At 37.2% G+C, this 72,089-nt stretch overlaps 2 protein-coding genes across 2 annotated transcripts; both read left to right on the top strand.

Moving 5' to 3' along the window:
• The first annotated feature begins 33,160 nt into the window (after positions 1–33,160).
• On the top strand, positions 33,161–37,064 carry LOC124160981 (endocuticle structural glycoprotein ABD-4-like). The gene is made up of 4 exons (XM_046537118.1): positions 33,161–33,265; positions 34,433–34,551; positions 35,562–35,904; positions 36,726–37,064. Exons 1-3 carry the CDS (start codon positions 33,257–33,259, stop codon positions 35,848–35,850), a joined length of 417 nt encoding a protein of 138 aa, XP_046393074.1. The 5' UTR covers positions 33,161–33,256; the 3' UTR covers positions 35,851–35,904; positions 36,726–37,064.
• Positions 37,065–54,978: 17,914 nt separating this feature from the next.
• LOC124160980 (endocuticle structural glycoprotein ABD-4-like) lies at positions 54,979–58,712 on the top strand. The gene is made up of 4 exons (XM_046537117.1): positions 54,979–55,083; positions 56,313–56,425; positions 57,140–57,454; positions 58,396–58,712. The coding sequence occupies exons 1-3, from the start codon at positions 55,075–55,077 to the stop codon at positions 57,420–57,422; spliced, it is 405 nt and encodes a 134-aa protein (XP_046393073.1). The 5' UTR covers positions 54,979–55,074; the 3' UTR covers positions 57,423–57,454; positions 58,396–58,712.
• The last annotated feature ends 13,377 nt before the right edge of the window (positions 58,713–72,089 follow it).

Here is a 72,089-nt window from a genome sequence, read left to right as displayed (position 1 = left end):
CTCAATGCCACAGAAAATAATTACCAAATGACACTACTCGGAATCATTCATGACATTTTCGAAAAGGTGTGCCTTCCACACGACCTCAATTCATATCTTCGCCAAGATCAAACCTTCGCTTTCAGCTTTGATGAACATATTTCAACTCATCAAAGCACCGAATCAAGAAAGCGTTCAATGACAAAGTCTCCGAGTCACAGGCCACGGTAATTAAAATTTTGGGTCGCCTTCCGATGACGAAACATGCTTTTCAAACAAGATTCGCTCAGTATTGGAATTCGGAGACCAAAAATTCTGAATCAGCAGATGATTGCTTTGACCCAATGTTTTTTTCTCAGAAGCGAAGAGAGAATATCTTTATTAAATACAAGACCAAAATGGAGTTCAGCCGGAAAAAAACTGCGGGTTGAAGAAAATAATGGCTTTTTTACATTATTAAGTCACAAAAAATACTTTAATTCGCCAAAACTAAAGCACACAAATTTCTTATCACCACAATTTTTACCCTAAACACTTCCGATTAATGTATCGCATAGAAGCATCCTTTCAGCTTCAATTAAAATTTATTTGAACGCAAAAACCTTTGTGGCGTGGTAGCAACAGTTCTACAAGATGGCGGATGCACTTGATGTCCGTCAAAAGCAACGCGTTCTAATTGAGTTATTTTGTTGTGAGAATGAGACGGTCGGAAACATTCACGAAACATTGAAGAGGGTGTATAGAGATAATGATGTCCATCGCAGAACAGTTAGTCAAAGGGTAAAGCGATTACCTGATGAGAACGGGTACGCCAATATTGAAGATCTTGGACGCAGCAGTAACCTCATTTTGCTTAAACACCTCGCGCCGAGTCAGAGTTCTACCAAACAAGAATACAAGACGTACTGTTGGCGTCCAAATGATGTGCCGCTGTAATTCGCAAATTTATATCTGGACTTTAGTGCATGCCATAAAAATGAGTAATACGTCATTTTAAAGGAAATTTTATTTTTAATTCTGTGTTTTTCCTTGTTTTATAAAAAAAACTTAAAAATGTAGACACGCTAGTGCAATAAATGACTCCGCGCACCGTAAAATTAGCCGTTTTGTCAACTTCATGACCTTTGTAACTCAACCTAGAGAAAACTTCTACGTCCACAACATTCACCTTCCACAATAAGTTGCAAAAATTAATTTAGAATAATAAAAAGGCTTTTGCGTATTCTTAAAACGCATATTTTGTTGTAAAATAACGAAAATGTTTAAACATTATCTAGTCCTACAGTTTACACCGAAAGATAAAAATAAACAGTGCGCGGAGTCATTTATTGCACTCGTTTGTCTAAATTTTTGAATTTTTCAGTAAACAAAAAATAACACAGATTTAAAATAAAATTTCCTTTAAATTGTCGTATTATTCATTATTATGACATGCACTGAAATCCAGATATAAATTTTCAAATTACAGCGGCATCATTTTGACGCCGACAGTAGTTCCCAGGTGGCGTTAGGCTATTGAAAAGGGCGGAGATTACGTAGAATATTGACATGGTGTTCCTTGACGATATGTTAATACACCGTAAAAATTGGAAGTGCCTAGAATAAAGGTTGTGATATCAGGAAATTTGGGTGCATTAGTTATGTAATGACCCCCGTATAACATCAGCAGGCATTACCATTATCACTACCTACCCAAAAATTAAATATATTATAATTTTATTATTAGAAAGCTAAATCATACATATTCCACTTCGATTAAATCGAATATTAATATAACTGGAAATCGATAGTCATAGAAAGTAATCGTAACTAAAGAACATATTGAATCGCAATCAGACTAGAAGCCAATCATGCTGATGGCATTATATCATGTAATTCTACAATGTTCATTCCCAATTAAATATTGAATGTGCATATTGAAGATAGGCAGCTATATTTATCTAAATTAATTTAATGCTTACAACGCTTTAGGTTATTGTGGAATTATTGTAAAATTATTGTAGTGCATCTACCTTTCATTTCAATACGTCGAACTGCCGCTATATCACGCCTGAATTGGTTGAGCTTATTAAATATGCACTGTAGAAATTGGCTCATTATATAGCACAAAACTTTGTTGAATGTTGAATTATTCTAATACTGACCTTTAGTGCACCAAAAACACCACATTTTGGGCAAGGGATTGATTGCTAATACCCTATATTTTTTTGCAAACGTACCACTGCAGGCAAAGGGTTTTTATATATGGAAGTGTGAATGTTTTACAGGTCATAGGTAAGCCATTCTGAACTTCCTAACGCCATTTAATTTAGAAATTTTAAAAATATTAGCCCTACTTATTAAAGTTCAGTTTCCTTAGACCGTTTTCAAGAGTTATTAAAAGAGACCTTATGCAAACAGAAGCAAAAATTAAATCTCCGTAAAGAGTTTTATGCATGGAATTATATATGTTATGAAAGCATAAAGGGAAGAAATCCTTAGCTTCTCAATACTATTTCATATTTTTTAAAATTCAAGTTATTAATAATTCTTACTTAAGCTTAGTTTGCTTAGACGTTTCCTGATAATAATGAAAAGAGGATCTTTTCAAACTGAAAATTCTCAGCTTTGAAAAATTTACTGCCAATGTTAATTTGCGATGAGGCGGACCCCAATATACAGCTCATCTTATCTCGCACCATCTCCATTTTTAGACAACCCGTGATTTACCTCCGTCACCGCCCATTTGCACCCAGAGAGAAGTCGTCGAGACTCGGTAGTCGCTAGCCTGCCAGCCATCTATAAGCCGCGAACGTCAATTTAACTCTCCCAACTGAGGCATTGTGAACATACAAAAGTTTGGACTCCCCTGCAGACTCACGTGATGTCATGAACATTAAGATTTTATCACAGCCTACGGAACAGAATACATCATAGCGAGAAGAGGAGTGTGTTGGGTAGTTACGATACAACGCCTTTAAGTCTTTTCCGACCATCAGCGGCTTTTGAAACGCATATATTTACCATATGACCAATCATATTTACACGCCTGATAATGTGTAAAAATGATAGTTTTGTTCCGATCGGAGATTTAACCATTCATTTTAATTAACTCGTGAATATGAACTCAAAAATGTTTCATATGGACAGAAAATATCGCGTTATCGTGTGTTGTTGTCAAAATATTGCTCAAAACTTGAGTAGTAGTATATTAGAAATTGAATCCCTGATTGATGAAATTGGTTCGTTAAGCAAAGAAAATTCGACCTTTTTGCATGAAGCTGCAAGCAGTCTAATCAATCCAGTAAATGCTCACTCCATCATCTCCAAAGCCCAACTTATTTTTTTTTAATGCGACGAGGTTTCAGTGATAAAAACAAATTCATTTCCCAGTAATCAATTATTAGACTCATGTACTTATTTACGGTGCTCAGATCAATTGACTGGGATTGAACTCGGGATTTTAATGATTAGATAGTAATTTCAATGAGAACGCTTGGAAATAGTAACCATAGTAATGCCTTCGGAGAAAAAAGCAGTCTTTATTATTATTTAGGCATTGGGGATCACTTTTCTGTATCGCTTTTGAGGCCGTAGAGCTCACCTAACCCATTTATTACCTATAGTAATAGTATGCTGACATTGAAAATCATCCCAAAATTCAGGCCTTCGTATGTAACAATACCACAAATTTATTATTATTAGAATTTATTTTTTGTAAAAATTGTCAGTTACGGATAAAATTAGAAACATAACCGCAGATGACAGTTCACGGATTCTTCCAGAGATGAGGTCAAAGTGCGAATAATCCGTGAAGGAAAAATTATTTGCCTTGAGTTGGCCATGATCTACAATCAAACTCATGCCGATTACTCTCCCCCGCCTATTATTCCAAGCACTGGGAGCTTAATGGTAAGGAATCAGCGGGTATTTTGGAAATCGTAGAACGGGTGGTACTTTTTTCTATATAGTTTTCGTGTGATTTACCATTTAGAACTTAAAACAAGAATCATTTTTGTTTACACCTGACTATTCAGAACTTCAGATTTATTACAATAAATTGAATTGTTCATATAAGTAATTTTATTATTGCAAATACATTTAATAATAATTTCGATAGCCTCAATGCATCTGGAATTTGGTCAGTTGTGTCTATTTTCTGTCAAATCTACCGCATTGAGTCTGGGATATGCACTATTGTTTGCTAAGGATTAAAATGGGTACATTGCAAAGGAAATAAAATGTATAAAAGGAGTTCTTTTCATTCCAAGCAGGCGTTCACCAACTGAGTGGTTAAGTTTTGTACTTACTCATAATTAATACTCATTCATAAAGATAATTTTTACCTAAATTATGTTTTTTTTAACTCGATTAAAATCTATAACCTTGTTGAACCATTATAAAATTCGATGCAATATACTCTAGCATGAATATGATTACATCCATTATAGCATAAATAATGTTAAATAATGTTAATAATGTGTTGTTAAATGCTAATAATAATAATGTCAATTTTGTTTATGCATTGTTAATTACTTCTAATACATGAAGCCTGAATCCGTATGATATTCATCACAAGCGGCATCCTCATTCATTCAACCGTCATAAGTCTCATTCATCTCACTCACTCATTCAACCGATTCAGATGTGATATATTAGAAGTCCACAGAGCCATTATCTGGTTCAAGTGCGATGTTCTCACGAACTTGAACCAGATGATGGCTCAGTGAAAACGAAACCGTAGAATTGCCGATATGTGTCGTCCGCAATCAATAACTGCGGAAAACATCCACAATCTTTTATTTCAATTCATTCCTCATGTTCTGTAATGTGTAACGCTCATCATAGATTTAATTAAGACATGTTTGGATTCCATCCGTTTATGTTCTAGGGTTATCCTTAAAATCTTATTTCAAGCTTATGTTAGTAGCCCGGTTTATAAATAATAATATAAAATAAAAGTTAACTTTTGCAAATAACAACATTTTAAACGAAAAGTAAAATGCAGAAAATTGTCTATAAGCCGGATAGAGTCTCTAAATAAATTTCTTCAAATACAACGAAAAACGTTGACCGCATCTTCCCCTATACCACTCAATTTATATTTACCTCCATTCAAATGCAATTAACAATAGTTCACTGTATTTCGTAGATTTAGGATGTTATGACTCTCTATTATTCTCATTCATCATAGCACTACCATCGTATTTTGATGGCCATGTTTTAAACTAATATCCATATTTAATTTAAAATTCTGATTATTCTGAAATCGAGATACAGATCCAATTATTCTAAAGGTATATGAATATTGCATTTCATCTGGTTCTGAGTTATCCTGAAAATTTTCAGCTGGATAGCTATTCGGGAAGTGGGTTAAAATTGAGTGGCAGGATATGACCGAGAGAAGATGAAAAACAACAAAGCGAGTTTATAAAAACGTTATAAATGCCAAACTCCGTGGCATTCCCGTCTTTGCCGGGGCATTCCACGTGCCACCGCAGTTACAGCGCTTCCACGTAAAGGGGCGTGGCGGGCAGAGATGTTTATGATTGCCTCGGGGACGATCGGACATCGCCCTGAGGCCAAACCGTTGTAAGGGTGCGCTATTGTTAGCTCCGTGCAGTTTGGGGGCGGGGAATCTGGAAGCAAGCGAGACGCCTTGCAGACTAAATGCACGAGAAGGGAACAATAGCCACTCGAAATGTGACAAGTTTATGGCGCCGAACACAATGAGCAGAAGCCGCATCACAAGTTAAGGCGGCCATAGAAGTCGTCGCCACGTCCACAGGCTAATTACAGCTCTAAGTTACGCTGCAGTAGATCATGAGAATGGATGACGACAGTAGGTGCATGTTGGAGTCAGGTAACGTTTTGAACTTATTGGAAAAACAAATAATGCTTTGCCATTTGCGCCAGCTAAGAGTCGACAACATAGCATAGGAGTCGTTGATCGCAAAGAAACCAGGCAAATATATCAAACTTAGAAGTAACTGAGCTTTGGCAGGCAGTATGTGGTGTAATATTTCTAGCCTGCCGCGTGAACGGCGGTGAAAATTACAAGAATTGCCATGATAAATAATACCCAGGACCGGTATTTGAACCACGGACCTTTGCCTTTCGGGGGCTCTGCGCAGACCAATACACTATGCAGCCCCTTTATTTCCCATGAAGTATTTTAGATAACCTGAATAGCGTGATGGTCTACGCTAAGCGGAAAGCCAAAGGTCCGTGGTTCGAATCCCTTTCCAGAATTGTTTTTCTATTGTCAATTCTTGTAAAAGTCAGAACAATAATTTTGAAGCACAAAAAATACCAATTAAAAAAGGGAAAGTCTAGGAATCTTACTACTCTCATCCTGTATTAAGAGTACAATTAATAATATCAGAGCAATGATACAGTGAATTCAGCCATGTTAGATTTCGTTAAATAAATTTCACGATATAAGGTATCTTTACAGATATGAACAAACGTAACTAAAATAGTATACAAACAACTTGGGAACAAAGAGTTCTCGCGTAACCACTCAGTTTCAAACCCGTTCGATAATTCAACGGAATGAAACAATTTGGGCTGAAGTCTAATTTTAGCCTTGAAATTCGAAGTGCATACGATTACCACTGATAAAAGGGACCTGGGTGGAAATCTCGGATTAGGTCATCTGAGATCCTAAAACAAAAATTCTTGAGGTGCGAGTTGGGCCAGGGAAAGGATTAATCTCTCTACGCTAACTGCGAGAATTTGACATCCTGTCGTAAAGGCTGGCTGAGATCTACTTTCACCACTAAAAATCAACCTTAGGATTGATTCATGAATGAGTGAAGCACCACCTAGTTAATGTAAAATGATTTCCAGATTTATGAGCAACACGCCCAAGGTTCCTGAATACATGGGCGGATTCAGAGGGGGGCGCGTATTCCCTCCCCCCCTCCCAGACATTAAAAAAAATAGACAGGATTTTTATACGGTTATAATTACGTTCGTTTTTTTATATTAAGGAGCCTAAGTTATTAAATTTCGTATTAATAACTTTTATACTAAAATGCAGAGAATGTTTCGCATGGTAATCGTAGCATATTGTTTTTAATCTTAAATAGAAATAGGCCGTTTGCCTGATAGGCCCTCCTGCCCCATAGAAAAATATTCTGGATCTGGCCTTTCCTGAATAATCAACCTTGCCATATATGAACCAGAATAATTGAAAGAATCTCATCGTAACTGCAGTAGATTTCACAAGCCATTATTCATTCCGTGGTTTTGAGGAAGGTCTAAATATTGAATTGTGAAGGTGCAGCGAATTTGACGCAATATAACCTTTACGAAGGCGCTCGTATGTGCACCTACTTCATAAACAAAAGAGTAAACCCCTGAATGAAAGGTAATTACTCAATCACACCCCAAGGCCAACTGACTTAGGAGAGAAAGTTGCGGGGACATGAGCGATGCAAATTATTTGAAAGCAAAATGAAGAAGGTCTCACTCAATTAAAAGGTACCCACTGATTTGTTTTGATGACATTGCCACGGATGCATAAACTCATTCATCCTCCACAGGCTAACGACTACCGTGAAGATCCCTGACTTCAAATGATGTTTCCCCACGCAATTCAAATTTTATAATCACTTGAATTTGAATATGGCTCACTAACTCCTGTTTTAAAAAAATGCGGAGTAACCAATCAAGCAATGGATTAAGTGGAATCGACTAGAAAATAAAAAAGACATTTTAAAATAATTTAAATTTATAAGAGCGATTATTACAATATTTCATATGAGGTTTCATATTGCAACGACTAAATTTCTCTAAAGCTCATATATAGCGATGAAAAACTACAGCCTGTATTTTTAAAAATATTTGGAAATCGACAAATGGGATGCAAGTAAAATTCATTCGTTCACATGAAAGATGAATTTCATTCCATAAATGCAAGAGTAAGTAAGGAATAAGTCATAATGGATCAATTGTGTTTGCTTAAAGCTTGAAATGACATTGTATTATGCCTGAAATTTCCTGGCGCAGAATTACTCTAGATAGTCTTCAATAGTAGTCCACGTACTAGGTAATTCTGCGAAGGATTATAGCTGATAGGCCTGTCAGTATTATTTTACCTTCAGTTCAATGTGAAAAAAGGTCGTAGATGAGAATCAACAACTCTTATTGAACTCAACAACAGTCCTATTGAATCGGGTTTCAACAAAAATAACTTGAAATAATGTCTGCAATTCATCAAGATGAACAGATCATAGTGAATTACTAAATGGATTTTATTTATTTTTTCTATTGCTGATTCAATTAGGTTAATGAAATAAGCAATAGATATTTTAAATAAGAAATAGAGTTCAATAGTTCAATTCTGTATTTCTGTAGCCTGTAAAACTTTAAGGCAAGTGTTTCCTTAAAAATAGTAAAAAATCAAAAGAATTCCTTTTATCTGTACAAGAAGCCGAAAAAATGCCATGAAAAAAAATCCGGCGTAGTGAAAATGTTTCACCAAACATGAGTACATCGTCACCTCGCGTATAAGACGTTCAATGACGTTCCTTAGTAAGATGGCGAAAATTCATTTTAAAGAAGCAAGGAGGGGCTCGGCATCTTAAACTTTATGACGGCATGGTGAGATGCAGCCCATCAGATGGGCTCTCGTGTCCCGCCATGAAGCGTCCGTAATTTTTATTTTTTTGGTGCGCAAAAGCGGAGGGACCAGGCGTTAAGTGCGTGCTGAATGGAACGTCAACCAATCATATGATGTTTCGGAGGCCAAAGGATTCAACAATGCACGTGCAGACATTGCGACAATGTTTGAAAAGAGAGGCGTGGCATTTATTTCGTAGACAGACGGACGCCGTGAGTAAGATTCCGGGTAAAGGTGACTGTGCGAAGCCGTCTCGCCTCAATCAATGACAAAAACCCCCTTCTATGCGAATAAATGCCGAGGAAGACGAGGTCTTTCAGCTGGAAATATAAAAAGTACATAAATGGTGGGGCATACGTAAGTAAAACATTTCAAATGAAGGCATTTATAATTTAAAAAGTGTCGAAAAAATATCGATCTTAATTCCGGAATGGAATTGAATCCCGACAGAATAAAATAAATTTTCACGGCCTATAGCTATATCACTTACTTTAAAATACAAAATCGGGGAACTGACAAATTTCGAATGAAACTGTAGCTGTATTTTCGAATGCAGCACATTCAAATGAGGCGGTAAGTGCCTAAGGTAACTCTGCTCACTTTCCATTTTTTGTTGTTTATTGAAGCATTATCACTTTTCTATGATTATTTTGTAAAAATGTGACTGAAACTCAATTCAAGAGTAACTTGACACTGCATTCCTCTGTAAATATGCAATATACGACGAGGGGTAGATAGTAGATGGGAATTTCTAGTACCAATCCCGCCCATTATTATTTTATCACGATAATGAAAAAAAATATTGATTTTTAACCCTGAATGTTTCTAAGTTTTGTGAATCAGTAATACATTTAGGGGTGAGTGTTTTACTACCACGGAGCACTTTTTCTAATTTTTATATAAAGCAAAATGTATTTACTAAAGATTCAGTCTAATGGTAAAAATTCAATCCAGCAGGGTTACTTAACATAAGTTTTAAGTTTTAGACTTGTACCTTCACTATAAATTGATCTAATTAAAACATCTAAAAGGGATTAAAACTATTCCTCGGTACATCATGTTCATGTAACTTGGAACACTTCCTATTGTACCAAGTAACACAATTAGATTGGTGGGAACAGTAATTAAAAAGCGAAAAATGGAAATGAATATGATTTGTTTATTAAATTTGAAAATACTTTAACGCGTGTTATAAAAAAATAAACGTAACTAGGCCTTGGTGGCGGCGGGGTAACGTTCTCGCCTGCCAAACAAGAGGTCGCGGGTTTGAGTCCTGCCTGGGTAGGTGTTCCCGGTCCAGGGCATGGTTGTTTGTGTTACGTTTACTTGCTACATTTGTTGAACGCCCCGGTGTAAAATGGCCAGTAAGAACTGTATCCGGTGGTTTGAGAATAAAATAAAAAAATAAAAATAAAATAAAATAAATAAAACCTCAATTTCAAAATATAACTCCTCTCAAGTAAAAATAAGCGTAGGTCAAACCATCTTAAATTAGAAGCATTCTTTAAAGTCCAATTATATAATGAATTTCACACAAAAAAGCAAATTATAGAATATTAGACAATAAATTACGGCTGACTACAAAAATTACTAACACAGTAACATGTTCCTAAGTACATCATGGGCTTGTATTCCGTGGTACAAGAGGTAGATATTTTTAATGTCGGCTGAATTTACTATTTAATATTTCGTCTAAAATACCAAAAAATTAGCTAGTACTAATCACCATTATATGTCAATTTCACGATACCATTATATATTTCAATTTCTATGCTACGTTAGCCGCTGTTGGAGTGATCATTTTTTTGTAAAAGACTCCGATATGCAACCAAAACTGTTTACTTTTCAGCGTCAAAAACTTCAAACTAATACTCTTTGTAAACCTAATCCAAATGAACTCAAATTGACTTAAGCTACACTCTAGTGCTTCTTTCATGTAATAGCTTACTTAAAAGCTCTTAGGTAGCTGCTCGTGACGGTAGTCTCAAGTGCTCCTGGGAACACTATACCCAGGGTACACCACTCTCCCCTGCATAAGAACGATTTCATATTTGAATAAAATTCAAACGTATCACTCAAATTAAATCACCACTAAATGTAAAAAGTAAGTACTTTTACACTTTTAGCTGCATGAAGGAAAAAGGAACAGACGCTAAGGCTCGATTCTGGAGAAAAACATTTCCAGATCATTCGTTCGTAGAAAAATTTGCATCCATTAAAACGGAATTTACAGCGTGATAAAAGCTACGGTATTATCGGTAAAAAGTAAAACCGAGCCGGAGTAAATGGCAATAAATTCCCACTTAAAATGCTTTCGGTTGCCGGGTCCAGCGGGTGCATATAACACCGGGAAAAATGAGGAGTGGAAAATGCGTATGATACAGTCCAAACGACTCGGCACGCGCGTGATTTGGGTGCTAAACGCGTGAAAACTGTTAACACGTGCCGCATCGCCGATGAGTACCTACTCGCGGTGTACCGAAATGATTTTTCCACCCACTTTTATGATTATGCTGGAAGGCATAAATATTGGTGAGACCAAAGGGAATTCAAAGTGATTTAAGAGGAATATTAATGCCTAAACGGCCTTCCATGAGGGTAAATCTAAAACGAAATCGTGCAAAAGGAAAAAATTGAAACTTGAATGTTCCGCCCAGAAAACTTTCGGCTTGCTATTGCGAAAATTTTAGTTACGTAGCTGCTAGGTTCGTCTTTACTAATCCAGTAAAATATTTTGATGGCACCTCAATATGTTTCTCCAGATTTACCCGTATCTATGTGGCTTCACTGGATAGTTAGGTCAGAATCTAACGTTGGAGATGAATATTATAGTGACCTTGATAGGAAAGATAAAATTTTTCGGGGAAAGTATTTTTACACGTTAAGCTGCTTAACACTAGAACCGCTGAACTTTCCCACGTCACCAAAACCGCGGCATGGGACTTTTTTGTCCCATTGACAAAATATGTTGATCCTGTCACGTTCAAGTATAATTGACGTTTTTTGTGGTTTGTGTGAACAAAACACGTGTTTAGGAAATGTTTAAAACGTTTTATTAAGTATAACTAGGAATTACAGTAAAGTTATTTTGACAGCAAAAGTGTTGCTTGTCAAGCTCAGACCTGCAGACGCGTCGGGCGGAGGTAACGTGGCCGGCGCTGCGTGAGTAGGCGGCCGGCGCAGTGCACAGATTATACCCTTCTGCGCTTCTAACTGGCAGAATAACGGTATCTGTGTAAAAGGAGTGAAATTCAGCAAATTTCAAAGGGATCAAACCACTAGTACGTGAATGGCAAACATTTGCCAAGGGCGATGGGACAAAAAAGTCCCGTCCGCGGCTCTAGTGTAAAATGAACAGATTCAGTAATTTCTCGAGCTTAATTTTATCATTTAGAGATTAAGTAAAGTTTTAATAATCTAACTCATACCGTTTTCTGCTTACTTCTCTGATACTTGCATGCAATTTACAAACAGTATGAGTCAGGGCTGAATGTTATTTTATTTGTTAGATTTATCACAGGATGAGCTATGAGTTGGAGCTTGAAACGTTGGCCATTATGGAAAAATTAAGCCGGTTGGGAATCCCGAGAAGAGTTTACCCTCATCATTCGCTGGGAAAGCATCAAATAATATTATTATTGAATTTTTATTTCACACCCGTCTCTGTGCCGCCAGTGAGCTCATTTCGATGCCTTCAAAGATAAACTTATAAGTTGATTAAGTTATTTTAAGCTTGTGCAACATATCTGTGACTGTGACTATGCGACAGCACAAAAGAATGTGGGCTTTTTTATATATAGCATCACATCCTCAGAATGGTAGTATTACCCATTATTTTCATATTTCAAATTATTTCCGCCCATTTTAGCCATAATTTACCACTCTAGCCAAGTAAAAATGAACATAATGACGTTCAGGTGAACAACATCTTTCTTCGAGGGACAAGTGAACAATAGTTAGAGGAAATATCAATTATTCAACCTTCAATGTTGACGTACAGAAATGACAATGACATATATATAACGTAGTACGAGGTAATAGGTAAAACTTCTTACAGGCTTGTGACTGCGTAGGTTTCCGCGGTGTCGAGGTTCCAAAATCTCCATTCTTTCGGTGCTACCGCGTTGGTTGTTTCAGAAACGACCGACGCTGTAGTACCGAAATAATGGATATTTCTTACAGGCTAGTTACGATTTAATCTGGGAAAGTATTCCGATTAGTCTCTCAATTAGTTCAGATCATTCAAACCACCCAACGTTTCCATTCTGGACCCATAAATCTTCGTCAATGGTAGTGAACATATTCCGCTCAACCCAAAATCAATTGAGATTTCACTCTGAAGACTCTTGGCAATTAATAAATTCACCAGCTTGGATGACCTGACCCTTATGCAAGCCGAATATTGCTACAATAATATACTTATATAAACTGATTATTCTGCTACAAATAAATATAATACATTGGAGCAGCTTTCTCTGCCATGTGAGCACTAAGCCATTCGTTGAATACAAATTACCAATTTTAATCCAATATTGTACTCCTAAATTTATTAGCCCTTTCAAGTAGTAGTCCGTGTTATAGTGATGGTGAGATGGTTTTAGGAAGGTTCTTAGCGGAAGAGCTCTGAAATGGAATATTCATATAATCCAATTAAGCAGTAAAATGCTTTACACCATATTATCAAATGAGACTACCCAGATGGCACAGAATCCTCCGTATCTAATTCGTATTCAGATAGTATCCATTGACGAAAAGCGACGGAGCGGTAGTCAATGGATACTGTCTGCATACGAATTAGATACGGAGGATTCTGCGCCGTCTGGGTAACGTAAAAGACAGATGCCTTGAAAAGAAATTCCATTTCCCCGTAAAATTTGAAGTAACAAATGATATCAATACTTTTCTAAAAAAAAACTCCCACTTAAGGGATGAAATAAAAAAGTACTTCCGCTTATTTAAAATTTACTCAACGGTATGAATTCAATCAAATTCGAAAATCTAAAATTTCATGTGTAGGTAATTCTTATGATGGCAGTTCCTATCATTCAAATAAGCCAGTAATTAGCCAATCTAATGATTTATTGCAAAAAGATACCGGAAATGTGCCACCTAAAATAATAAATTTGAAACCATTTACGCATTTTTGTCATTTACTCTTGTGAAATCAAGGAAGTAATTAATATAATACCGCTAGAGGAACGTGGAGACGTATGCAAAGATGAAAAGTGAAAGATATAGAAAAAATTATGCGAAACCGGAAGCGGAAATGATTCAAGAGTAAAATATAAAATAAGGCAAAGATCGTGATTAAATTTCGGTTCACGATTTGCATAAATTAACATTGGAAAATATTTATCTTACAACGAATTCCTAAGAAAAACCAACTTTACGGGCCGATGATACTAATTCCTGAATACTGAGGAAAATATGATGGGAAAGTTTTGGCTTCAAAATTAACGATAGCTCATCTAATAATTATCATATTCCATATTTATTCCTCTTTGTTCGCACTTGCGAAAATACAAGTGATCTTATTTTCATTCATGCCAACTTCATTATTTGGTGTTTGGATAAAAGATGCAGCATATAGTTCTGGAACAAGATAAAAGTTAGGAAATGTAATCATATGGGATTCTAAGACTCCATTTTATTCTATAAGTAACTACACAGTTATGCAAAAAAATATGGAGACGTTCAACAAACCGTATTCGTAACTCTCACTTCCAAGACAGAGGTGAAACAAAAGATAAACATAGCTGATAAAAACAGCCGTTAAAAACACTGAGTAAACCACGAAGGAAATAATCACATGTACACCGTATGGGAAAGAAACCACTGGAATTTTCAGCCCATAAACCATGTGACGTTAAATCTAGCAAGTCAATCTAGAAGAAGTAATACCTACCGTTAGATTGACAATGCAATAGCATGCGTGCTGTTACTCCACGCTTAAAGGCGCTCGATCACCATTTCCGGTGGTAAGCTTGAAACCTCACGACAAAGGCGTTGCGACAACTATTGTGGGATTCTCCGAAAGAAAACAAAGACAGACTAATTAAAAAATTTAGAGGAGATCCAATCACCCTTGTTATTGTCGTAACCGCATACTATTCGTCCATTTGTACGTCGGTAGCTAAAGAGAAGTAGCACCATTAATGTCGTTAAGTTTACGCTCATTCCGATTGTTTGGTTGCTAATTTAAGATTATGCTTGACTGATGCGAGAGCCTAATCAAGCACACTACGCGAAAGAAAGGGCTTTTATATTCACAGCCATTTCAAATGCTCCAGCATGCATGCAGGTGTTCTTGAATGAGCCAACCAACGTGCAAAGTGACCGAAACACTTCAAGGTAGAAACGTGACAGTTCGATGAATCCGTGCAACATTTCTATATGCTAATCTAAATTTTAGAGTAAATATTAAAGCCTCGATCATATGCGTGAATATATTGCTTGAAGTGGTCTGATGCAGTAAATTAATCCCAAGAGGACGCTTAACTATTAGGTCAGTTGCACTGGAAAAAAAACTATGTACACTGCCAACCTAAACTACGGCCTCCTTAAAGACACTAGCTTACATAGACAAAGCTAACATCCATGTATTACCAAATTTAGATTATAATTTTACCGAAGAAAGTTATATAGTAGGAATTTGCGAGAACTCGAAAATTCGAGTCGAGTGGTAGGTATTCGACTGGAGTGCTTTAAATATTATTACGAATTTCGAGTCGAGTAGTTTTGGTTACATAGCTGTTGAGGCCAGTAAGTTCATAAATCTGCCAGCATGTAATAATATCGATTTTAAAGCCCATAAGTTGTTGTGATCTCTTGGCCTATGGGATTTAGCAATTTTACAAAAAATAAATAAACCGAGTAATTTTCATTTTTAATAGCTGCTCAGTTCACCATATTTTGCGGTATTTTCAACAGAAAAAATATGAGAATAGTATATTATCAGTTGTTCACAGATTTAAAATTTTAAAAAGTGGATGGGTGACCAAGGTTGAATGACTGCATAGAATTTAAATAATGATAAATGCCAATATTCTGGCATCCGTCCTTGAGTATTAAGCATATAATTCGAAGCTGACCACTTATGAAGAGAAATATACCTACTTATCATTTAATACAAAGTATCCCTGTAAATTGGGTAAATTAACGGAATTAGTGAGGACAAGGTGGAGTACCTCGGCGTTCATCTCGAACCGCCGCCTCACCGTGCAACCTCATGCCCGCCGCAAAGCTGCCATCATGGGAGTTCGAAGACAACAGCTGTCGTCAATGATGGCAAATGTCTGTCTTTCGCAGCGTAGAATAATTTATCTGCACAATTCCATCCTCCGGGCGATCATCACGTATGCAGCAACAGCCTATATCGGTCTGGTTAGTAAGTCTGCACAACATATTCTTGCAGTTGCAAACAGAAAGTCCGTTCGTGTTGCCCTGCCACCGGAATGGACGCCGCCTTGTGAGAAATTATAAAAATGGAGCCACTAGAAAAAATATTCTCCAATCTTGGACGCAGAGATTCTTCGAAGGAGTCATCGACTCGAAATATCCTGAACTGCGGAAGATTGCTGACTTCCCAGTGCGACCATGGGACAAATATCGACGACCCTGCACCGGTACTGGAAAGGACGAAGACAACGGACAACAGCGGTTCTATAGAGGAACTATCGGCCTCAAAAACAGAGCTTCCACGAGGGGATGAATAACTTTCTCGAATGAAGAAACCCGAAGGACAACATCGTCTGAAAAAATATGCGAATAGTGTATTATTTGTTGTCCACAGATTTAAAATTTTTAAACGTCGGTAGGTGATGAATGTTGCAAAATGTTAAAATTGAGATAAATACCAATATCCCTTGGGTGTTACGCATATAATACGAAGCTGACCACTAATGAAGAGAAATATACCAACTTATCATTCACTAGATAGAATTCTTATAAATATATAGGCAAAAATACCGGAATTAGCGAGGACACAGTGGCAAGGGGCCAAGAGTTCTGATCAGACAAGTGTCAATATAAGATTGACATGACGTACCGCGTCGTCGGAATTAGTGATCTGAAACCATAATTATAAGCATTACGGCATTTCATAATATTTTTTTAAGGAAATCAGCAGTAGACCTCATTTCCGGGACCACTAGGTGCGTGAAGTAAGAAGATACATTCGGGTTACTTAATATTTCCCATTAATAAAGCCTCTCAGTCAAGTCGATTAGTTTCACGGAATTCCGCAAGTTAAAAGCCTTCCAAAGTTTTTCTCACGTGCGTCATGGAAAGGAAAACACCGCGAGCATATCCTTCCGCCTATTCTCATAAATATAAAAAGAGGGAAAAAAAAGTTTTACGTCACGTTTCTCCTCCTATCTCGAATTCGATTCTCAACGGCTGGGGTTTCCCTCGAAATGCGAATCACGGATCAACAGATCTACGTGAGATTGGTGTACGAGGGAGCCAAATGAACGAGCTGAGTGGAACAATCTCCACGTAGCTATGAACGGTATCATTAAAAGGAGGAAATTGGTATCCGTTACCTCCGTTAAGTTTTACATCGCAAGGTGGTAAGACACCTCTGTGGGAGGCGTAACGCTCAAAAAGTGGCATATCAAGCTATGGTATGAAGAAACTAAGCAAAGCAATGAGTTCATCTCTATAATCCGTAAGATGCATGTCTAATTAGCTTATTTTTATCGGCGATATCAGAAAAAATAGCTACTCAGTATAACACTATCTTTAATGAATAGTCGTGAAAGCATTGAACTTCAATTCCTCAAACCTGATCCAACGGTCATGATAGGGTCACATACCTACGTTTGTGTTTAATCCTGAATAGTAAAATTGATGAATTCATTCGTTTTTAGTTTCATACACGACCTAAGCCTTCAATCTAACTTAGACACCCTACATTTCATTTTTTCTTTCTTATTTGATCCAACTAGTCATGTATCTTATTTTTAAGAATGCTGACAAACCTTCAAGAAAACAATCAATTCGCAAATTTTACTTACCCTGTATTACAATTAACATTTTGCCTCTCAAGTTGACGCGAAGAGTTCCTTGTTGGTATTTCCAACGCATTACTCAATGAATTCGATTTTTATACTTTGAAGTATCCATCAAATGAGCTGTACGTAAACACTGTTAGATCGCCTCGTTTTTCTAAGAAATCCTCATCATAGTGATGAAATAAAATCTAGCCCGCGCAAAGAAAGGCCAATGACCAACTTGTCTTAGTTTTCTCAGAAGAATTCTTGGCCAGCCCCCCATTATGAGCACCTTGGCGATGAAGAGACTCCTTCATCGAGATAACAAGTGTTACGTCCGCATGTTTTTTCCATTTTGAATGAGGACCATAAGCCGAAATCTAACAACTAATTTAACCAGAAAACACATTCACCACTGAAAAATATCAAAATGTACAGCTATAACTTGTCTACATGCGAAATTATGATAACTTCAGGCGCTAATTTTAACACCTGCGCCCTTAGTATTTGAAAACAACCGAGAAAGTACGAGCGACTCATAGTCCGTAAATTTAGATGTGATGAAATGAGAAAACCTGCTGCAACTGTGACTAAAAGACAAGTTTTATGTAAATGAAGCATCTTTCTCATCACAGAACTTCTCATCTCAGTGTGACTTTTGGCTTTTCCACTGCGGAAAACGCTCAACCACCGCTATTCCTGTTCAAGTAAAAGGTGTAGTATGTTTAGTGTGGTAAAACCAGTAGAGTATGTTTAAAACCTAGTAAGAATTATGCATTCAGCGTAAAGAGGGAACATCTAACAAATTAAGCAAAGAGAAGAAAGTTTACCGATATCAACCTCGCACATAATGAGGTAGAAAAATATATTGACGTGGTTTTCTTATTACCGATCAGATAAGTGAGGCTAAAAAATTACAATTTTGAATTTGAAAAAGCAGTCGCTGACAGTGGCCTTTTTTAATAATTCATTTGAGCTGATATCCTTTGGCTTTAGCTACAGTTATTAAAAATGTCTTGGCACCATCGATTTTTTACATGAAGTCTTTTCTCGGAACCATAAAATCTTAAACATAATATTTACAAGTCAAAGAATTACAAATATCTGTATCGATTCTGCAGGAGTTAATGGATTTACGAATATGAACTAAATAGTCTTTAACACACCTATTGATCATCACATCGGCAACAGAAATATCAGTTTGATGAAGCCCCTATAAATAGAATGTTTTTTATGACAGAATAATAATGAATTCAACTGTAGAAAATTTGAATGTTGCCAATGAAAATAATGAAAATCATTAAAAAGATTGACTTGAAAAAAACATATTGTGGCATTTCACAACACATTATTTCACCGTGATATTTCAAAACAATTTGCCCCCCTAGTAATTCACAAAAGTAAAGCAGATCAAAATAGGGAATGAATTGCAGGCCAATAAACTTATACCAATTGAATCATTTCCGATGGTAGTCTTGTTCATTAATAACTCCAGTATGTATCCATTGAATAGAGGAAAGAAAATAATCGTGTGCATGGAAGCATTTCAGCCCTTACTTAATTGTATTTTCATCGTTCTTAGAGGGAGACTGAAGGTTGTTTTGGAGAATGACTCATCAGCATTAGCTTTATCTGAAGAAGGCCAACGCGCACCTAAAATTAAAGCCTGTCACAATAGGCATTCGACTTATTATCCCACACCATGGTTACCTCCGTACGCTACATTTGAAACTGTGGGCCATCTGGGCAAAAACGTTAGCAAGAACAAGTTCAGGGGTTTGCACAATAACTAGAACCGTACTTGGCATTATATAAAAACGTAATTACTAACCAGCATATTAGTATATATTAATATCAATATTATTACTAATATTAATATCAATATTCGCGATCGTAAGCAAACGATACAGATTATGTAGGGATACGTTTCACCACTTACCCTTTGTCTAAGCACCTAATGTAAGAGCCACGTCAATAGATTTATATATTCTCTCTACCACTTATTCAATCCACATCATCCTCACTTTCCTTCTGAAGAATTGCATCTTAACTGCCTATATCTAAGACAATCGGTTGTTTATCCTAGTTATTGTATTCGAAATTTTTTATGCAAAAATTTTATTTTGAGATAAATATTGAGCATTAATGCATTTTACTACTTCTTTAAGTTCTAGCCAAACGGAAAGATTTATTGTACGACCACAGAAAATGTCAATCTACTTCATATTTACTGATTTGCTCGGGAGACGGAGTCGTGAGAGTTACGTGACGCTAAAGAAATCACAATATCTCCGTAAAAGACTATGAAATGTAAATACGAAATCTCAATTTTAATCCCTTTTTGACGCTAAACTAGTCCCGTCTTATCTTTTTGGACGTCATCCCTATGTTTTTTTCAGACCACAAATATCGACCCTTATGTTCCCTTCACCTTTTCTATTTCAAAAAGCGCAAATGATTCAAGCTGCCGGCCGCCTCTCCCGAACATCCACCTACCTACTTACCAATCCTACAACATCTCAATATTTCATGTCCTATATACATAAGCACGCTTATTTTTTATTTTTTTGTTCGCAATAAAATAAAACAAGGTGACGAAACAGGTCGGGTGTCCCATAAAAACTGGGTAGAATGCAAAATAAATTTAGTTGGAGGCGGGGTAAAGTCCTCGCCTGCCAAACAAGAGGTCGTGGGTTCGAGTCCCGCCTGGGTAGGCTGCCCTTATCCAGAGCATGGTTGTTCGTGAACGTATATTTGTTAAAATTTTTTGAAAAGCCCCGATGTGAAGGCCAATCAGTTTTCGGGGGTATGAAAGTAAATATATGCATTTCAATATATCATTTCTATTCGTCAAGGTCGAAAGGCCGAGTTATAGTAATCCTCGGGCATGATTTCGCGTAAGGAGTGGTTGCTGATTAGGGCCCTTTTGCTCTCGGCGTAGTGTTCTGAACGGTCCTAAAGGAATGGGGACAAGGGAGTCTTGGGGTGCGTCTGTGGATGCGTTAGCGGCCGCTGTCGCAAGGACTCCCCCCTCCCTCCCAATCACAAGTCCCCCCTCAATCTCTCTCACACACTAGTACCGTCTCTACCTCTTGACATTCGGTAAATCTCGCCAGCGAAGTTGATTTCAAGAAATATTACCTCGAATCTAGGTGCATAGAACCTTTTCCTGGTTAGGTTTAACACTTGCCTGGAGACTCGTAACACGAGCTTGCGTTTAAACGGGAGTGAGGACCAATTAAATGGGTACAATAGCGCCGTATCTTTTGCTCATTAAAGGAAATTAATTTATAGAAGTTAAACATTTAATTTTATCATGAAATTTCTGGAGGATTTTCATCTTATTTTACCTTTATTAGGATAAAGAAGATGCAATGCGAGGTGGGACGATGCCCTCACTGGGAGCAAAGAGAAGTTCTCTCAAATCTCAGGGAAGAAATAGGACAACTTAATTTGACACATCATGAGGAACAACATTCTGGTCAAGACAGATTTCTAAAGATATGCTGACGGGAAGAATGGTAAAGGAAGGCTTGAGAGAGAAATAAATGTAATAAGTAATTACGGGTAAATATGAAGTACGTATACGTAATATGATATCATTTATCCCTAATTACTTATTAGATTTATTTCACTCTCAAGCCTTCTTTTACCATTCTGCTCATCAGCATGTCTTTAGAAATCTGGCCTGGTCAGAGTGTGAGATCTGCCTTGGTATGAATTTCAGCAGATTAGATAATTGAAAGGAGTGTTGCATGGATAACTTCAGGATTTTTGACCTATGGTAACGGTTTTCATAACGGGTAATCTATTGCAGGAGTATCTATTACAAATATTAATCAAATATTGTTAAGAGTTGATAGTATGGTAAGTTGTCTTTCAGAACTAGCTCTTAAACCAATCATCTTCACCACTATCCTCACACATAAATTCCGCCATTAGTTCCGCATCCAGCCGATCACCCTCCAATTTATCCCTGAACTCTAATGACATTACCCCCTTTCCTGCTAGTCCAAAAGTCTTCTCTCTGTCGAAGTTTTCAGCATTAACTCGTCTATTAGTCCATACACACTAAAGCAGCACACTTCATCTGTTTAGCTGAGCATTAACACGTAATTACTTCCATAACCCACCTGGCAGTTTTCTTCCTTCACCCGCCACAAAGTATCTACCACCAATTACATCTAGTATTTCCTATTCGTGTTTGTTTGAATCACCCTCGGTTCTAATTTCCCATAATTATCCGACTGATATTGAGCCACGCCGAAATATTTCCAATGGCAGGTACGGTATGGTAATTTTTCATTTCTTTTTTATTACGGTCAATTCCAAGGTTCAATGCTTACTGGTCATTCCTCACAGCTTTTGATTTACTACTTGTTCGAATCACCTCTTTTCTCAATAACTCAGACAATATCTGTGACTAATTATAAGAATCACAACCTATCCCCTCCAGCAACAAAAGTCCTTCTATAGCAAGTAGGGCATTATTCCCGCTTAAAACGCCGATAAAATCTAGAGCGTTTCTAATGATGCCAAAAACAAGGCAAGAGTCCTTAAAGAGGCCAGTGATAAGGGAACACAAATATAATTTCAAATGAAACCAAGGGCAGAGATTTAAAAGACGGAAACCAAAGTATAGAAAACACAGCCTCACATGTTTTTCGACCCACTGCCACCGTTATGATAAGAATTTTTATGCCATTCAAGGCGAAATTCAGTTTTCTTCTTCTTCATCAGAAGATTTTGATCATTGAAAAATAAGAAGTGGGGACCTTTTTCCATAGTGCTGCAGTTCCCAAAAAACAATACCACCTATGCCTAAAAACCCCAAACATTTCTGATTAGGGTAATTTCTACAATTATTTTCAACGTGCAATTAAGGCAGATTTTAAAATAATGAAATATGTAACTTTTTGTGAGACAATTCTATTTTGAAAGAAGATTTAGCAAAGCTTATTAACATTTATAAAATTAGGTCAGTGTATTAATACGACTATCATGTAGTTTAAATCACATGCATAGCTCGTGCGGAGATAATGATAATTTAACATACGCCCGAATAGCCTGCGCTTTATATATTTTATACGGCCAAAATATAATTCTCACGGAGATATGACCTTCCCTTTGTAAAGCTTTGGCAAAAAAAGACAAAAAGACGAAATTTGAAAACTTATTTAGAACAAAATAAGAAACAGGACTCAATGAGTCAATGGTGCGTAGTATTTTAAAGAATATTTGTCATTATTCTAATCTCATTACATGCTTTCCCCCAAAAGGAGAGAGCGATTACTTGACAGTATACCCGTATGGGACACATAATCCCTGGAATTAAGTTCTACACAGTAACGTCCAGGCACTATAGTTTGAAAATTCATATTTTTTTTTGTTTTAAGGCCGTTTTACACCGGGCATGTCATTGCGTAACCTGACCTATGAACGAAGGTATAGTCAAAATTGCGTAGTGTAAAGCGGTGGACTGCAAGAACTTATGCGAGAATGCGTGGATGCGAAACAGCAAAATAGGTCTAATTCCAAGCTCGCATTCTCGCAATTTCAACATGCTTTCAGCGCTAACTTGCGAGTTAAATGCCCTGGGTAAAACCGACTTTATAACATTTCTCAGCTCTTTTACTTGGAAGTAATTTGCCGCATTTTCTATGGATGATGATCGGTTTCAAATTTCAAACGGTATCAGAGTTGCAGAAAGGTTTCTCGGGTTTTCCAACGGTCGATGTTGTCCATGTCTCCCGACGTTTCGATCCGCGACTTGCTGATCATCCTCAGGGGATCTTCCGAATGGACGACATCAACCGGTGGAAAACCCGAGAAACTTTTCTGCAACTAATACGCCGGGAAAACCTAAGATCAGGTATCAGAGATATCTATCTCTAATTTCTTTATCGATTTGAATTAATTGGGTGAGATGCCAAGGGGTACAATGATTTTTTATAAACAGCATCGGATAAAGAAACAGGTAGATAAAGCAGACGAGATCAACTAGATAACATTTAGCAGTGCATTTGTTTTTCACTCGATGCCAGCTCAGAATAGAGACTCACTCGTATTCCTTGGACACAAAAGTTTTGTATATTCTTTTCATCAATTTCTGTATCTAACTCTATTAAGAAAAATATATCACTTGCATCCCTTGGCTTCTCACCCTTTCAATTGATTTCCTTTTGGATTTCGACGATCCGCCACTAACTCAGCAAAAACCCCCTTTTACCATCACCGTCTGTCTCTCTCGGTGTACATCATTCCCGGCAGTCGATGCGTTCGCACAAATCACTGCCTTTTCCTTTCTTTCTTTGGACCCTCCCACAAGCAGCAAATCACACAACCACGAGCCTTTGCCTAGCGGATTCCCCCCTACAAGGTGCCACTATTCCCTCGAAGCCATATTACGCAATGCACAACCTCTCCCACCAGTTAATCGGCATGGCAATGCAAAGGGTGAGGTGACGGCATACTCTCCTCTCCTCCTGACCCCTTGCCTTCCTAATAGACGCGTGCGACATGCCGTTCATCGCTCAGCTTGCCTGACTGTCCATTTTGCTTTATTTTTTTTTCTCGTACACAAGAGACGCTATCTTCATTCATTTTTTTCCTCTCTCTCTCTCCTCCCCAATCAGCTGAGCGCCTCTTCAACCGAACGGTGTTAACGGGAAACGATAAAAATAAAATAATCATCGACGTGTCCATATGGAGAATCGTACATTAGGATTCACCGCATCGTTTCGTGGAAACACTCGAAACAACGCGTCGCGCATACTAAATGCGCGGGTTAATGCATGACCCTCCTTTAATTTCCCGCAGGCAGAAAGCCACATCCTAATGACCTCTCAAGTGGCCTTCTAACTCATCATAGTATTTGATAACAGTCAAGCAATTTGTTTTCGAACATAGTGCCCAAAATTTAGCATAGAAATTATAACTATTTAATAATTTCAACGAAAGTTAAAGATCGCTTCAATCAATGTTATGCATATCCTAATTACATATCATAATTCTCAAATGGCCATCTATTTAACATAATAGTGCCAGGGGATCTTCCAAATGCCTTCGGAAGATCCCCTGAGGATGATCAGCAAGTCGCGGATCGAAACGTCGGGAGACATGGACGACATCAACCGGTGGAAAACCCGAGAAACCTTTCTGCATAATAGTAGTCAATATCAGTCTAGAAATCTGATTTTTTAACATCGCCCCTTGATCAAGCAATAAAAATTTCAACTACACACTAATTACTAGGAAAGCTACATGTCACTACAATCAATATTATGATTAAAATTATAATTATCATCATTAATTAATGTTACTGAGTATTATGACCCTGAATAAGAAAGGACAAATAATATATTTTAAACCTAACGGTTAGTATTTATTTAAGATATTTTTGTTACGAAGGAGAAACATTGATTATGAAATATGAATTATTCAACAATCTTAGTATGGATGAGATGCATTAATATAAGCTATGTGATGGAAATATTTTCCAATTTCATCTATGTTTGACAGTTAATTAAGACCCATATAAAAATTGGCTCTTCACAAAATGAAATGGAAACTCAACAAATTTGGAATCTTCAGTTTCTTATGAATGAGATAGTGCAATTGTAAGAATGATCACCATTGGTAACAGCTACGAAATATTGAAGTATTATTGTTCACGAAAAAGAGCCTCAAGCACTGCCATGATAGCAATGAATGAAATAAGCTTGGGGTATCAACATCAACTTCCAGAAATACCTCCACCAGTGCAAGAATATTAAAAAAACGTCATTCACATATTGAGCACGAGTATGAACGTTTACTTCGCTCCAATTTAATATATCCACCATACGCTAATTTATACCCTGTTAGAATACAACACATACTTAGTGACTCTGAAGAATGATGATACTGATTACAAAATTCTATTAATTATGGTGCTCGAAGTCTTATAAATGATGAGGTACAACTAGCTGAGCCGTCACATGAAAGTAAATATATAACCTGAAGTCCTCGAGCTGCCGTTGAGAGCACAGCAAATTGCACCACGTTAAATTAATAAAGCATGAAACCAATGGACTCGTAATTCAAACATATGATGCAGTGCCTCGTAAGATAGACGCATAAGAACTACATATTTCATCCGCAGATGAGTTTGAAAATAACCGGACGATAACTTCGCAGGCAAAAAGAAACTGAGAAACCGAAGGGTTGAATACATGATAGTATCTCTCCTGAACTAGACGCATCGAAACTAATTTTTATTCGCTGATGAAGTTGGAAATATTCGGACAATAAGTTAGCATGCAAAAAGGAAACTGAAAAACCAAAGGATTGATCATCCACTGCCACGAGGGTGGTCTCATAAGATGTAGGCATCGCATTAAAACTGTCCCTAAGTATCTGTAGTGCTCTTTGTCGGATGGGTGAATGGGGTACTTATGGCATGCGTGGGTGCGTGATCTCTGCCGGAGCGAAAGAGAAGGCACGGACGGGTCGGAGAGAAGTTCTCCCTCTCCGAAGAGGCGGGCGGTGAGTGAACATCTATCGGGAGACGGGAGGCTGCAAAAGAGGTCAAAGGTGAAGGAGTTGGGAATGCGGCTCGCAGAGGACAACACAGAGGGAGGGGAGGTCCTAGGTAGGAGTGAGATGAGGTCCTAAAGAGGTAGGTTGTGTGAGAGGGCCGTAAGGGGGAGGAGGTCCTCCTACATATTGGCACCGAGGCTGGATGAAGAAAAGGAGCAATGTTTAGACAAGTATTTCCCAGTCCTTCGAGAGCTCTCCTCGGCCGTTTGGGACGAAGAAAGTGAAAACATTCTTTTGATCGAAGCGACTCGGATGACGAAGTTTTCCGACTTGAAGTGTACCTAATTTTAGCCATTGTATTGAGAGTGGCTGGATGTATCGATGGAACAAGGCTTACGAAATGCTACGTCCTTCACTTACGACATACGGCTCATAGCATGGTTTCGACATGAATGAGGGTAATAGTGGTGTAGTGGACTCGGCACAGGCAAAGTTTAATTACTTAATTTATGTTTATCTTAGTTATATAAACTGAAATTTATCCAGGCCCAATAAAAATTAATCAAGAATACAACATTTTATCGACCAATATCATCGAATAACAATATGATTTTAGAAATCAGGTGTAACTCGGGAATTTCCTAAAGATTATTGATTTAAACTCATTTTTTTTCCCTGTTTTCTCGTCACTATCATGGTTAAAACTATTTCAAAGCTGGAATGGAATATGAAATAATATCAAAAATAATTATTTTAAAATTGCAAAGCGGTGCCATGCACAATTCTACTTTAAGCACTCGGGAATTCTGCTGGCCGTCATGAACACAAAATCAAGCTTTATCTGATATTGAATTCTGCAAGGCAAGACTTTGAAGGAAATTCATCTACCTAAGGCTTACCGAATTGAAATCATAGCTTGTTCAAAGGTGTAGCAAGTAATCGAACTCGTGTTTAAAATTTTATTCATACGATATAGCGATACATTCGATCAAAAATGATGACCTAATTATTTAAAATATTTTTGGTCATTTACGGACTTATTTACAGAAAATTTCTCGGGATTCCCACCGGATGTGGTACTGAGAAATGTTTCTTCAATCTATACGCCGGGAAAACCTAAACTTTTACATTATTTTTGGAAAATTTACTTTAATGAACACTTAAACTAAAAGGTTGGACCATTTTTTACGCTATTAATTTTGTCATCTATGTGCATAATTATGGACGGGCACGCATATTGTGTGGTTAAAGTCACCTAAAGGGCATGATTATTTTAATAGATTTTAATAGATAATAAATAGGGTATCAATGATTGAGAATACATTCTTGAGCGGTGAATCGCTGGCAGGGGATGCCAAAACATCCTGGCCAGAACATTAAAAGATTTGGCTATTTTTCACGTTATACATTTTGCGGTCTTTGTTCATAATTATGGAAGGGCACGCTCATTGGAAGTTTAAAGTCCCCTAAATGTCATCATCATTTCAACGGACTTTATGACCGAAAGAATTACCTACCAAAAAAATTAATGAACATAAATAATAAAATTAATAGAAAAATGAAACACGCATCCCATAGCATAGTAAGGGATAGCCATTAGACAGGTAGGGTATCAATGATTGAGAATACATTCTTGAGTGGTGAAGAGCTAGCAGTGGATGCCAAAACACCCCGACCGGAACATTAAAAGATTTAGCTATTTTTCACGTCATAAATTTTGCAGTCTTTGTTCGTCACTATGGAAGGGTACGCATTTTGGAAGGTTAAAGTCCCCTTAAGGTAATTATGATTTTTATTTAGGATTACTAGAAAGGGTTACTAGAAAAATGAACGAACGTGAAGAATAAAATTAACAGAAAAAAAAGAAACACGCATCCCATAGCATAGTGAGGGATAGCCATTAGACAGGTAGGGTATCAATGATTGAGAATACATTCTTGAGTGGTGAAGAGCTAGCAGTGGATGCCAAAACACCCCGACCGGAACATTAAAAGATTTAGCTATTTTTCACGTCATAAATTTTGCAGTCTTTGTTCTATGGAAGGGTACGCATTTTGGCAGGTTAAAGTCCCCTTAAGGTAATTATGATTTTTATTCAGGATTACTAGAAAGGATCACTAGAAAAATGAACGAACGTGAAGAATAAAATTAACAGAAAAAAAGAAACACGCATCCCATAGCATAGTGAGGGATAGTCATTAGGACAAGTGGTGTATCAATGATTGAGAACCAACTCGTGGGTCGTGGCAGTGGATGCCAAAATATCCCGGCCGGAACATTCCAGCTAGGCTAGGAGTCGGCTGAATCATACTGATACGCTCCGTGAACATGTTTGGAGTGTGAAAGGAAGAGGGAGCGATGTGAGTTAGCGACGCTTCGGACTTCCCCTTCGATCCGCTGCGTCGCCGTGCCTTCCTCTCGCCCGATTGTATGCAGTCACATTCCAAGCGTGACCAAAATGGGAAGGCATGGGCGTGTACCCGGACAAAGGATCCATTTCCTGGTTTCAACGAGTAGCATCTACACAGTCGTCGAAATTTGTTCTTTGCCCAAGATTTATTATGCTGCAGCGACATATGTTAACGAATGAAAATTTAATTGGCCAAAATTTTCGGGAAAATATTGTCAGCTGTTTCCTACCACCATTAAGTGCAGAGCTTTCACGGGTAAACTTGCGTTTTTTTCCTAATTTATATGATATATAGAGGAGGGTGAGGCTACTATGATTTTGAACGTCATGTCTACAATATTTGGAAAGAATAATTTCAAATGTATGGTGTAATATTCAAACTCCATAAAAAAATCAATATAATTAAGAAAATAGTATAATTTTCAAATCAGTCAATTGCTGGTCGTGATTTTTTTTAGGTATTTATAATAGCTATTACTCATTCAATTACAACAGTGGATTTTTAAAAATTAATTTAGTCTGGGAAGAAAATATTCCCTATCATTAAAAAACGCGTTAATCATGCAGCATAATAGACACTAATTACTGTCAATTTTTTGAGGGAAATGCGTAAACATCCCGCATGATTTAGGGTTTGTGTGCCGTTTTCAGAGAGTTTGGAAAAATGTTCTCCCCAGTACCTGCTTCATTCAAAACTACGTTTACTTCTGATGCTTGTTATATTGAGGAGGTAAAAATATTTTTAAATAATATTTTTTGTTTAAAAATTAGTTTTTATTATGCAGCTTTAATACTGTACTCATTTCATGGAGTTACTTCCCATTTCATGGCATTAACTCAATTAATTCATCCCATGGAATTACCTCCTGGGAAGGACTTCCCGGACTTCCTACGGTACTCATGGCATTGGTGTCCTAAAACTGATATATTGAACTCTGCTCTAATAAATATCATTCCCCATAGTTTCACTTTAAAACAGAAAATCCAGGATTTAACCTGATATTTTTGTAGTAAACAGACTGAATGCTATGCATGATTTAATAATCGCACATTTTGCTTTTACTCATTGTATTTAGAACAACGTGTAACGTAATGTCGCATTAAAATTATGTCCTCTTTGTATCAGTGGATTATTAGGTAATTTATTTTTAATTCTATTTATCATTCGTAAGCGATGATTCCGTTACGTTTCATAGTAGCATTGTAATTACTATCACCAAAACCCAATGGTGACATCCCAGAGTTTTTTAAAGGATAAACAATAAAAATAGTCAAACAGAAAATATATTAATTATACCGTAGACGAGAATGCTTTTTGTGATTGGACGACTTGATTTAGCCACTAAATTATACACCGAGTGGAAATAATTATAACTATAAACCACTTCTGTTAATCAAATGACGGGATAAACCGCACACTGAAGGATAAGTTGATTGCACTGAGAGCACTAATCCTCAACCCTTACAATAGTGTGGTCAAACACCCATACACGAGTAGGAAAACCAAACCTATGCATTTTATTTTTAATTTCGTTACACTTTTAAGTATAAAGTCTTCATTCACACGCATAAACTATCAAATTTTGCTACATTGTGCCACGTCACCTAAAGATGCATAGAAACTTTAATTGATCACGATACTTGGGGCAAATTTAGAAAAAAATCCACGGATGGAGGTCAATACAAATTGGTTTCCTCCGTAAAGTTGGTGCTCCATAGGAATCCATCTATACTTAAGATGAGTTTCTACATTATATCCAGAGCATTGTCACTATACCGTCGCGTCGGTTCTATCTTAACAAATTTAATCACTACAGCAAGTAATCCTCAATTCGCGCCGATAAACTTAACCTTAGGAGTAAACCCTTAAGACGCCTTCTCAACTAAATTTGATGCTCACTTCGAGATCGAAACACGATGCCCTTCAAAACATTGAGCAGCTGTGAACGCTTGAGACTCGAAGGAAAGTGAACCACGATGTCTGCTTCGGTTTTCTGTGGAAAGAATTTCAAATACAGCGCGCCAACGATAATTAGGGATGTTAAGCCGTTGTGCCATTGGTACCTCTCGTTAAAAAAAATGCCACACTAGGGTTGAGCTCAACTACACTTCCTTCACTTCTCACAAATGCACCTCAAATGGTGTAAATGACCTCATAAGTTGGTCACCTGCTCTAAAAAATACCTTATATAATTCATTGTCCCGGGCCCAACTTCATGGACTCGACTAACACAATGAAAAGTAAAAACATCTATTTAAATGGAATTACAAAGTGTTTTACTTTTTATAAAAATAACTTCTCTACCTCCATGGAATATCCATAACACGTTATCGAAACCATTTCCCGTTCATACTCGTAACTCGGGCCACGTTAACGGCACATCGTCGGAAGAAAATATCAGAGGAAGTTCCAGTGCAAAGACATCCTAACACCAAACCGGGATTTTCTCAAACATACGCTTCCTAACGTTTTCATATGGAACAAATCACTAAATCTATCGGTCACCTGCGATTACAAAGCCTTACTAAACCTCGATTATGTACCAGTAAAACTTTGCACAACCAGCATTTCCGTTAATACACTTGAAAGGCCAAGGAAACGACAAACCTTTGGGTTGATCATCAATGAAATATTCATGGCATAGAGAGCTCTACACCACACCGGGTACTGCTAAGTCATTCACTTCCTAAGGTTCACGATGGTACTGAACACAAAATCTGTTGCTTAAATTCCCTAAATAACAAACTATTCGTCTATATAACTACCACAGCACTTCATCTAAACCTAAATTTATGACCGTGACCGACCGCGGGAACGGCACACCTGTGGAAGGATAGATAAGATGAAGTTCCACGCCGAAGAGCAGTACGAAGGATCGCAGAGTAAGTCCACTGAGCGCCGCATGAGATTGGAGAGACGACGCGACGGTGACATGTGCGAGGGAGACTGCCGAAGGAGCGGGGCTGAAGAGGCTGGGGTAGGAGGAACGGAGCCTGCGCATGAATATGCAGAGTGCGCCCGGGGGCTTGCATGAGCGCGGGGGCTGGTGGTGGTGGCCTCTGGGAAATAGAGGCGTCGTCTCGGGAGATAATTGATGAGCGGGGGCGGCGGTTTGAGGCGGCGGTTGCGTCCGCCACTCGCGGGACCCGTGGCCGTCTGCCCCCAGTGGGCATAATGCCTATCCCCACTCCTCCTATCATTATGCTCCACTATGTAAGTTCAACAGTGGCTAGAAAATATCTGTGTGTAAGGCCTCACAAGCCGCCGCAATAGGCTTATGGCGGGAGGTATTAAGACACTAGAAATTAGCTGATGCAAAAATAAAAAAAAACATTGGAGGGCTTGGTGAGACATTTGACTGTCTGAGTTTTGATTACCATTCATAGAAGCCACTTGCAGTAAACACGAATTCTGATATCAATAATTTCGACAAAATATCTCACTTATTATATTTCTTCCCGTCGGGCCTTGATGATGAGTAATACGAATAACGTGCAAGTGATGCAAAATAAACTCCACTTCACTTCTGTAAATAAAACCAGCAAAATGATGAGAAAAGACTAAGATTTCAATACAAGGGTATGGAGGTAAATGGAGTAGGTGTAGATGACGGTAAGGAAGAGGAGCGAGAAAAGTTGGCAACTTGGTGAGCAAAAGAGGAAATTTAACGAGGAGATTCCCAGGAGACAGCGGGTCTGGTTTGACAATTCTTTGCCAAAAAGGTATGCTGAAAACGGTATCAGATAGAAGCTTGATCGGTGAGAGCAGATATTAGAGGAAGAGAAAAGGATTTATAAATCGAATTAAATATCATAGACCTCAGAGTGAATTAAAGAGGAATATTACCTCTAGGAAGGGGAAAAATCCGGAATGGCTGAAAAATGTTCCTTTTAGCCTATTAACAACGGTAGATTACTAATAATAAAAATTGAATTATGAAAATGAAGTTGTTTTTGATAAACTCGAGGAAGCAAACGCCATCTTACGGCTAGCTACAGTCACATTAAGGTTTCCACTCCGAATTTAAAATTGAATCAGCCAACATAGATTACAACTAATACGAATTACTGCTGTCGTTGAAACAAAGAAATGCACTTTAATCGAACTAACAAGTTAAGACAAGCGTATTAGAAACTAGGCCTTACGATCGGACACAATCAGCATAAACAGACGAATAATCATGAGGAACAAATAAACTAAAGAATTCATTCCGATATTTACCCCGCATCATCTAACCGGAGCAAAAATTCTGCCGAATTGCATGTTCCATCAGCACAAAGAAATATATCACTGATCGAACCAACGGCGGTAACTGGGAAACTGGGCATTTAGAGTTGGACACAACCAGCATAAACGGAAGACGAGGAATGATAGGGGTGTGAGCATCACCGAGGGTAGCACGGAGACGCGTGCAAGGCTCGGAGTGGGGGGGAAGATAGACCGACGGTTGCCGGGCGACTCTTCGATGGGCCTTCGGGAAAGACTCTGTGGGGGATGGGGTTTTGGTGGGGAGAAGAACAAGAAGATAGAAGCAGAAGACTCACAGGAGGAGCTAACTTCTCCGACGCTTGGAGGCGGGGGCGCCGCGCGAACGCGGAGTGGGGAGGCTTTGACTGTTAGGGGGTGGATGGGATTGGCTATGGGGGACCGACCATATAAATACGGGGACCCGGAGAAGCCAAGGCACAGACGGAACTCGTCAGCAACCCACAACAGCTCAGTGAACAAGGGGAACACTACTCATCATGAAGACGGTGAGTACCTACGCCGCCAGGAGTTGTGATCGCGGGCTCTTTTGGATTTTTCCTCTTCTGGCAATTAACAGTATCCACGTTTTACGGAGACGGCCACGCGTCACGAGGTGTGAAATTTCCCGCTGACGCGTCTCCGACGGGGTCTGACGAGGGCGGGTTACGTGAATGCACGGACGTTTTTTCAGTGATCGACGGAGGGAGACAGCCCATCCGGCGGGGAGAGGTTTCACCGTTTCATGCTGACCGCATGCAAATAGTTCTCATCCGTCGTCGTCGTGGAGAAAAATCGAAAGTTTCGTAATCCGTGGCGCGAGAGGAATTTTATACGGGGTGGGAGGTCGCGAGATGCTGGTTGCAAGCGTTGAAGTCCCTTTGCAATCGCAACTTATACTTCTGTTAGTAAGATGCGTTAGAAGAAAACTAGCCAATTTAAAAATCAACTAAATTTTTAAGGAACACATTTATTCGATGTAACTTCGTGCTAGTAAGTAATTATCGATTCGCTGAGTACAGCCATATTATCGTAGGCAAACTTAGCGAACAATCACCGATGATTGGGTTTTAAGAGGCATTCAAAATAATTTTGTGGTTTTCTTCGCATAATATTCATTCACACAAGTATGAAATTGCGAATTTTTAGATTCTTTATAGCGTGAATTAATAAAACTAGAATTAATTCTCATACCTTTGTCAATTCATACTTTTGGTTATTTGGTTTGGCTGTTGCTATCAAAATACGCCACGTCCCTCATGCTACACTTCTAGCAATGAATAGAAAGCGCGAGATATTTGCTAAGGTATATTTCAGGGTGAGAGAAAATTCAGTATTTTACATATCCTCATTGTGTAGCTCACGTTTCAATGGATCACGCATTACGATGACATTTAAGTTTTCTTTCGATAACCATGTTTACCCCTCACTTCCAGTTTTACTATACTAGCCTAAAATTACTTAATCTAGGTTGTATTTCACCGGAGAAATACTTATCAGGTCTCTTCAAATAGAATACATATAGCATGATAATTACTATAGGAATCTTCATAAAGCTTTTCTAATTAGATGATCAAAATTTATGTTCTATCCTTTTGGGACACGCTTGGAGATAGGGATAAAAAGTTTAGCATTATTTTGCAAAAAATAATCATATTTTTCATTTCATTTGACAGTGTCTGGTCATCTCTATGCTCGTGGCACTGGCTGCTGCCAGGCCACAGAAGGTTGAAGAGCCCATTGCTATCGTCAGCCAAAACTCAGACCAAGGCCCAGATGGATCATACGTTTTCAGGTAAGAAACAAACCCACGCCATATTAGCACCTACTGCAGCGTTGAAGACGCACATTAAATATACATTAAGAAATATTTTCGGCGAGAACGCCGATATCTGAGATCTTAAACCATGCATAATTCATTAACACAATTTTGGAGTACGCCGCGGTAGAAAGTGGGACATTGAGATTGGATGGAAGGAATGCAACTTTCGGAACAGGCCTCTGCGCATTGTTCCCAAGTCTTTCAGAGCATCCTTTCACTGATATGTTCTTGATATAAACATTTAAATACAAATTGCAGAATCTAAATAAAAATTCAACTTTATGCCGTAAGTAAGCGTTATATTTGGCGTTAAAATTTCAAGGCCGTAAATAAATTCACTCAGTCTATCGCAAGGCATACTGAAGAGTCAAAAAAACGGAGTATTTGTTAAAAGCTTTGGTTCCGAATAAAACACAAGCTTTTCATAGTGTTCAACTAGTTTGTCCAATATAAACAAGGTTTTATCACATAATATTTTCTTCAATGTATTTCTCTTGATACGGATTCAGATTAAGTATTAAATAACGTCAATTTTGAATTTCGCCATTACAACTATTAAACCAATATATTATCCAATAAGTAAACTAACTAACACGTAAATTATCAGAAGAATATACAATGCCAATCAAAAAAGTATTTTCATCAATCAAAGGAAATAGAAAAACTTCATTTCCTTTACAACCCTCGACTTCAAATTTCAGATAATCGTAAATACTTCCTGGATATATCCCACGGAAATAACCGCATAATAATCCATGGCCCAATATCCCATACTTACTACACCACTAAGCTCCATCTATGACGGTAAATGAGGATATAAGATTAGACACTCGCGGACGCATTGGAATCATTTATTTCAAATTTCCATTGCGTCTTGATGATTACTTCACCGTGGATGCGATTGAATTAGATTTATAACAAGCTCAACAGCATAATTTTCATAATTGGCATAATTTTTACAACCCTAAATTTAATCCCTTCAGCTATGAGACAGCAAACGGAATCCGATCTGAGACGACCGGAGAAGTCCGCCCCAACCCCAACCCACCCCTAACCAAGGACGCCGAGGGAGCAGCCCAAATCGTCGTCTCCCGTGGATCCTACTCTTACACCGCTCCTGATGGCACCCCCATCACGCTGACGTACATCGCCGACGAGAACGGATTTCAGCCCCAGGGTGACCACCTCCCCGTCGCTCCACCCATACCCGCTGCCATCCAGAGGGCGCTTGACTACATCGCATCCCTCCCTCCCCAGAAGAACCGCAAGTAAGCCGCTCGACAGGACGCCGAACCACGACCCCCACCGCCAAGACCCCCAAATAAGGTAAGCCTGCCGCAGGATAATGGGGGGACTCAATTGTGGGACAATTAAGGACCAATGTCAACCTCATCTCGCTGAAATCTATTCAAATAGTTTTCAATTTAATATTAATCGTAAGGTAATGGGAATTTGGTGAACCAACAGCTAGGAGAGTGGAAGGAAGGGCTTCTTATCATTTGGGGTAAGACCCTTCCGAATATAAAAATAGACGTTTCGTCCCTAAAATTAGAAAAACCTGACCAAACCCTCTTCTTTCTTGTTTGGAACTTCCCCAAAATCCCCTCAGGAAAGTAATTTTCGCACAATAAGTAAGAGTAGGTGCTTTATAACAGCATTATTAAAACAAGGAAGCTCTTTTTGAAACATTACCTGCAACGAGGCTTATCGCGATTTCATGATTTAACAAAAATATTTAGCAAAAAAATAAGAGCATCCTAAGGAAATAAAAATTTTCCTAAAGGAGGAGCCGAGTGTGATACTTTAGTATACTTAGCTGCGCTTTTAACAATCGATTAATATAGTACTTCCTAATGCAAATTGCCTCAAATGGATCATAAATTCTTCTCGAGAAGTAGAGAAAAATTAAAATTTTGCAGCATCAAGTCCTAAACGCTTTAGAAAACTGTGAGTTCCTTGAAAACTCACGCTTGTAAGACTATTTAAAATCCCTAGGAATGTGTCATAATATTTTCAGACCAAATAAACTCCTTTTTATTCTTCTCAAAGGAGGTTATTAAAAGTTGCACGTTTAATCAAAATGGTGTTATGTCGTCTTCTTAAGCTTCTTCATTACTGAGTTGAAATATGTTTTTCCTATTCCACAGAGACAATAACGGCTGAGCCAGACATGGAGAAGAGGACCGATGATCCGTAATCCAAGAACGCCGAATCAAACGCACGAGAGTTGGACCTGGCATTTCATTGGACTGCGAGAGTGGTAAACGCTCGCGCTAGCTCTGATTAGTCAACGCCAGATTCAATCAACGCATTCTTCGTGTGGCATATGTCATAGTTTACTAACTGCGACCGTATGGAAACATAAAAAAATGACATCCAGCAGAAAGGTTATAATTTCTGCTTATATTTCCCCGCATTTTGCACTCTTTTGTACATAAAATATGAAAAACTACCATGCAAATAAAAAAATTTGGTGAGACCAAAAATTCTTTCTTTTCATTCGTAAAAATCCTGCAGTGTACTACAAACGGTTAAAAAAAAGTCGTGGAAGAGAATACTCGATTTTTCAACTTCAAGGCTTTCAAAATAATGTTTGGAAAGTGCCTGGAGCTATACCCACGGTCATTAACCTGAAGGTTAATTCTATAGGTGAGAGGGTAGATATCCCTCAAAGGAATGAGAAACAGGATGATACGATCGTGTTTAATTCACGGAGGTCAGCCCTTTCACTTTGATGTCTTTTCAGAAGTTTTTGGTTGTACTAAACTTATCATCAGTTGAACCTACCTGCCACTCAATGATTGCAGACTAGAAACCTCCTCATTATAAAAATGACGCCTTAACAGATACCTCGGCAACACAGCAAAGCTCTTCGAAGCCCCACCGAAGAGGTAACAAATATTTAATTCCACGAATGTTTTATTTAAGCTTTCTACCGGTTTAAGTAGGATTAGGCGTGTTTTGCATGTAATTCAAGCCTGTTTACATTAAATATCTCCCTTCAGTTCACATTAAGGCCTATTTCCTTTCATTCTACCACAAAATAGTCGGATGTGATTAAACAACGCGCACGATTCTCCTGACATAAAGTAAAAAGGGCTATGATATCAGAATGTTCTACTTCCACATAAAACTACCCGAGAGTCTTTTTTTGTAGTATTTAATTTCCAGAATAGGTACATATATTCGTAATAACTAGAATGGATTACATAAACAGCTATTATGAGATATAAATGTGGTTTTAATTGTATGGAATCTTGAAAGTTCCTTGGAAAAAGTTATGGAAATTTCCTTGGAAAAAAATAAAAATGGAAAATTAAGAGTAAAAAACCGTATATTTTAATAAATCTAAGAATGATTTTCGAATTTTGGCAGCTTTCCGTGAAATATGCACGTTCCCAAAAAACAAAATATCCCAAGGTTACACCTGTCTTCGGCACTCTTCAAACCACTCCATAATAAAAATTAAGCATAAAAAATTAACATTCTCCTATGAAAAGTGATGCCTAAAATAAAAAAACCTACCCTTGCGTATCTGTACAGGACCTTAAAAACTGTCGACAACGTTTTACCACAAAATTATCAGAGAGCATGATTGAAAAATCATTACAAATAACGGCGATTTAAATATTTGATGATATTTTCAACCCGTAATGATTTTGTTTCCACAAAACTACTGGTAGTAATAAGATAAACTGATATACAGTGAAGATCTTCTTAAAAAATAGCTGACCTTAAATAACCCTACATAAAATACTCACACAATCACATTCTTCCTGCGTTCGTATCAGCTGGTAATTTGACGTCCAAGGATGGTGCTGTTTTTGAGCACGTCATTTTGGAAGGACGCCGGGTTCCAGCCGGACGTCAGCTTATTCAATCCTATAAATGTGCGAAGATTGAGGTGAATATACGATGATGCTGCATGGCCTCCTTTTTATTGGGTCCTGGGTTGTAAAAAAAAAGGGCATGAATATTTCTGTCAAGAAAATGAAACACAAATCTACGATAATCCAAAGTAACTGCTTTAGGATGGAAATTTTGAGGGGAAAATCGCACGATTCAAAATTCTTAAGCTTAAATCTCAAAGTAGAATAGAGACATTAAATTGATGGTTTAAATATTTAAGTTAGATGACCACATACCCAAATTTCATGTAGGAGATTGCTAAAAAAAAAAAAAAAAAAAAAAAAAAAAAAAAAAAAAAAAAAAGCACGTAGCTGTAAGGTATGTGGTAATGTGGTATGAAACAAGGTGAATTTTTGCGAAATTTTACTATACTTGTATTTGACTTGGTGCTTTACCGGTGAATGATCGAAAGCAGGCACGCAGCTAGGTGGATTGTAGGCGCAACTAATTCTAGGTGACCTGGGAGGTATAGAATGCACGATACTGATTATCATACATACAATGACTTGATACCCTTAATAAAAATACCCTTATGACGTACCCTTAATTGTTTGATAGAGCGAAATTATAAAATTAAACATTAATCTCTTGGCGTTACAATTTCGTAAACAAATACGATAGTGAAACGGTGGGGAGTAATACATAAAGTTGTGTACTGGAGTACGTACTGGCGTAGCCAGGAATTTAGTTCGGTGGGTGCGGTTGCCCTTCCCGCAAGAAGAGTTGGCTATGAAAAACAGTGAGACGTATGGCAGGCCGTAACTTGTTCATTTAATGGGTACTATTCCACCTTTGCAACTTTAAATTTGTCAAATTTTCACCGGAAGTCCATTATTCACTCTCTCTTTGTCGCCATAACGTTACTCTGTCTATAGATATATATAGCAAATCTATCCAGCTACGTGATCTGCGATGTGTTTGCATTTTTTAAGTAAACTTTACTTCATTTCAGAGATTTGATTGGATTAGACAGGTGTGAAAACGTAGGTGCTCCCTTTATATTTTCTGAAGCTTTTGACTAAACCTCTAAGTAAATGATATCGCTCTCTCACTTCTCCTAGTCTCCGAAAAAATTTCGTGTTCCTCATCCTATCCGACCATTTGATTTTGAGCACCGGAAGTCAGTCCAAGATCTTGAAAATATTGTGTCATTTCTAATCAACTATTTCAGTGTTCCATGTCTCTGATCCGTAGAATTTCCACGCTAATGTTCTCATATACTGTCTATTCAACTTTATTTTATAATTCCAGAAGCAGAGAAATGCGTTTATGTCATGAATAACGAATTCGCTTGGGCTATAAGCGTTATGTCAATTGAGCTAATTCCTAAAGTGAGTTCATGATGTATATGGAGCAGGTTGGTTGTAGTGGGAGAAGTGATTCTAGTGTGTAAGGAATAGGCACGGTAATAACTTCACGTATTCACCTGCAATACACAAATGCAAGTAATACCACAGAGGAAAAATCATTCGCCTTGACCGGGATTCCAACCCGGATCGCTCGATTGTGTGGATAGAAGTGCTGCAGCCAGTGAAGCTTCGGAGGCGTTAATTCTATGTATGGAAGTTTAAACGAACAAGGCTAATTTAAACAAAGGGAATTGACGTCTATTCCTTCAAAACTGCGCTAGCTGTAACCGGAAACAATGATTTTCAATCAATCACCCGTTTATAGTAAAAAAAACATTATTACTATGCTACGACGCCGTTGGCGCCGCACAGCGCCGCTGGCTATATGTAAATTTTTTTTTTAAATAATACTACCACGTCAAGGAACTCTTCCTCACTCTATTTCGAAATATTCACGAAAAATCGTATTAAAGGAATGATGGTACATACTACAAATTCATGATATTTAACATGAATTATAATGTGTCTGGACAGGTAATTACTCTTTTCTGAAATATGCATTCTAATAGAATATTTTAAAACTTTTTGGAAACTGCTTCAAATAAATGTATACCAGACTAAAATACTAAGTGAATTCTGCTGGTTTTTCCGGGTATTCTTCCGCGTTTATCCATTTGTAGGACGATATTTCGCCAACGTTCCAGTTGGCTTCCTCAGGTCTACTGAAGTGTTGATGCAGAAATTTGTTCATCTTATATACACCCCGTTTGCCGCCTTTTTTCTCGAGGTGTGCCTTGATTGGTCAGGATCTTTGAAGACCCTTTTCCACGCGCTGGCGAGATTGTAGCCGTCTTCACGGTTGAAGTTCTTTGTCGTCTTGGCGATTTCAATTGCCTCCCTGATTATTCTCGGGTAGTAGCGGCCTTCTTTGTTCAGAAGAGAGGCGTTGTCAAAATCAATATTGTGTGTCGGTCCACTCCATTGGTGTTCCGCCACCGCTGACTGGGTGAAATGTCTATTTTTTAACCGTGTCAACCGTGAAGACGGCTACAATCTCGCCAGCACGTGGAAAAGGGTCTTCAAAGATCCTGACCAATCAGGGCACACCTCGAGAAAAAAGGCGGCAAACGGGGTGTATATAAGATGAACAAATTTCTGCATCAACACTTCAGTGGACCTGAGCAAGCCAACTGGAACGTTGGCGAAATATCGTCCTACAATTGGATAAACGCGGAAGAATACCCGGAAAAACCAGCAGAATTCATCATAATCTCCGCGGAAGCCTACTTGGAAACTTGAAAATACTAAGTGACAAATCATGCATCCATTATCTACGAAAAGTTAATTAAATACTTATAAAAATCTGCAAAATTAAAATAGCACCCGACGTTCCGTGTTTGTGTAACATTAGCTTGCATACACAATACGGTGTTAGCTCTTTGACATTTGGCTATGATTTGTTGTCTTTATTGCATTTACTAAGTGATTATTGCTGGTGGGTAAAAAGCGATTATTGATTCTCATCGTTTCGGTTAATTATGACTGTTTCATTAAATATTCTTACAGTAAATTATCATTTGCTTCTAAAAAATCTCCACGATGGAAGAAAGTACTTCATTAATAGAAACTAGACTCGGGAAGACCGGAATAGAGTACTCTATTGCTCTATGGCGTTCTTCTACGAGTATTTCTACTACGGGAAAGGTTTTCCTAACCACGGTCAAACAGGTGCTGAGAGGAAGGTAGATGATTGCCATTCATAGAGACTGGAAGAAGATGCCACCTATTGTCACACTTTTGAAGATCATTTCATCGTAGGTGCATTATTTTTACTTTGCAGGCTATGTGTAAAACGTTTATGTGCGAGTTAACGTCACGATGCAAAGAACCAATAGCTGGGCACGCAGACATCAATCTTATGGATGTGAAAGTAATACACATTTAATTTTAAAATAAAAATGATCAGTGCTAAATTGTATCTCAATATATTTATGGAGACCTTTAGATTTCACACCCCCACACTACATTATCGAAACGCTCACCCAAATGTTCCGATAAATTCAGTTTTAATTAAGTCCTTAGCTAGGTAAAGTTAGCTATGGCCTGTAGACAAATACTCTTACAACAGAATTTGATTATAATTGATCGATATTTTTTAATTAATTACAGCAAATTGGATTCCCGCATTTTCAAGCGCAAGCGAATTATCTTTTTACAACAAAATTCACCAACCTCAACTTATATGTGTTACAAAATTGATTCTTACAAAGATTCATTGATTCTTACAAAAAATATTACCAAATATGCAGGTGAAAACATGTAAATAATAACTATTCAAAGAGCAAAAAAAGGTGACATTCGGGCGGTGTCTAATAAAACTATTATATGAAAAATTTAGCCAAAATTTTGGTGACGAGCTGTCAACAGATTTAATCAGAGACAAACCTCTTAGCACGTTAGATATCATTGTTAGCAATCTATGGCATCAAAAAATATCACAGAGGTAATAGTGTAGATAGGGGATAAAATAAACTAATATTTTGGCCTCAAATAAACAAAGCTGCCTTCATTGGTACTGAGAGCGAATTGATTTTTACGCTATCCTGAAATCCGTTTAGAAATTGTGAGGCTGAGATTAAAGTATGCACCAATTGGTTTTTAAATTAGCATCAATAGCTATGAAACGTTAACTGATAATAATTCATGTGCCATGTGGAATGAGCTTGTCAACTTCATCTAATTTCAGTTCTTCAAACATCCAATTATATCGCTTCTCTGACTCAACTTACTACCCTTTTTATTTATTCGCCCTCTAATACAGTTCCATATCTAAGGGTTAAATAACTCATACGTACGTACTGTATAAGGAATTGGAATGATATTAAACTCCTCTGAGAAATATCAAGCCTAACACAGTGGCATTTAATATCATCAATTCCACCAGAAGGCTCTAAAGGATCCAGCTATTCCTTCACTGAATATCGTATGCTGAAGTCGTGAAAGTAGAAATAACTCTGGCTTTGAAATTCTATGATCGGATTTAAATTACGTTCGTTAGTGGAGTTAAGAGTGTGGAATCGAACTTAATCGGAGCAAATGTACCGCTTTATATTTTTTGCAGTGTTCGTCCAAATCTAACCATTTTTATGCTGTGGATGGTATTAACATTAAGGTAACAAACAAAGGAAGTAACGATACCTCGTTAATCTGTAACGATACCGATTTAATCTGAGAACTGAATAAAAGATAAAGGAAAGAAGCGCTATTCGTATAAACTACTACTGACGTACAGACAGCGTTACCCAGATGAATTAGGCTGGGAGCCACTGGAGACTCGGTGGCTGCGCGCTTTGCTTAGATTAGGTACTTGAACAATTGCGAACAGATATCTTTAAGAGAGACACGGAGTACACCATATACGAACCCCACTGTATTTCTAGGTCCGACAGAAGCAAAACATAAAGAGAAATATTTGTCGAACAGCAATATGGCAATATGTCGAATATGGCAATTCGTTTTTCCCCGAACCATTAAGGACTTAAATAAATGCAAGTCGTAATTTCGTTTGAGCATTTGCTTTTTATATGTAGACGGCTGACGTCCTAACCCCCTGCCACACGCCGTTTTAGGCGGCTTGCGAGGTATTGTGTAGATGTAGATCTTCTGTTTTCTCAGAAAGGGATTTTTCAAGTTTTACCACACTCAATATTCTCCCCGAAATACTTGATTGAAGCGAAATGTAACCGACTTTTCATCCGGATCCACGGAGCACAGAATTGGTTTACTCTTGATGCTAATTTAGCAACATCGCCCCCAATTCACTCCATCTCTCTTCATTGGCAATGATAAAAATCATTCATTTTCAATGAACCCATCGCATTGTATTCAAATGAGTATTATTGTGCACGAGCCACGCACTGTAGCAGATGACCCTTTCCCTGAAAACAAATTCAGCAGACCATTTCCATTACCGCTTTCTCATGATACATAAAGTTACTCAATATTTTTTTCCGACCCTACTCTTCAAAAACATTCATGTGGCACACCTCATTAGAATTTTTCTTAAATTTGATCTATGGGATATAATTTACGTAAACTACGATTGTTCATCAATTTTCTGCGAGAAAAACTACGAGAAAAACTCTCACTCACAATTAGGTAGAATCGGGGCTATTTTTTCCATTGGATGACGGAAGTTACGTGATGTTGGTAAGGATCGCGGGCAATGAATATGAAACGTGGAATGAGCTTTCCAACATCCTCATCTAATTTCAGTACTTCAAAAATCCAAATATATCGCTCCTCTGACTCACATTACTATCCATTTATTATTTATTGAAACACAAATATAAATGCATATTCAGGGTTAAAAAACTCATACGTAAGTACTGTACAAGAAATGGGAACGATATTAAAATCCACTTAGAAATACCAAGCCTAACACAGGTATAATATATTATCATCAATGCCACCACAAGGCTCTCAGGTCTTCAGCAATTCCTTCACTGAATATCAAATACTGAAATCAAGAAAGTAGAGATCACTCTGACTTTGAAATCCTATGATTGGATTTAAACTACGTTCATTAGTTGAGCCAAGAAATTGGTAGCTAGAAACGGAGAAATGCTAGAAGTTCCAGATAAACGTAGGTGATTGCAGACTGGAGGAGAAAGAGCAGTCCAACTCTTGGACAGTTACCAGGTATGTTACCGAAAAACTGTAACTGCAGTGCAAATATCATGGAGAGACATAGGAATATTCACGAACACAAAAGATAACGAGATGATTGTTACATATGACCGTTTAGAAAGAGCTTGTAACGAGTCTGCAATCTGTGTAGCGGCATTTTCCATAGCGTAGGTGTGGAAGGAGGAAGGAGGAGAACAAATACTGAGGACTCTGAATAATACTGAACTTTTACTCTCATACGATAGACGTTTCAATGAAATTTAATTTTGGAATAAAACTGCAGATTTCGTCAATACAATGGATGGAGCGAGTACTGAGATGATAGGGATTCTAGAAACAGCGTTAGAGGAAAGAATGTTAGGAAATCGGGGGAGGGAGAGGATGAAAATAGGATTAATAGATATATTTAATGATAACAAGCCCTATTATGAATCGAACAGCGAAGTCAGACTTGTGAGCTATGTCACGCCTTAGTAATTCACAAAATGCTTTATGTAAGCCTTTTTCAACAAATACTAGATTAACTTTACTAATACTTATTTATACATATTCAAAAAAGGTAATATAACAAATTCCATGATTTTCGTTCAAATTTTTATACGATCAATACGCCCTATCCAACCTCGGCGGGGGATCGGGTTGGTGTGGTGGATAGTGCGATGGCTTCCCACCCTGTGTGCACGGGTTCAAATCCCAACGGTGGCAGAGAATATTCAGAGACTGCCCGATATCTGATTGAATGCTGTAAGGAGGGAATTTCAAGCGCAACACTCCGTCCGTCGGATGGGACGATAAGCCGGCGCTTTTCGTTAAGAGCAGGATAATGAAAACGCCGGGTTTCTCTCCATCCTTCCTTCATTATATACATTAACGATCTGTGCTCCCGCATTAGCAGTAAAATACGTTTATTTGCTGACGACGCTGTCATCTATCGCGAAATTAGTGATCACTCTGACTATGGAAATCTATCATCGGACTTAAACAACGTTCATTTGTGGAGTCAAGAGTGGGGACTCGAACTTAATCTGAGCAAATGCATGGCGGTACATTTTTTGCGGAATTCGTCCAACACTAACAATGTTTATGCAGTGGATGGCATTAACATAAAGGCAACAGACGAAGTGAAGTACCTGGGAGTTACGATAACCTCGAACCTCACGTGGGGAACTCATATAAAGAATATTTGCGGTATAGCCCTGAAGAAATTAGGATTCGTCAAGCGTATTGTGGGAAGATTTTCGGATGAGAAAGTAAAAGAAAGGTGCTATTTCGCTCTCGTCCGACCGCACCTTGAATATGCAGCGAGTGTATGGGATCCAGTGCAGAAAGACTTAATCCGCGAGCTGAATAAGATACAAAGGAAGGCTGCGCGTTTCGTCAAAAACCGCTACGGGCGTACAGACAGTGTTACCCAGATGTTAAGCGAATTAGGCTGGGAGCCGTTGGAGACTCGGAGGCTGCGCGCTAGGCTTAGATTGCTTGAACAATTAGGAATGGATATATTTAAGAGCGACACAGAGAACATAATCTTAGAGCCACACTATATTTCCAGGTCCGACAGAAGCGATAAATTAAGAGAGATTTTTAGCCGAACGGATAGATATAAGAATTCGTTTTTCCCCCGAACAATAAAGGACTTTAATAAACGCTTGTCCCAACCTCGTTAGAGCACTTCTTTTTTTTTTTTTTTTTTAATAGCTGTAAACGGCTGGTGTCCTAACACCCCCTGCCACACGCCTTTTAGGCGGCTTACGGGGTATTATGTAGATGTAGATGTAGAACTACCCTTCCCTCATGACGCAAATGACCTCAGCTGCCGATCACCTCCTACAAATACGATACCTTACCTGAACCTCGGTTGACCCCATGTCGTATTCTTTTAATAAAATCTATTCATTTCCTATCTAATGGCTAATGGCTAAATATATTTTTTCCCGAATGCTGTGTTAATTTTAGGAATATTCTATGTACATACGACTAGGTAAATAAAATCCTTGGGCTTTATCCCCCCGTCATGTTTAGCTCAAATATAATAGGGTTGGTGTAACTTCATTTGGACTGTCAAGATGATACACCAGTAAACCAGGGTTCTAATTCCATCTGTAGCTTTTTCCGAAGAGAGTGGTGCAAAAATAGTAATCACAAATTGGTTTCTGCAGATAAGGACTTTGTGTTCAGTACTCCGTCAATCGGACACTATAAACAGGCGATTTCTGTTAAGATTGGAATAATGCAGACACAGAATTTCTATTCACCGTTTTTCACCTCTACGCCGTGCATCGTGTACTTTGTTTATCAAATTAATTATTTGTGCCATCAAAATATTTTCTTCAAACTTATTAAAGATACTATAGCATTCATATATTAAATTCTCATTAAATAATACGCATTTACAGCAACTTTATCCCCAGCACTTAATTTCTTTCGCCTCATCTAATCAATTTATCTAATTTATCAGTTACCTTATGAGAAAATCGGTAGAAAATAGTTATTGAAGCTATTATGCATAGAAATGGGGATCATGGAAGAAACTTCTTCATCCTATGTACGAAATCTTATTGAATTGGCAATTTTATGTCAAAAAATATATATAAGCCAAAACTCTCTCAAGACGTCGCCAAAGTCACTAAATGCTAATAAAACGCTCTGGAACACCGCTTGAAGTCGCGTGACATGAAATGCCTTCTCATTGATTTGACGTCATCGCACGGTTCACCATTTACTTCAATATGGGATTGAAGGCTTAATAAAAAGAGACCGAAGTAAATAAACACAGTCGGGTCGAGTTTTGTAGAAGTTCCTCCAGGGACTTCAGAGGGATTTTGGAAGGCGCAATCCAACATTTATCGACTCCGTTAAGGCGGCTCTTTCCTGAAAAACAGTGATTGCTTTGTCACTACCGCGATGCGTGGATTAAAAGCGTGGATCTGAGTAGAGTATGATCAATTTGATGAAAAATTACTACTTTAGTAAAAAATATTATGTTTTTGCAATAAATATATAAAATTTCACGGAATCTTGTCACATCAAATAACTCAAAAGTCAATAAAACGAGAGACACAAAACTACAGCGCCTCAGTTTTCAATGGAATTTTTTTTATTGCGAAGCGGAAAAATACTAAAAATAACTTAGAGGAGTGGGAACTGATTAATCTTGTAATTTAATACAAAGGATATATCAATGAGGATCAACGATTTCGAAAATGAATCGCATTCATTCACAGTATCCAAAAGACACAATATAAAAGTAATGCCATATCAAGAGAGCCAAAAATTACAAATCGAACATTTTAAATCATTCGTGATTAAGCATCTAACAACTATATGGTTTTAAATATTCAACAACCCATTGGTATCATCTGTCAGTTTCCTGATATTTAATTCCCTCGTCTCAAATTTAGGGCTCACACCACACGGATTTTTAACCACAATTTACCACCGCTTCAATTACTCAAGAAACGACATGTTGCATTTACCAATGTGCTTGAAAGTGCCCTCAAATACTTGTACCAAAACCCAGTAATGAAAGAACTTTATGAGTTAAGCGTGAAGTATATTCTACATCAAAAATGCAGCGTTGAGAAATTGAAGGAGCGGCCATCGAACAGAAATAGAAGCTGAGATAATAGTAGGGAAGGGATCTTTTTTTCCCAGTTTCCCCTGAAGCGAGCAGAGGATCGCTTGAAAAATGAGTGTTTCTCTCTCGATTTTCTCATTTTTTGGCCATGCCTGACGTACAGGAAACGAATCGGTGTTTGAGAGAAGATATCCAAGCGAATGACGCATCAACTTTGAGGAATACTTTGATATCGAAGATAAATCAATTCAACCTTGGGAGTTTCTTTTTTCCCGAGTGTCAAAATGGGCTATAATAATATTTCATAATGATGTTGGAACACTGACTACCGCCGCGTTCATTTATTCCATACTGCTACTCAATAAACTTTCCTGCCACGAGTTAGGAGAGGAAGTTTTGAATTTGTGTGAATAATTCTTTACTCAAACCCCTGAGGCACCAACTGTTACGTGAAAATTTTAACCATAGCGTGTATGTAATTTCAGTACAAACTGTCAGCTCAATAATCTTTTGAATAAAAATGGTAACCCTGCAGCAAGCTGAAGCGTTATTCTGCTTTGTAAAACAAAATTCATTATCTGGACATGATCATACCATGACATGAAAGGAAAAAATTTCCAAGAAAGAAATTCATAACAAGGAGCCAAAGAGCGTATTTACATTCAGTGCAGGTTCAAGACTTTAATTCGAATCCTATCCACGTTACTTTCGACAGTTCGGCATAACTGTATAAAATAAATATTAGGAATAGAGTGATGATAATAGCCAAAAACTATGAATTAATGTTTAGTTCCCATAAATGAATAGAAATGAGTTTGGAATTCTTCGTTACACAATGACGATGCTCACAGTTATTTTCAAATTAATTATGACATTTTTACGATGGAATCAAATGGAAACATTTTATACGGCGGAGTAACAAGAAAATACTTCTGACGACGTTAATTGTTGGTTTTAATTCTGCCAATATACTATGATGAACACATGAGAACAGTGTATTACTTCCATTATAAGATTTTGAAGATGCCTAACTGTAAGATGAGCTCATTTTAGCCTCCTATATAAAAACCCCTTTCCTTGACTAGATTTCATCATCGTAAGGCATACCCTTTAGCATTCGATGACGACCACTTAATGTTATTATCGCCACGGAGAATTCCACGCCATAGGCAAATAAAAACTGAATTTCACGGAAAACGGTACAGGGTTTTGGCTATTAAGTGAGCCATTGCAAGAATGAAGATGATAGACTGAAAATTGATGGACTGCATTTGATAGTCACGTTATTATTTACTCCAAAAATTCACAGCTACCCTTACTCAAACCTGTTCAAATATGCTAAAAGGAAGTTGTAGTGAGTTAAACGCAACATTTTGAAGAAATCTGGATTTTTTAACGAGCGATACCTTCATGTGATGGGCACATTAAGAAAGGAACTTCAAATGGGGGCAGTAAAGGATATCACCTCAAATTCCACGTCCAAAATTTCGGCTAAAAATTTCTATGGGCAGAAGATTACTTGATGTTCAAGGCACATCAATTGGCTATAAATGAGAAATAAAGACAAAAAAATACCGTCTACCAGACATGTGGTTTCAAGGTTGAGCGAGCCAATTGAAATTTCTGCGAGAAAGAATTTATGAGATGAGACGTCATTCTCCGCAAACTGACAGTATTTCAACTTCAAAAGTAAAACAACTAAACAAGTACTTAACTTAGTAATTTTGAGACTGGTAAGCCCTTAAATAAAGTCACAAATATCATCATTTCCAATACGCTCATGGTACTGTTCGAAAATGTATATCCCTCATGCACGAAAAATGGTAATGGATTACCTACAATAAATAAAACCAATTTTAATTCAAAATTTGATCATTTTGAGAAAGAAAACCGTAGTTGCACATACCAATTTATCATCGCAGCAAGCATACACTGCTAATTTCCCTATCAATATCTATCTTTGGAGAAATTGAAAAAAATCCGGTTACTATATAGGTTACATATATATAGGATACATCGTTTACATACGCAATAAGAGAAGACAAAAATTTATGGAAGTTATCACCAATAAAATAAAAGCACATCTTAACGAGATACACACACTGTACTATGATCAAATTATTTCTTTGTCGTGGAATATACCTTACCCTATTTAAATCTCGTTCATAAGCTATTCTGTTCCAACCTTCCTACACTTATTGAACACTCTTCCACTTATCAATGAAGCAAACACCACTATTCCCTTTATTTATATATTCGATCTTCACCTGAAAATTTACTCCATGTCAACCAACCGTTTTCCTCCCAAACATATTCCTCATCACCCTACTCCGACAGACTCTTCTACCGCCTAGCTTCATGTTCATTTAGGTTCCATTTTTCACTTAGCCTTTTAATAACACTCGAACCATTTCTAATTATTTTTTCTCGCAATTCTTATTCCTACTATTTATAACGCTTTTTTCTACACAATTATCTTCAGTAGTTTTTTCCTGAAACACACATGTGCGATCCAAGTCAAAGAGCCCTTTCTGCAAATGAATCCTTCTTTGCTATTCTGGTTAAAATTAAAATATTATCCCTAGTAAACATAAAATATTGGCGCATTTTTGTAAAATAACTCAAGATCTTAGCTAACGCAAATTCAGCTACTAGACTGCATTTTACGCTCTATCGACAAAGTCGAGCTCATTCTGTATGCAAGAGATTCCGTATGACTGGTGATTATATGAAATACCATTCTCGTCTCCCTATATGTTATGATACAAATGAATAGTGCCTCTCTAATAAAATTCTTCTTCGACATGATCGGTAAATAATAATTTTAAAAAGTGAACCAATCACTAGTGCACTTTTTTACAGCCATCTGAAAATTATGCTTTCAATTAATAACTTGGATTAACGACTTATATAAAACAAAATTATATCGAATCAGAATCAAGTAAAAGGCAGAAAATTAGCTAATGGAAATATCAACGTATCTAACATATATTTTTGAAATGAACTTGAGCCACGTTTCAAAGTGATGTTTCATTTTAAGAGCACTACTGCAAAGTACCAATGGAAACACATTTCGATGGCATAATCCCAGATTTTAGCACCAATAAAAATGACAGTTTGGCACATAAACGGTGGCAAACGAGTTTTTCGCCGCCAAAATAATCCCTATGCTCACACTGAAAATCCTGGCCCACGGCCGAAAATAATGCCCCACTCACAACCGTACGATAAGAGCAGACCGCTTTGCCTGCCCACCGGGAAAGAAGAAGAGGCCCAAGGAATCCACTGTTTAAATAGCTCCCATCTTAGCAAGATTCCTCTTTACGACCGTAATTTTCCGCATTTAATCCATAATTGACGTCGATAATTGCGAATAAACACTTTTCGTCGAGGATAAAACTGTGTCAAGCTCGTGTAAGCATTGCCTCTCATTTCTCAACCACTGAATGTCAATACTCATTACGAAGCATTAAAATGTCGTGTCTCCAAAAATTGGACATCGTGGTAACGTGATTGCTTACCTTGAAGAAACATCAGTTACAGTTGCATTCGCACGGAATTAAATATATAGGTAATGCTGGCTAAAGTTAGTCCGGCGAAACACTTCAAACAGGTGAAAGAATGATCAAAAAAACTGTAAAAATTGGACATTTCGAGAGATAGAAAAAATCTTCCAAGCATGAAAAATGAATTCTATTTAAAGTTAAAATAGAGCTTTTATTGATATGAGGATGAGATGGAATATAATGACCAATAAAACATGTCCAAAATGAAATTTAACTTTCATTTTTCATCCAATTCCTCTGGAATTTCGCGGATTTCAGTGTAATTACTGATACTATGTCAATATAAAAAGCAATATTTGCAATGACACGTATGAATTTTTGCAATGGATTTTATTCCAGTAGGACGGCTATGGGTCACTTTTCTCCCTTTGAGCCCAATTTTGCCCCCGTAACTGATCTCCTATTACTTTTTCATTAGGCCCAGTTTTCCTTCTACAATCCCAGGGTATTTATTTGCGGATCAAATAAAACATTAGAATACATAAATAACAGTACTTAAATAGCTAAATAGATAGATAGGTAGATAAAGTTTATCTGCCATAGGATTTTTACTTTGGAATATCAACTAGTTTATAAAATTTCGGATATATCATAGACTGAAAAATGACCTAAATTAATTGTAATCTCGTTCAAAAATTATAATTTGAAGCATCTCATTCAAGCATGAGAATGTAATGTAATCACAGTCAGCACTGGTTTTGAAAACATGCAAAATATACAATCATTTTAATGATGACATTTGAGGTATAAATATCTTCATATATATTAAATGCCATTTAGATAATACAAAACCAAATTTTCCTAAATATATCTACTGAGGTAATTCTTAAATAAATAAAATGTTTTAAGTCCTTAAGAAAATGAACTTCGATTGTAGCATGATGTTGCGTAAAATGAATTTTGATACATTGTGGTCCTGTGGCAGGGAAAAATCGATTAAACAGTATTTAAAATCTATTTATTACAATATTATCTCCCATAATATGGATAACATTACTTTCCACGTGAACTAAATCACAATAATAGGGTTCAACTAAAAATTGCACTGTCTCAGGAATTCTATTGATAGCAAGTACCAATGGGTTAAAATACCAATGCCTCTTCTTCTAGATAATGGTTAACTAGCCAGTCCTACCAGTGTTAAAATACATAAGCATGATATATGAGGGCTCGACTTATAAACCAAGCAAGAATACTTTTCAGCAGGCCAGCGGAAATGGATAATTTAGCATAATACATAGAAGGTCACTCAGAAAAAGATCAATATGAAAGACTTTCTAAGTATATGAATAAAAAAATCCTTAAATAGCATTTATGCTAATTCGTACAGAGAATAAGAAAAAAATGAACACGTTGCGTAGATGTTACGATAATAACAGTACTCTATGACTGGCTAGAAATTTTGATAATTTTGAAGAGACTCTCATCCACTATCGATAAAATTGAAACAAAGTCACGCTTATAAGACTTGAATAAACAATCAACGCAACATCATTTGACGATTTCAATAAAAAAGAAATCGAGATTTTCTGCGAAATTTCTTTCTTAATGAGTTACTCTTGATTTGTATTTACTACCGTAAAATACATTCTTAACGTAAGTATATACGTAAGCATATTAGTATTACTCCATGTTTTAGATTTGGCACTGCTCTGCTAATTCAAAATGGTAATAATTGCCCTGGTGGCGGATTAGGTCACAGGTTTTCTGGACTGTAGACCGAATAGCACAAGTTACGTATAACACCGGTGCTACTATTGGCATTAAAAGCTAACAATGCGGACTGCCGTTTCGTCTTTTAGAAATAATAGATAAAAGTTGGAATATCTTGCCAATTCAGAGGCATATTATCCCTAGTTACGTTAATGCTGTATTTTTTTATTTTGTTCCTGATATGTTTTTGTATTTGACCTCAACCACTTAGGCAACAAATCATTTTCTATACACTTAAATTGTTTTTTAAAACTTCAATTTTTATTGGTGGCGTAACTGAGTTACACCGGACAGCTGTTGGCGGGAGGAAAATAAAACTTGTTTGTTATATGAGTACAGGGATAAATGTTGAATGCAATAAATATTTTTACATTATAACTTCATCTACACGAATACTCGACATGATGGCACCTTTTGTACTTTTTTCATAGCATGTAATAGTCAATGTGCAGTTACAGTAGCAGAATATGAAAGATTACTGCCGTTTCGCACAAAATCAATGTAGAAACCTAAATATAGCCAAAGTGCATTTATAAATGATGCAAAACATGGTATATCATTAACAAGGAGCCATCGTGTTAAATTAAAGGAGATTACCCATTACCTGAGATACCCCACATAGTCGTTCACGTAAGTTTTCTAGGTACAGTCACGGAAGGATTATAGATGGTATCGGCTGAAACGATATAATAAATTGAAATGATATAATTTTTGGAGGCTTATTAAATATGCCGTGCGAAATAACCTTAGATACGTATCTGATAATACAAATAATGAATTAATTGCGTGGTCTAGCAAAAGAAAATTGATACTTAATCTATCACAACACTTTGAATAAAGTAAATTAATATGAGGCTGGTTTATAAACACTAAAATAATTTTTGTTAAATATATCACTTAGCTTTCATATTTTTTTAAATGCGATGAGTATGATGTGGACATTGACGCGAAACTAAGCAGCTTCAAACTATAAAAATTCTCCACAATTATGGCGGTTTAACATAGGTAAAGCCAATCATTTTTTGAATAAACGGTCAAATCATTCACTATTAATCACCGAGTAAGAACCTATCTTTGGAAATAATTAAAAATATGTCGATACAACCTCAGTAACGAATTCAATTCGATTAGAATTTTTTCACGACTGCACTCCATGCACTTTCGATTCACGATCCCAACACTTTGGCCTAGAAAATGAGACACTAATAATACGTAGCCCACGAAACATTTCGAAGGGAAGTAGGTACTCCACACATACGTCACGGCCACGACTTTCTCTGGGCACGCTTCTTCTTCTTCCTATCTCCGATGCAACGTTTTGTGTGCACTGCCTTCGTGCGCAATGCGAGAAAAAACTAGCTACCGGAGGAGGTATGACTGAAATTCCCCTCTGGCCACGCATTTCGAGGTACATCTCTCCCGCCTGAGGGAGCAGTGGGTGGGGACGTCGGGTTGGAGGCTTGATGATTCCCTCTTGGCAAATGCTGTGGGAGGTGGTGCCTGAGGTGTCATCACCAGAAGAAGAGGCCAGTATAGGGGGGAGGAAGGGTTTAGCAGGGGGTGAAAATAGGGAGAGAGTGGGGGTGATTTCAAGGGGTGTCCGAGGAGTATATATATCGGCAGAACCGAGACGACAGCACGACACTCATCTCCTTCTGTCTGTGGATAAGGAAGTACCCTCAACACACCGACCATGAAGACGGTGAGTACCAAGCAGTTCCTAAACGGATCGTGATACTCGTCTTCGGCTACCACTACCGCTTTCAACGTCTAAGGCTGGCAGAGCACATATTGTTCCACAGTTAGCTTACCTCTACTTAAGCCAGGGCTTTACACCTGTTCGTGGTTATCCTTTTCATTGGCATTCTCTTATTGGGTATCATAATGTCTGGAAAAGTTTTATCATGACCAGGTGTACAGCCCAAGAGTACCCACTAGTCCCTTAGCGTACCGCGAGACTCGTCTAAGGCTACCACTACCGCTTTCAACTTCTAGGGCTGGAAGTGCATATATTGTTCCACAGTTAGCTAATCTCTAGCCAGAGCTTGGTCGGCATCTGTTCATGGTCATCCTTTAGACTCGATTCTCAAATTGGACATCAAAACGTCTAGCAAAGTGGTATCATGACCAAGTGTACAATCCGAGAAGTGTCTGATAAGGAGCTTCAATATCTGCTGCGATTTGTTCTCGGCGCTGCATCCAAACACTATACCCGGATAGTTTGGTTGCAGTTCGTTCATATTTCAATGTAACAACGTCATTGACGAAAGATATTATTGAATGACAGTTTTGCATCGTTAGTTTCAGGGCATAAACTGAAAATATCTATTCTATCTTTCTAGCGTTTAACTTCATGGAGACTTTGGCTAAATCCTATTAGGGCATACTGAACTCTATTAATTTTATTTGAATGTGAGTGCTAAATGGCTACTATGATAATCCTTTTTTAGTCTCGTCATTGTATCGGTCAAAATTTACTCTCATACGATAAAAGTTACCATGGAATTAAATTTTGGAATGAAATTGAAGATTTCGTCAGTAAACGGCTTAGGTTAAACATCTAAAACAAGCAATTTTGGCACTTAATGGCAAAGGATTGAATTTATTTATTTCAAGATGGAATGAATTTCGAATATATCGTTTGAAGAGACCAAGAAAAACTTTTTGCTGAAATTGTACACATACAACCACATTCAGCATTACTTTTAGCTGTTAATAGAGATTTTTTCCCAGTTAGTTAGCATTTAACTTAAATTTGAGATAAATATGGTTTTGAACGCCGCATAGTATTATTTTTATGGCCGAATTACGCTAATATCAGAGAGAAAAAACGATAAACATTCTAATATATACTTCTAACTACTTAAAATTATTCAACTCTGTCTTTCGGATTCCATCAACTTCAAGTGACATTTGTTGTCTCTTTTTCAGCTCGTGATCCTCTCAGTGTTGGTAGCCCTGGCTGCATCAGCTCCAGCGGAAGAACCCATTGCCATCGTCAGCCAAAATTCTGATGCACAAGCCGATGGATCATACGTGTTCAAGTGAGTGTACAAATTACTTCACTGTCAAAATGCTAACCTATATACCAAAGGATTATGTCTAAGTATCTACAGAATTTCCACCTAAAACTTTCAAATTATTGAAGCACAAAAATATTGACCCCCTTAACCCGTCAGCGTCCAGAGTTTTTTTTAATTTCACACATATTTCACTTTTATAAAATATGATATATATGAGCTCAACGCAATGAACACAATTCAAACTGACTTAATAATAGAGGAAACCTTCTACTAAGTATGTGCACTGAAATGTGCACTAAAATTTACATATTAAATGCATTGCAGAGGTATTGGCTCAGCACTGCACTGGGTGCCATATGACACCCGTGGGCGTTGACGGGCGTTTTATTCCAACTGCATCGCTAGCCTCTCCGAAAGAAAAACTTGGATAATGAAAACTGACTAGAGTAATTCCAATTATGTCGAATACGAAGAAGGAATTTTCAAATTATTTGCACTCTAATCAGCTATTTTCGGAGAGATGTCGTGAAGCAAAATATGAAATTATAAACAAAGAATATCGCAATGACCTCTAATTTTACTTTAAAAGCTCACAACACGTTTTTTGATAGTGTCAGAATCTAAAAACGTGTTTTAAGCTGTTAAAATTAAATTAGTGGGCAATACGATGCCCTTTTTAATCATTATTTGCTCTCGTACACAATGTAATGTGAACTTAAACTACTACACCTCCAGCTTCGAGACTGCGAATGGAATCAAGGCCGAGGAACAGGGAGAGGTCCGCCCCAACCCCAACCCACAACCAAAGGACGGCGAGGGAGCAGCCAACATCGTCGTCTCCCGTGGATCCTTCTCTTACACCGCCCCTGATGGCACCCCCATCACGCTGACCTACGTCGCCGACGAGAACGGATTCCAGCCCCAGGGTGACCACCTCCCCGTCGCCCCACCCATTCCCCCCGAGATCCAGAAGGCCCTTGACTTCCTTGCCACCCTCCCCCAGCAGAGGCGCAAGTAAACATCCCATGACCCACTCCGGATACCAACCTGGTAAGCATTAGTTAGATTCACAGCGCTAAGTCATCAGAATCCTTAAAAACATGCATTTAGACAATGCACCAGGGTAGAATCTAAATTATATCACTCTGTTATTCAACCCGAGGGTTGGTTTTGATAGACGAGGGAAGGGCTCAGCCCGAACTAAGCCACAGGTTGTAAATGTCACACATTGAGGGGGGCAGGTTCGTTTCCTTGGGTCACCTCGCACTTCGGGGATTTTGTTTGGTGTTGTCTGATTTATACAGCCATTTAATTGTTTAAATCATTTCTCAAAAGATAATTTTGCATTGGAAGCTGTTTTTTATTATATTACACCTACTTTTCAAAATAGTTCTTAGGTATTCTTAATACTACATTCTCTATCTTTGCGTTGATAAACCCAAAAGACCTCTGAAAGATATCAACTAATGCACATATTTAGCATTCAGAGTTACTCTAACGTTACTGGAGAAAGGCGTCCAATTCTTTAGAATATTTCACTTTTAATTATATTTCTGAAAACTTGAAAACCACCTATTCATGGTGACAGAGGCATACAATATGCCAAAAAGTTAAATCTACACTATAACCTAGATGTTTCATAAGCTCGATTTCTAATACCGAAAATCGGATCGCATTGCTTCGCAGCAATGGAATATTCATTGATACGAAATATATAGTTCTATCATTACCATGCCATCAATAGAACCATATTGTTTCCATTCATTAAAAAATAAAAATGCATGAATAAAACCTTGACACTTTATTGAGGGGCATTGATATACAGATTTTAGTGCGGGAAATATTGAAGTGATAAATTTGAAAATTTATTTGACGGAAAAAAATCATTTTGAATAATTTAACGGGAAAGAATGACGGAATAATCTTAACATGAACACCAAAAAGGAAAAAAAATCATCTATTATTTGATCCTTGTTTTTTTACCATTTCAGAAACCCAAACGGACTGAATGATGACAGCAGATCACCCGGAATATGATTTCTAAGACGCATCGCAAACAAAGGGACTGGCACTTCAACGGACCAGTGGAACACTATGTGCTTCCGCTGTTGTTCCCAAATAGTCAATGCGGACCCTCTTCTGTTTGTGTACTTTACTTTTGTGATATTTTCATGAAAAGCCGCCTGCTAATGTTTACCAAAACATGATGCTACGCAGGATGATGTCATCTTCCTGCTCACATTTCTCTCTTTTTGTATATAAAATATGAAAACATGCCAAGCAAATAAAATTTGGTTTGACCAATTTATATCTGCATTTCAGTCGTGGTAACCTCATAACCTTTCCTGAGAGTACGAGTTACACCCTTGCACTATCAACAAGAGAATAAACTATAGCAAACAAAAGGAAAATGTTTAAGACAAAGTTGCTTCCTCTTGAGACGCATTGATCCTTCAAGTCAAGTGTAATACCATTGCAGTTTATCACCTCACCGTAGTTACAACGAAAAAAAGTATTAATACCTTTACTCATTGCAATTTATAATTAAACAGCATAAGCAGGAACCGTAGTCACACCAATAGCTACCAATATAAAGAATATTTTACAGAAAAATGTACAGTAAACGTTACCCTTTTTTGAGGATAGAATCTACCAACTGACTGGAAACTAAATACATATACTTATTTAAAAAATGATACTCACTGCTGTCATCACAAGGATATGACTGAGAAAACTACTGACACCAACTGGATATCTACGCCATAACAATACTCAAGCGAGTGACATAATCTAAATCATCGATATTCTTTCACGATGCCTAAGGTACTTCCGTTTTACTTCAAATACTAACTCCTCGGATTCAAAATTACATACTTAATGTTAGCCAATAAATTTCATAGTGCAGTTTTCTTTTCCTACAAAACAGCCACATGGTTAGCGAAGTAAAAACATGCCTTGAGAATTTGAACGAAGTCCCTTTTTTGGCTCCATAAAGGTTGATGTATCCGAAGTACTTCAAATAAAAGATAACCTCCTAACTAAGCACGGAGCCACGGAACATATTTGTTTACTGGAAGAAGTAACTCAATCGTTCAATTTCGCCATTAGTGTGATACTTATACGTACGAATTAATAAGACTCATTAAGTATTAATTTTTTGAATCTTACGTTAATTAACACTTACTCGAATGGATATAAATTTTTAGGGCTCATTATTTTTGAGATACTTGAATAAAATGTGGGGGTTCCCCTCCGAGGCTACGTGTCTGACCCTAAGAAAACCGACACTTTCCGCGTTTCAATTGATGTTACCAGTGACACAGAGTTAAAAGCGGCAAATGCGATTTCTTCTTCCTCATGGACACTCACTATTACATGCCTTAATCACTTTAGTGTGCCCATTCCATAACATCAATCCGTCCAAAAGAGGAAGTGTGTGTCTTTTTTTTCTCCGAGTAACCCATCCCGAGTGAGAATTCACCATGACTGCGGTTCCTTGAGCAACTCGTCCTTGCCGAAAGCTTTTGCTTTTTTTTCAAGCGCCCTGAAGACGAAGACGCGATGTTTGTTCAATGCTTTTCACTCTCGACCGCGAGTTCTGCAATCGGTCAGTCTAGCAAACAAACCGACATGGTTTTCTCCTTTCGTAGCTCCTACGCTCTTCCTAACTAATAGATGCCCGAAAGAGAAGCACAGAATCATCATCCAAGGTTTACAAGTGGAGACAAACCGAGCAAAATGAATGAGAAAATTATAGCCAAAAAACTTTAATGCGAATCTTGAATCAGTCATAAAGTGAGCCTAATCACCGCCATTTCTCAAAGACATCTTCTTAAGAGGATTAAGGATAAGACGACATTTGTTTTCTTCGGATTACCAAACCTTAAAAAAAAACTCCCGGTGTCTTTCGAAACATGCGCTGACGTGTCAACTTCAGCTGTGTCGGTTATGGAAAGAGGTGGAAAAATATTATGATTTGTAAAATGAACCCTAATGACTCAACGATGATTACAAATTTTAAAGAGAAATCGCACATACTGCACTCGATAAGGCCAATATTTGCAATTAAGATGTCTCCTCCTCACTTTTAAGAGGCGCGAGGGACATTTTTCGCGTTTTCTTATAAATTTCAAAAAAATAAAGATGCATGAAATAAATCCAACCTCTTTCATTAAGTGTAGATCTATGGAAACGAAGGAAATAAGATCGTATCAGGGCACTTTATCCTTATTTAAAACTAAACTACGCAGTTTGAATCTCTCATAACCCTCTCCGGGTTCTAGAAGAAATAAAATAATTCAAATATGAACTTCATCAAATATCTCGTGTAGATAAAACTTCCATTTTGTCCTTTCACTTAAAGGACAGTAAACTATTTAGATATTGAATGAGACAAAAGAATCTCGATAGTGACAAAAAAATTCAAAATAGAACCATATATTTGCCTTTACCCTTCCGTGGCTGCGCTGGGGTAACTCAGTTACCCCAAATTATGATAATGTTGTACAATTTTTTTATTTTGTCATTTTCGTATATTTTTGCATTTGACCTCAAGCACTTTGTCGTTATTTAAGTTAAGAATGATTTCTTTACATTTATACTGTTTTTGAAAACATGAAAGCTGTCGGAAGGCAACATTTTGTAGCAGTACTTTAAAGGGAGGGACTCACTTTATTTACTTTCTCTCTCTTAAATTGCTACAAAAGGTTGCAGAGGTAACGTTCAAACCAATCTTGACGGAAGGTGCTATTTAATTTGAGGTCAATTTCAAACTACCTATATCTTCACAAAACCGGTTAATGCAAATACTACAAGGTAATAAAACACAATTGTAACATAAGTATTCATTCATAGTATCGCAATTCTGGCAATATTATGTTACTTCCCATTATCTCTCCCTTTCCCATGCTATTTTATTTTCCACCAAGTATCAAATTCATCATCGGGGAACGGTAGTATCATGACCAATGCATTGAATTCAAACCTGTACTTATGTCCATTCACAATTATAAACGACATATAATACCTAAACCATCAAAACGCTGGCATAGCACACTTGCATGATAAAGATTGTGGTCGCTTGAAATGCCTTTCATTTCTTGCCACAACTCCATGAAAATTTATCGTGATAATTGTTACCAATAGTTACCGATACAAAAGCAAATATTGCATATACAGTGGAACTTGGTTATAACGTCATCAAAGGGACCAGAAGATTTTTAACGTTATATCCGAGAGACGTTATAAAAAAAGCAGCCTTAAATCTGAGTGAAAGGACAAAGTAAAAACGCAAAAGCTCTTCTATATACAACACTGTTTACTGTGATGTGACTGATCATCTACCGTAACTAAAGAAACAAACAATACAATACAGTATAACTGTGTCAGTGACCTTGTAGAATGTAGGGGTGGGAAGGGATAAGACCCAGGTATGCGGGACAGCCCCCGCTCCCTCCAGACACCAATTAAACAAAATAGTTGCATCCCGTCACCAGCTCAACGTCCAGCTTGTGACCTGTTTTTGCTTTTGATGTTTCTACACATGGTTTCTATGAACTTTGGGACATAATACAATCACACTACCACTTTTGCAACCTAAGAATCGCAAAATGTTTGACGTTATACCCGAGCGTCGCAATATTTGTTGACGATATAAACGGGTTTTCGTACAACATAAAATGTTCAATTTTGGCTGGTCTGTATAAAATGTGACGTTAAACCCGAGTTGACGTTACAGCCGATGCCGTTATAAACAAGTCCCAATGTAATAGTAACCCGAAGAGTAATAATCAGCCAAGAAAAATTCATCTGATGTAACTATTCATTTCTGTTGCAACAATATCAATGGTATTGTAAACTGAGCCCCGACTACATTTTGATTAATTATAATACGAAAAAAAATGAGCCAAGACCGTGCGAGCATGTAAGTCGCGCTTTTATGCACGTAAGCACTAAATAAATTATTTTTTTGGACAAAAAAACTCATTCTTTTTCTACCAGGAGTAGGGAATGAATAAATTGGTAATGACCGGATGTAGGTAGGCGAAATTTGAGTAGATAGACCAATTATAGGGAAGTGCCAAGTTTGTATAACATGAAAATATAGCAGGGCTTTCGTTATAAAATCACGATAGAATTGCTGCCAAGCTAATTTCTTTATTACGATAGCCAGAAAAAAGTCTCAAGGTGCCCTTCTGCGTATTTGGAGATATAGTGCTTTCTATTTCAACCATGACATGGGACGCGAGGCACCATTGATTGAGCAGAGTCACCTGAATCAAGGTCACCCTAATTGCATGCAGAGAATCATCCATGCAATTTTAAACACACATATCTTAACCCCAGGGATATAGCTTATATATATGTAGTCCCGCAGAAGGAGTGGGAGAGTTTAGAATATTCCATTGAATTGGTTGGGAGATACGAGTTATATTTTAGCTCCATCTCATTTACCTTCATTGCGGCTGGTTAGTAATCATTCATTAATAAGGTTTTAGTGCGGATGAGGGTAAAGCTCACCCCAGCCTGAGCCACAAGCTTTCAATTTGACACATTCCCGGTAGAGGGGCCAGTCTCTTTTCCTGGTCCATCGCGAGGTTATTCGTTTAGGGAGAGTCAGAAAGCTTCACCTGATTTGAACCTTCCGAAGGCGGGTAATTTCTCTACCACGCTCCTCTGGATACAACTGTCTTTAATAATCCATAAAATTATTTAATATTATATTTAATGATGTATAACATCATGATTTATGCTAAATATATTTATAGGTCACCATTATAAATAATTAAATATACTATTCTTGTTTGGATCCCGTTTGTAATTCATTCCAAAAACATTTTTTTTCTGTGGTGCATTGTTACAGCACAGAAGGAAAGAATATTGCTCCTATTTTGTCCGTATTCATAAGACAAATGTCTAAAATTACGTTACAGAGTTGCATTTAAGTTACTATCCTACCGTTAGATTCTATCTTGCATCCAAAAAACGATAGGCACATTTAGAATATATGATATTCAGAAATATGTACTTTTATAGCTCTAAGATTCATTTACAGTTTTAACCCACAAAAAATAAGTACATAACAGCAACATCCAACCCTTTCTATTGAATATTCTAAACTGAAATTTCGATGTCCTCCGCTTTCATCGGAGGTCACGGGGCAGAACTGTCACTGCTACTTCGATATGGAATTGAAAACATTGCTTCTTCACCAAAAATTATTCTATTGACAGAATGTTCAGCAGTAACTGCAATCACCGCTTCTGTGTTTCGATCTTAAATGACGCTGTTAGCAATTTTGAAGTAACGGAAATAAATGCACGGAAATAAAATTTCCATGCATGAAATATATAAATATGATGCTTCCTGGTCTCAAAAGTTTGATACACGTATCATGTACATGAGATTACAGAAAATTCTACAGGAAATATTAAAGACACGCATTAGCTGCACCATTGCAATGAGACTATTATTTCATATGAGAACCGTAGACATTTTTAAAATACTTCTATGCGGACTTTACTTGACGGAAACCACAATTGTCTGCATGTATTTCATAGAATTATTTACAGCGTAATTATAGATACAGAAAGCTGTAAAGAACTCTACATTCATGACTAATTTTATCTATGCCAATATCACATTGAATAATCTATGATTTGTGGTGCAAATGATGAACCCAAGTTTATATTTCTTTAAGCAAATAAGTCTCCTGTATTTTTTTATCTATTCATCTTCAGACAATGTACTGCAAAATAGGAGGAGATATCATCACTTCAGATTAATTAAAAGCACTAAATTAGTGCGAGAGTAAGTATAAGCTAAAGATGTATTTTAAGCAATATCTAATTACATATAAAATCCTACATTGCATTTAATTTGTAATTTTAACTAGCATTCAGAGCAATGAATTGGCCGAACCTTACTATTTACCACTGTGGCATTATAAAGGTTTCACTAACCGTTATAATTCTCGCAGGATTTTATTTCGAATGCGATATCGGCTAAAATAGGTCAAAAAAATCGACAGCACCAATTTTTTCCAACAAAATAACTGGAGAACAATGTTACAATAATATTTCTACACCCAAACCACGAAAACGCAAGCAGGCACCATGCAGCAAGAAAAATGCATGCCCAATTATAACGAATTGCAAGCAGTCAAGCAAAAAACGAGACAAAAAATGGAACTATATACTCGTACATAAGGCTGAAATAAATTAATTTTGGTCAAAAAACATTCTTATATGAATACGTAAACATGCAATGGCACGGGTTTGATTGCGGAAGACTAGATTTGGTCAAGAACTAATTATAATAACCATTAAAACATAAGAATTTCAACGGCCTTATCGTTGCGAAGCTAACATTATCTTGAAAAATATGTTTACGTTTTTTTCACCTAATTGGTTTTCATCTCCTTGAGGCACCACAATGCAAGAAAATACAAGGTATCATGGCTATATGTTCCAAATAATTTGCACATAATACATCAAATAAATTGGTAAAAAGATCGGTAGGCATTGTAGCACGTGCTGCACCGTTAGCGAGGTGTAAGAACGAAAAATAGGCTATTTAATGAAATACTGTGACACCTAAGCAATTGCTCTTGTCATCACAATTTTAATTAACAACAATTCAATGAAAAAGGATAAAAACATGAACAAGAATAAAAACATTAACCACGCAAAATAATTCATGATGCAATATCATTAATTTCGTCGTCATTTTTCTAAAAACCTATAAAAATAGCGAAGAAACGCTAAAGAAAATAAACGTGCTATAAAGGTTTCAGCTATTAGCAGGCCATACCGACGCAAACCTTATCTATACCAATGCATGTATGCTGAAGTTTGTTCGCCAATTGATATTTCAGCATTAAATAAAAGCCGGAATTGAATCACTTGCTGGAGATTTTTATTTAAATATGCCAGAAAAATATGCTAATGGGTTATGTTAAGGGAATAGGTTAATGCTTCCTTGTATTCACAATATTTGCTAAGACTGTTGTTATACAGAGGACTCATGTCCGCCATAACCAATCGTTTCGCGAATTTTGACAATGATTGGGTTCCGCGCACCAAGGAAATCAGAGCGAAAAGAAAGCGGTCTTCAGGCTCGATAAAATCGAGCTCGTGTAGCAAGTTCTCTTTTATATGTGAGCAGCTCCAAATAATTACTATCTTGATCATTGCATCAGAATACTTGATCGCCGTTCCCACTAAATTCCCTCTTGGATAACCAGAAGAAATTAAAAAAAATCATGCCAAATTACATCGCACTTCTACAACAAGGGACAAAAGATATATTTCAGAAAGAACTTAATTCTAAGTTCTTTAGAGGTGAATAATTCGGCTACATAGGACAACTTGGCCTTTTTGAAGTAACTTCCAAAGAGTTGCAAAAAGCCTATACTTGCAGACTTACTATTTCCTTGTAGACTCTAACATGCATCGCATTAATCTTTTCCAGGATTATCAATTCTCCTTTTAGCACAGAAAAAAACCTACACAAAGCTGAAGAGAAGTAAATAATGGGCTATTGTAGTTAAAATAATTGCATTGCTGCTTACATATCAGGATCAAAACTTCTTCGCATACAATAAAATCTGATTCACACAACAACTCAATGACTCTTTCCCTTGCTTGAATTTGACCGAAATCCAAAAAAAAGATGGGGATTTTTATAATTCCGAAATTGACATATTTCAAGAGGAACGACTCAGCATTCCCATACCTTTCGCCTACAGATGGAACGAAGTTTTGCCTAGTTCTTTTAAACAATAGATGTTTTTCTTGACGGTTCATTACAAGTGTTTTTTCATACAAATGAAATTAAATATAATTTTTTTCATTGAGTAAACCGTGCATATGTGATTTCTGTTTCATACCTTTAATATAGATTTAAAATAAAATGAATATAAAATTAGTCATTACTTACCTAAAACGTTAAGTAAGATTACATTAAGAGTGCATTAAGTTTAAAAAGAACTCAGTAATAAAATAAAACACGTAGAGCAACCAAACACATAGTACTCACTTCACAAAGTACTTAATTATTATCTATTATTACCATAAAACACCTATTTTCGCATAATTCTATATTTACATGGCCTTCTTCAACGCCATTGCCTAAATACGAATACCATTTCAATCGGCTCTTTAGACTCAGCGGCTATTCTTCGTCCAATTGACAAATAATTTTAGGATACAATTGGTGAAGCTTTATCTCAGTATCAAAAGTTCCTCACGTATTTAAACTTGAAAGGCTATCGCATTAGGACTAGTAATGCAATATATTCCTAAGAAACAAAGAGCAGATGTTGGAATGATTGTTACCATGGAGTTGGAATGGAAATAGGGAGGGGCGGAGGAAGTCGTGATGAAACATTGGTTCACAGGAAAGAAAGTGAGAGTTTTCTTGGGAAGGAAGAGGATGGACCAATACTCTTGCTTCGAATTTGAAATGATGCATGACGATGCTTATCGAGGTAATACTTGCACGTGTTCCAGATCTGAAAATATCACGCTTATTACAAAGAAACATAGCCCGATCAAGAATCTAGAGAGATGTTTTAGATGATTGAGATCACAATTCAACCGCTCGTTTCAGGAGTGCATGGAGATATTTTAAGTGAAAACGAGATTTTAAATACTATAAGCTATGAAAACTTTTGAAATAACCCCGATCATCATTCACACATATATTTTCAATACGGCAATTTAAAAATCAGTGGCATAGCCAGGGGAGGGGTCTGGGGGATCTGGACCCTCCACCCCCCCCCCCCAAATATAAAAAAAATTATTTTCCTTCGTAAAACAAAACGAAATATTAACAATCATGAATTGAAAAAATATTTTTTCGATTATTATAAGTGTTAATATTAGTTTAAAAACCATTACTTTGAACCCTGTTTTTCAAACATCTTCCCCCCTGGTTTTGAACCCCTCCCCCCTAATGAAATTCCTGGCTACACCACTGCTACCACCACTGGCTGTACTAGAGAAGTAAGATTCAATGAAAAGTTTGTAACATTTCTGCTTCCTTATTCCATAATGTTGTTTTAAGTTTGTAATATGGAAATAAAACTAGTAATCACTCTACTATAACTCAATAAAGATGTAATATGTTAATTTTAAAACGAATTTTGTCTGTCCCATTTATGCTCATAAATTACTGAGATTGATCGCAGAGTGATTAGTTTGAATCAAGCGCCAGTTGAAAAACATTTCAATATTGATCAGGTATATATGATAATGAAACGGTTTATAATTATAAACTATCATAAATTATTAAAAAATCATATTTTTAACATTGCAATAAAATTATTTCAAGGATTAAGTTTTCCTAAATATCACACAATAGACAAACTGATTTAAAAAAAAAAAACAGAAATATGGCTATCGACCAAATGTTTTCGGCGGACGAGGATAAAAAGAAGCCGTGGTGCACAGTTACGTATCTCAATGCCCTTTCTCTGAAAATCTCTCATCATTTACCCAAGGACAAATACCGCATGACTTTAAAACCTTATGCCACTTTAAGTAGACTGATTGGTAAATGTAAGGATCAGATAGACCAATTGGATAGATGTGGAGTGCATTCATTGAAATGCAGCGATTGCAATGGTGTATACGTGGGGCAGAGAGGAAAGAAGTTTTGAAATCAGGAAGAAAGAATATTTAAGTGCTTACAAAAATAACAAAGATGAAAAGAGTAATTTTGCTAAACACTTGCAATTACCATAGGAGCAATTTTGAAATGAATATTTTAAAATTTTGCAATCACCGCCGTGAATTGGATGCTAGAAGGCAATTAGAAATTTAAAAAATTATTGAAAGTCAGGACAGTACGCTTAAAAATGAATATCTTTACCCATCCTTTTCCTCTATTCTGGCGTCCATTTCAATATTCATCAAGTAATTAGGTAACAATAATAAGATAAACAAATCATAATTTGCGCCTGAAGATGATGATAATTCATTGAAACCCGGGTCGCGCTCTGTAAAAAAGAAGTGGTATAAGTAATTGTGTGATAATTTGGAAAACTTATAATGGAGTACCACAAAGTTAATCAACGGTTAGTGAATTTCAAGGAATACCAGGTTGATGTGATTTACTAAAAGCACAAATAAGAAATGAGGTAACAGCTTCGTATTGAAGACCATTGCAATGAGCTCAGTGATAAATATGTTCTCCGTTTGAATTAGATATATTTTCTTTGCTAGAAAAAGTAAAGTTTGCGCCTCGTTCAAAATGAAACGAAATTATGTACAGAATTTTACTCAAAAATAATGAATTCATGAAAACGAACATTTAGATGAGAGGATAATTTAAAATGAAAGTGCGAAGCAAGGTATCAGGTATTCAGTTTGCGGACAATTTTACATTGAGCGTAGGACTGCAGACTTCCCCAGGGGTGAAACACGGATATCATGGATGGAGAATGTCTATGCTCGAGTCTTCTAGAATGTAGGTATTGAGGAGGATCTGAGAGATAAAGAATGGTCACAGACCACCCACCAGTGAACCGTCCTCTAATATGATCAATAATAGTCATTTTTATTTGACCATACCAATACCTAAAGCCCAATATGCCCGGAAACTCGGCATTTACTACAAAAAGGTGACTTTCTTATATCCAGGAAGGGGGGCTAGTTCCTTTACTTAGGATATCTCGTATCCACATTTTTTTACATGATGGCATACAGGAGTGAGACTTGAGGGCTAAATCGATTCCTGGGGCCTTTATGTATTAAATTACTGATCACACACTCCGTTAGAATAACAGCATCTATCAATATAAATTATTTGAATAAATTTTGAAGAGAAGAAGACTAAAAATGTGAAAATGAATGATATTAACTAAATTATACATATTTGCTTCTGATCTGTGTTGAGAAATCGGAAAAAAGTATTTTTTTCAATTACGACACCATACGTGACTACTGCTAGTAACAACTCAGTCCTCGTATGGTGAGGCATTTGAACTTCATAATTTAAACCGACCATCCTACATATCTACTACAATAACCTAACATTTATATACCTATGAAAAGTACTGAGGACCACACATTTTACCCAATGTCAGATCGTAAGCAAACTCAAGAACAAGGAAAATAATTTTTTCTTACCTCTAAGTTATAAGTAATCCTCCAGAACTTACATATGTTGTAATTACATTGATTATAAAAGCCTCCGTCATCTGATATATCCGGAATCATAAGATCATCATTAGAAATCATAAGATGAATTTAAAGAAATACTGAAGGAAATAAAAACATCATAAGAGGAGTTATATATATATCGCTCAGGATTTAAATTAGAAACAAAAATTATGCTAACAAAATCGAATGAGAGAGTAAGACACATCTTACTCTAGAATTTTCAGTCTCTAACGCAGTATTAATATTTTAAACATAAAAACCGCATAACAATTATAATTTATCAACTATGAATTCGAGTGCATAATTTGGTTTTAGTTATCGATAGGATTACCAATTTATTCCTAAGAATGTAAATATTTCCTTATTAAAGACTGGTAATAATTATAAAGACCCTCATGAAGTAATCATAATAAAATAGCTACAGCACCAAATTAGCAGCCGCTAGTTAACGCCTACTCGTGTGGTTATTAAACTACTTTGATTTCATATACACTTGTGATCCGTTTATCAGAGCGGAGCTGATAAAAGTGTGACCCACACTAGACAATATCCCATTTTCTGTTTGTGCATTCGCAAAAGTTCAATGACTACATCTTTAATTTTTTAATTCGAAACGGGTCCATGAATTGGAAAATTAACAAATTTGTCATTAATAGTAGATCAATACATGAACTTGATGATGTTGTCTTCAAATATTAACGAATAATACTGTCAAAAATCAGTGTATTAAAATAAATCAATTTAATGCGATAGTACATAATAGTACATAGCTATAATTTACGGTATATTCGCGCACAAGTTCTGTTTTGGATAAATACTCCCATAATTAACCTATGAATATTTCTGCGTTGATTGCAATGGGATATCATAGCGGGACTTTCTTATGACGCCCTGATGATAACGCAACCTTTTGTGTTTGCACGATTTTTATGGAAATTACGAGTGATCATTCACTCTATCAGCATGATTTGAGAGTAGTAATTAAAGGTAATTGCTGATGAACTTCTTCAAATAGGTATCATTTTTCACCTGGCTGATGAATTATTTCTGTTAAGAGCACTAGATCCCATTACCGGATAAGAATTTTAGTCGTTTTCAAAATGTCCTTAATGCAGACATGACATTCACCGTCAATGATGAATAATTATTCAATGCTCGAAAAATCAGTATCAGCGAAAAAGCTCTTTCTACACAAAGTCAATAGGGCCTTCACACACTTGAGCTGGTAGATAAGATAATTGAATCAATCAATTCATGAGCATTTAAAAACGACAAACATGCGTTCAGCAATGCAGAAGCGTAGGACAGGATTAGCAACAACATGACATACATGCACGACGGTAATCGGAACTGTAGATCAATTCATTAATTTCAATTATTAATTCAATTAAACCGCTACAAAAGTACGTCAATGGGGTTCTAGTCACTGATAGCTATGCCATTCCTTTCCCTACGTCAATATACTCTAGAACAGGTTATAAAAAAATCACCTGCCGTTTGATTACGTCCAATTGTTGAGCGGGAAATACGGCTGCTTTTCAGCGCCCAAAACGGACGTGACGAGTCACCTGGGTGTGAATCAAATGAGTGGAGATAGTGTCTGGCAGTTGCCTGAAGAGGTCTCGCCTCCCACGAAGCGAGATCACAAACTCTAGAGCTTCTGCAATATGACGCATGTTGCGGAGGGCGTTGAGATCGTCGAGATTATGAGTAGTGAAAGTGATGGACCCACGGGTGATGGTTATCTATCGCGGACGCAGTGCATATGGAATTCATAACTTCGCCTCGATTCGGGCGGGCTCAGTTCTTAGAGTCAGATAATTGTTAATGCTTTAGATTCGTACTGAATAGCAAACGAGATGAGAGACGAGACGAGAAGCGATTTTACGGTGCATTTTACAATTTTTCTCTGTAACAAATGGGTTTTAGGAGACATGTTTCAATGGTTATGGATATTACAGTGGAGCAGAGAGGGGGGGGGGAAATAAAATTCCCCCAGAGGTCAGACAAATTTTTAATTTAAATCTATTTTACTCAATTGGATTAATATTGCTAATATAATAGTGTGAGGATTAATAAAATATTCCTCAGAAGGCCGTAAAACTCACCTTTTTGAACTATTTATCTTAATTTTTTCTGCGAAGGGCCTTGGCACCTCCCGCTTACGCCGGCGGGTATGCCATATTCCCAGACCCCCAGGGCATATTAGTTGCGGCTAAAACCCCCCAAGCCTAAATTCCTAGCTGCGCCCCTGATGGATAATTCTAAATCATTCTCGATGAATGGCACAATATTATTGGCTTCGAGTTCCTAATCACGTAATCGTTCTAAGAAAATTTGTTTGCTGCAAATGTACTTACCATCTTCTCCTATTTGTGCAATAACCGGTCCTCATTTGGACCGGTCGATAGCTGGCTTCGTGTCTGCGTTACACGCGTTTCTTCCAGCTGGCTCTAAGACAAGATTGTGTAATTGCCTGTCATTGCTTTTAACAACTCCAGCATCTTCATACTCATCTT

The sequence above is a fragment of the Ischnura elegans genome, chromosome 6 (genome assembly GCF_921293095.1).
Source record: "Ischnura elegans chromosome 6, ioIscEleg1.1, whole genome shotgun sequence".
Classification (NCBI taxonomy): domain Eukaryota; kingdom Metazoa; phylum Arthropoda; class Insecta; order Odonata; family Coenagrionidae; genus Ischnura; species Ischnura elegans.
Note: the sequence above shows the minus strand (reverse complement) of the source record. Positions and strands in the feature narration are given on the sequence as shown.

Coding starts and splice junctions, on each gene's coding strand:
- LOC124160981 (XM_046537118.1), top strand. Junction 34,552..35,561: donor GATGGATCATACGTTTTCAG/GTAAGAAACAAA, acceptor TAATCCCTTCAG/CTATGAGACAGCAAACGGAA.
- LOC124160980 (XM_046537117.1), top strand. Junction 56,426..57,139: donor GATGGATCATACGTGTTCAA/GTGAGTGTACAA, acceptor CTACACCTCCAG/CTTCGAGACTGCGAATGGAA.